This window comes from Apium graveolens, chromosome 5, assembly GCF_009905375.1.
Source record: "Apium graveolens cultivar Ventura chromosome 5, ASM990537v1, whole genome shotgun sequence".
Classification (NCBI taxonomy): domain Eukaryota; kingdom Viridiplantae; phylum Streptophyta; class Magnoliopsida; order Apiales; family Apiaceae; genus Apium; species Apium graveolens.
Genome location: NC_133651.1, coordinates 312,266,109 through 312,337,798, shown reverse-complemented (window position 1 = coordinate 312,337,798; position 71,690 = coordinate 312,266,109). Strand labels below are relative to the sequence as shown.

Below are 71,690 nucleotides of genomic sequence, written 5' to 3'. Positions count from 1 at the left end.
GGAATTAATCATAGAAACGATGGGGCCAAAGCCACACCCTACTAATAATACTTCCGTAGATGCTCCGTATTCTAAGCCCGGGGAATAAGCTTGTCATCCAAATCTTCCAAGCGAAAACTCGCGTTAGCTCGTTTTTTGGACTCTTATCGAATCCACTCCCGATGCCGGAACCGGTCCAAAGTATAGCCTTGACCTTGTATGGTCCCTCCCAGTTAGCTCCAAGCACTCCATGTTGGGCTATTTTGGTGTTCGGCATGACTTTTCGCAACACAAGATCTCCCACATTGTATGGCACGGACTTCACCTTCTTATTAAAATACCTTGCAATTCTCTGCTGGTATGCCGCAAGTTTCAACTGAGCATTCATTTTGGCTTCGTCCAGCAAATCCAAGTGGAGCCTCTAGTTAACTTCTGCATCTTTCTCAACAAATAAATCCCTTCGTAGAGATCCGGCCCCTACTTCTACGGGGATCATAGCCTCATACCCGTACATCAACAAGAAAGGGGACTCTCCAGTGGTCGACCTAGGAGTTGTGTTGTAAGACCAAAGAACCATGGGCATCTCCTCTGGCCAATCTCCCTTTTTTTCTTCCAGCTTAGCCTTTAGGGTGTGCTTGATAATCTTGTTTATGGCTTATGTCTGACCATTGCTTTGCGGGTGGTAGACCGCAGCAAAATCTTTCTTGATGTTCAAGTCTTCACAAAGCTTCCTTAACTCTTTATTATCAAACTGCTTTCCATTATCTGAGATGAGCTTATATGGAATACCAAACCTGCAGACTATGGAGTTGAAAACAAAGTCTTTTATTTTCTTTGTCATGATCGTGGCCAGTGGCATAGCTTCCGCCCATTTGGTAAAATAATCAACAGCCACCATGGCATACTTCACACCCCCCTTAGCTTTGGGCAATTCTCCAATGAGATCAATCCCCCACATGGAAAAAGGCCAAGGACTTGCCAATAAAGTAATAGACGTTGTCGGGGCGTTGGAATAATTAGCGAATCACTGGTTGCGATCACAAGCTCGAACAAACTTGAAAGCATCTTCTTTCATGGTTGGCCAATAATATCCTAGTCTGAGGACTTTCAATGCAAACGAACCACCCCCGGGTGATTGCCGCAAATTCCTTTGTGCACCTCCTTAAGAATATAATTCCCTTCTTCCAGATCCACGCAACGTAATAGTGGTTGGTTAAACCCTCTCTTATACAATACCCCATCATATTCAACGTACTTTGTAGCTTGGTAGCGAAGGCATCGAGCCTGTAGCTTGTCTTCTGGCAAAGCTCCCCTTCGAATATAGTTATGAATGGGGGTCATCCAATTTTCTTGTGGGATCTCCTGTGTCTGGAACACCCTTATTTCTGGAATACTTGGGATTTCTTGAATTCCCAAAGGAATTTGCCCAAGTTGGACGTTGTCCATTTGCGACCCCATTTTTTCCAAGGCATCAGCATTACTATCTTCCCTTGGCACACCTTCTAGCCAGGCACTTCCAAATTTTTCCAGTAGACGCTGCGCACATCTCATATATATCTATGTCCGGGTCCTCGGGCTTGGAAACCTCCGTTGACTTGGTTTACAACTAACTTAGAGTCACTCCGAGTAATCAAGTTCACAACCCCCACTTCTAGAGCTATTTTCAAACCATTGATCAATGCTTCATACTCAACATCATTGTTAGTGACATAAAATTTGAAGTGGACGATAATCATCAAATGATGCCCTTCCGGGGTGATTAAGACAATCTCGGCCCCTGCTCCATTATTATTCACAGCCCCATTGTAACACCCCCAAATCCGGGGTAGGGGATCCGGGTTGTCACGAGTTCCACTTCCCTTAACAACACCCAATCTTATTAAACAATCAACTACTCTTTACTGTGACCCCACAATATACACACACACACACCACAAGTTATAGTCTCAGAGATGAATATCCAAAAATAATCACAAGTCGTTTTATTCCACAATTAAGTCAATACACCTTAAAAAGGTTTCTGAATAAATTTACATTTCTTTGCCATTATTACAATTCATAATATACATAAGTCTGGTACATTACTAGTTGAAAACTTAGCCTATTGGTAATTTCTACCTCAGCTACAGCGGCCTGAATGCTTCCAGAAAGCTGCGGAACGTTTCCTATCCGCTTGCGAATTGGGAGCTTGGTCCTGTTCATCTTATCTATCTGATGTTGTGTGATGAAAGAAGAAAGCAAGGGTGAGCATCAAGCCCACCAAAATAATATGTATAATGATTAACAATATATGAGCCTACTCATAATACTCATAAAAGTCTTGGTCAAAAGAAATGAACCAAGTTTGATATCTTAATGCGATGAAGTCGCAAAATATTCAGTATATATACATATATACTTTTCAAAATATTGGAAGTCCTCTTCCATGCATAATATACACAAAGTCCCAGTGTATAACTGTATAAAAAAATATCGTTGCAAGGTGATCTCATATATCTAACCTTGTCTCAACGTTTTTCTGAAAATCTTTGCCATGCATAAGATAATCATTTACTAGATATAAGTTTAAAAGATGAAGTTACAAGATACTCCAATATACTTATATCCTTTCCAAATACTACTTGAACTACCACCGTTCAAGTTATAATTAGTTCAAAAGTTCATCACATAGATGAGACTACAAGATAATACTTGAATAGATTCAACCTTTAAAATATCATCAAAATAAAATGAAGTTATGAGATACTTCATTTGATGCAAACATCATTTTGAAAACTTGACCCTGCCAACACTCAACAATCGCCCAACCGTAGCCTTTCTATCGAAGTGCTCTGGGTAGTGTTGCAGAAATATCCAATTGGATGATGAACTCATTACGGGAGTTTGCCGCGCCAGGAAGACCACTTACGATGATCAGTCGTAGTAGTGCAATCCCACCATTTTCTACATGTAGAGGAGAACCTGTCGGATTTACTTGTCAACCGAACACTGAACTCCTAAGGAATGGACCGCTTTAGCGGAACTTCCAGGCCATTTGGGCCAATATAATAAGGCTGGGCCGGCGCTACTCGGCCACTTACGCCACTCCTAGTTCAGATGAAATCCATGACTCTGAAACGTAAAGCTCGTCCCCACTTTCCCCAAGTAGAAACTTGTTGATACGGCTCCACCAAGAAGTCGTATCTATTTGGAAAGGAGAACTCACCGATATTTCCCAGGCGATGCCTGTTAATGGATTAACTTGTTCCAAGAATTTTACTTCCCGAGTGTTGGGTAAGTAATCAATTCATTTATCAAAACAGCAACCTTGTTGCGAATATAAAACACACCACAGAGCCGGATCCCTCAGGTTTTGAGCGAGTATTTAAATCCCCTTCGAAAGGAGGATCTTAAATATAAAAATGAGTTTTGGGATCCGCTCTAACTTTTAAAAATCATTTTGAAGACTCGCAAAACATTTTTAAGAATGTTTGGAGTAATGCTGATTTAACAAAATAAATCAGTCCCAATATATTAGAAAATATCTGAATATTATTATTTAAATAATATTTCCATAAAGAATAATCTTTATAAAAATAATTGAAGTAGAAGTTTTGAAACTTATACTTGAAATGAATATTAAATATCCAAAGATATACCTATACGAAAGTACTATCTTTATTTGAATAATCAAAAGTGAGTTTGATTATCGACTTCTTATTCTTTAATAAAATAAAGAATATATCTCAGCAAATAATCGGAGTCATAGATCCTCAAATGAATATTCAAACAATATTCAATAAATAAAATAAGCTGAGTCATAAGCCCTCGAATGAATATTCGAAATAATATTCATTAAATAATAAGCTGAGTCATAATACCTCGAATGAATATTATAAATAATATTAATTAAATAAAATAAAGGAGTCATACATCCTCAAATGAATATCCAAGTAATATTCAATAAATAATATAAAGGAGTCATAAGTCCTCGAATGAATATTCAAGATAATATTCATTAATAAAATAAAGTTATCGAATAAACCTTATTCGATTAATAGTTTTGAAAACTATAACCATATATATATAAATATATATATATAAAATCTACTCGGGATCCTCGACTCCCGGTTTTAGAAAATGTTTTCACCTTTGGGTCCCTATACTAAGGGTATATGCAAATTACCGCTATTCTCTAGCATAGGTATTATCAACTGAACCAACAGATATATATGACAAGAATACGAAACAGGCATGCATATATATACCATATCAGCATGCTTCAATATATCGCAAAATTTGCTAATTAACCAACATGCATCTATCACAAGATAATGCATATACATATATACATCACAACAACAGTATAACGGGTACAAAACTTGCCTGAGCGACTGGGGGTTACGAATGGCTCGGGACGAGTCTGGTAATCTATAAACAACAAGTAAGTTGGAATTAAACCAAAGTCACTTGTAAATCTATACTTTAACTAACTTAGACTCTAACGCTTGTTTTGCGCTTACTGACTCGCTTAAGTCACTCGAGTAGCCTCGGCTCCACCATTTTTAATAATTTAACCTTTACGAGTTTTAAAGCGATTTCTTCGCGAGTGTCTTACCAACTGCCTAGCATACTTACCATAAATGTTTCTTACCCCAATTAGTCATTTAAGGTCCTTAACCAAGGTTTCAAAGTAAGGCGAGGGGAAATGTTTCGTTCGCGAAATGCCGTTACTTAAAACGGTCGTTTCTCCTAAACTGTGCATCGGAATCGAACGAACTACATATCAAAACGAAGCTCGTAACATGAGCTATCTAAACATGGCAGTGGTAATAATCTAGCAGGGGGTCCTCGGGTCCTAATGTTATGCACAAAAACAGTCTAAAGAAAATCGGACGTTACGACGGCTATGTTTACGCGATTACCAATGTTTAAACTACTCCAATTAACCACCAACCAACTCATAACCATCAATACAACAAAACTTCACCGAAACCATACCACATCAGTCCATAATCTCCAAGGTTTTCAACTCAAACAACCACAATCAAGACCTATGAACTATAATCAAGCTTCAATTACTAAAACACTTCCAAATCAAACCAAACTACTAATAATCACAATCCATGCTTCTCATTTCACAAAACCAACCATTAAACTTACTAACAAATAAAGTAAAGGCTAGGGTTTGAAGTTTATACCTTCCTTGGGAGGTGTTAAGTTGCTAGGAAGCCTTAGGGAGCCTCCTACAAGCTTGATCTTTCCAAAGAAATCAAGAACACAAAGTTAGGCTTTGAAGTTTCTAAAAGTCCGATTTAAAGAACTGTAAAAATGAGGGTCTTACCATGATTATTTGGACGAGACTTGTGAACAAGAGTTATAGGTCATCTCAATACCTTTCCAATGAGCTATAGAACACAATATTTGAGTGAAAAATGAAGGAGATACAGCAGTTTTAGTGTGCTGGTTCTGTTTTGGCCGAGAGCATGAAGAACAATGCCTTGGTTTCTTTTTGATTTTGATGAAAAATGATTTGCTTGGCTTGGTTGGTTTGATTTTTGTGTTTGTTTTAGTAAATTACCTAGTTGCCCTTGATTTTATGTGGTTAAAAAGCCACCACATCTCCTTCCTTCCCATGTCATGCTTGTGTCATCCTCATGATGTCATCCTCCCCTCCTTGTCCTCTTCTCATTGGTTGGGTGACATCATCCTCTCTAATCCCTTTGATTAACTTCCTAATTGTTTGCCTAATGACCGCTGATCTGTTATACGGTTCGCTTAACTTTCGTTCTCGTTTATCGTTTGAAGGATCATACCCGGGATCTTATTACTTAGGTTCCCTTAACCTTTCTCAGTACATTATATTCCTTTTTATGATCCTCTATTATAATCCTTTAATTTAAATCATTTTTATCCTGTTACCTTATACTCAATTCTTTCCGCATCTAGGGTATTTCCGGGAAAAACCAAAGTGTTCGGAATTGGATTCTGACGATCTTTACATACACTTATATACTACATAGAGTACTAATAATATCCCAGAATATCCATATCAGAACCCTTACATAGTGTGGCATGAAAAGTTTTCTCATTCAGCAAAAACACTATTCATAAGGGTTTCAAAATTTCCCAAAAATTGGGGTTATTACAGTCTCCCCTCCTTAAAAGGATTCCGTCCCGGAATCAGATAGAAAATGAATTGGGATACTTTCTTAGCATTACACTTTCTAACTCTCAAATAAATTTTCCCACATTGTGGTTCTTCCATCAAACTCTGAATAGTTTGATAACCCTTCTCCTAAGCACTTGTTCCCTTTTCACTCTACAACCCTTCCTGGTTGCTCCATATAGGTTACGTCGGGTTGCATATCTATGCGCTCATATGCCCCTATTTATCTGACATCTGAATTACACTTCCTTAACACTGATACGTGAGACACGTTACGACCTGCTACATGTTCTGGGGTAAGGCTAGCTCATATGCTAACTTTCCAATACTTCTTAATATATTCAAGGGTCCAACAATTGGTGGACTTAGCTTTCCTTTCTTTCCGAATCTCATTAATTCTTTTCAAGGGAATACTTTTAACAATACAAGGTTGCATCCTTCCTATTCTTTGTCCTTTCGTGTCAAATCGACATACTTCTTATGTCCTTCCTGGCTACTACCAGTCGTCCTCTGATTAGATCTATTATATCCCTGGTCCTTTGGACTACTGCGGGTCCGAGCATCTTGCGCTCTACAACTTCATCCTAACATAAGGGAAATCGACATTGTCTTCCCTCAAGGATCTCATAAGGCGATACCTCAATACTGACATATGATCTATTGTCGTAAGATAACTTAATCCGCGTTAAGTGATCATTCCAAATTCTTTCAAGTCTATTACACAGACTCTCATCATAGCTTCTAATCATTATAGCTTTTGCTTCTCAATACCCATTCTTTTCCAGTTCGTAATCGCTATCACCTTCCGTTCCTAATATTATACTGGTTATACTTTTGCTCGTTAGCGTTCTATAACCTTTTAATAACCACGTCAACCTTAGTATCACGAATGTGTTTCCATTCCGAATACTACCACAACTTTATTATCCTTTTTCAGTTGCTTCTATCTTCGAAAGCTTAATCCTTCATATAGAAGTAAAAGAATTTATTGAGAGATCACTATGATCATGAACACTTGTTATATCGCATAGTTAGTACAGAAGGTGGCCAGCCTTTAGTACTTGACAAGCAATTAAACAATAGATGGTATCCTACTAGGCTTCTATCACACAGATAGATAGTCATTCGGCAATACCTCCCCTTTCTAGAAGGGTTGTTCTTCTCAGCTTACATGAAATGAAAAGAAGAGAAAAGAACGAATTGAAGAGAATTGTATATATGAAAAAAAATATACTGCCACAAAATATCTGGCTTAGAACCTACCTCTGAACTATAGAGGTTTGTCATAGGAGAACAAAACATATATGTATTTATATCAACATCGAGTATTATCACATCGCATTTCACATGCTTAAATATTTGCTATTCCGTCCATCATTCTATGGACCCATGCACTTCCTCTAGCTTATACATAATTACCTTTGAAACTCCCTCGATATCGAAAATCGAACCTGGGATCTCATTCTAATAATCATCGTTACTAGAATTCTATGCTTGCATCGCAACCTTCCTCATATAATAATATGGCTCTCTATTGATAAGAAAGAATAAATATTTCACTAGGTAGATACTCTACTTAATTAGTTTATCAATGATAACTTATACACTACCACGACCCGATTAGTGGTACTCAATCTCAACACCCATTCCAATACAACTCTCACGGTTGTATTCAGCTCAATACTCGCAGAATCATTGCTGCCTTACTATGGTCCACCACTGACCTACTGTAGTCGTTCATTTTCCATGAAGTCTTAATATCTAACCATACGGAGTCCATACATGTCGTATCAAATCCTTCTAAGGAGGTAACATAATCACCATTCATGATTCATGGAGTACACTCCTGATTCTGACATACATACATGACATGAAGCAGATAAAATTGCAGAAGAGTTTCGCTCAAAGCAATGATAGCAGGTTAATACCATTCGTAATCATATGCCTTCAATAGAAGACTTATCTCAAAGGTTTGTTTAGTCCTTTTTGAAACATAGTCCTGGCTTATCTCAAGATAGGACCTTCTAAGATAGATAGCCCGTTCATGGCGATTACACGAATTAAACCTTTACCAACTACTATTACGGTTGGGTATTGCACAGTCATCAGAAGGAATGTCAATCTTCCAAACCATAATACAACCTTCACAGCTTTAACCATCATCACTGTATTCTTTTGGCACAAGCGCCTATAATTATCCTCTTACCTTTAAAGTGTCGGCCACCTCTTTGGCCTTTCCTGATAGTACAATTTCCTTACAGTCAATGTCATTTTAACCACCTCCAAATAAATTTTCTACCTTATTTCAATCACAGCTTATGTGAAAATGCTTTTCTTTAATATCTGATGAGTAAATAAAAAAAATATCACCATTTTTCCATAAGTTATTGCCTCAGTCTTTAGAGGTTAATCACTGTCACGACTGACTCTCAATTTATACTTAGAACATCTTATCTTAAGTCCTAATTGCCCTGAACAATTTCGACCATTACTGGTTCGATCCATACCTCCTCGTGGTTTAACACGTGCCTCACTTGGCATCAATATAATTACGTCATATTTCCTTTATCAACATTTCTATTCTTGAAAATTTTGAATATTACCTTTCTCCTTGTAAAACCTCTAGGGTCATCCTTGAATCGTTCCTCCTGTATTCCCTGGATACAGGGCATATCAAGATACCATTTATTAATACCAGAATCATTGTCTATATACTTCTGAAGAATTTCTCCACTGATTCTTAAAGGTTCTTGTTACCTTAATCCTTTCCAATTCATACTGTCAAAACTCATGTTGTCCCTATTAAGGGTGAAATGCCAACCTTTATGCATTCCCCTAGGATTCATTTCAAGTTATCGGGGTTTTATCCTTAATTCCACCTTTAAAAGATACTTACACTCTTCCATGGATAAATCAAGTCATATATACTTGATAGATTACCTTATTCAATCATTCTCACTTCGATAGTCTATACTTAATTTCACAATAACATCCTTATTCAAACTGAGGTCAATCCATATGGCCTCCAAAAGATAACAACGGTTTTTTTTTCGCTTTGCTTGCCTAATTTGGTAATGACAACAGGGATGTTCTGGGTGATATTGGTCGTGTTCAACGTGAACTTCTTCTTAATAATTCCTTATTTACTTTTGTTGTTTATCTCAACAGTCATCTCAATGTTGGGATACCTCTCATACCTGGCGTCTCCCTTTCTGAGTATCGAGCCACCGGTCTTACATTTCACATTATTGAAGGTCACTTCCTTCATCCAATTTTCCTACTTTCTTACTTTCTTGTCTCCTTAGTCTATCCGCGTCTTATTATTTATCCTTCGAACTATCTAAATGTTTCCTTGAATCCTCCCAACTTAAAGGGGATAAAGTATATGTATCTCTTATGCCCTCAACCATCAATTTTAACTCATGGTGAATCACCCTCATCCTAACGATTACATACTCTTCTATTTCTATTTCTACGAGTCTTTAGGGTTTCCTCATACCCAACTCCCTTATCATTCCTCAAACTCTATTGCCGTTATATTCCCTTCCACTTCAGTTTCTTTTTATTTTCCTTTCTCTTATCATTATTTCATGAACCAACACAACATAAGCATTGATTTCAAACATCCCGTCATTCTGGATTCGTGTCCTCAGAACGAATCTTGACAACTTTTACAACTTAGATTCATAATTTATCATACTTGTCTGCCTCTGTTCTGGCTCTAAAGCTTTTACACTATCTCCTTATCTTTGGGAATTACTTTCCCGAAAACAATTGACTGAACTTAAATCAGTTTATTATAATCTCTTGCTCCGTGCCTTCCTTGGTCTTTCACCAGCGGGTGGTCTCTTTCTTAGGAGGGTAAGTGATAAAAACAGTCTTTTGTGATTCGTCAATCATTTAGAATCTCAATTGATTCCTCTATTTCCTTTAGCCAGGCTCTTGCCTCGACTAGGTCAACCTGTTCCTTGGAACTCTGGGAGCTTAGAGACTTAAAGGTCCTGAAAGAATTTCTCACCGCATTGTTTCCTCAGGGTGGTGGTTGGGGATAATAGTCTAAGTTCTGTCTAGACAGGTCCATGAATTGCCGTATAGGAGTACCGTCTCGGGTCTCCTTTCCTTACTCGACTTTCTGTTTCCTTAGTATGAAATATTTCATCCGACTCCCCATAATTGGGGTCATCTTTTAATTTACAATCCTCATTTTCCACTTCATTATATTATGGGTTCCTTCTATCTTGATGGCGACCTCCCTGACTATCACGTTCAGGGTTTGCTCTAAATCTTATTCCTCAAACTAGCTTTCATCTAAGATTTCATCTTTAGGCTCTAGAACATTTGGAACCCAAATTCTTTAGGAATACCTCATTATTCCCTTATCATCTTTCTCGGTATTAATCTCTTCTCTATTTATTGGCTCTCTGCCTTCATTCATCACTTTTTCTTGGCACAATATGATCTTTTCCAATAATTCGGGCTGTATTGCAATCTCAAACAACTTTTCGGTACCGGCTCCGGTTACCTTCACTTCTATTTCCATTTTCTCAAAATCTCTTATAAACTCTCCAAAAGACATTATCATCTTGAGTCTCTCCTTTTTACTAAGGGCATCAGCCACCATATTGGCTTTCCCCGAATGATAAAGAATCTCCCAATCATTATTCTTGATTAGCTCTAACTGCCTCCTCTGGCATATGTTGAGCTCTTTCTACGTGAAAATGTACTAGAGCACTTATGGCTTAGGTAATTCTCGCACTTCTCTCCATACAAGTAGTGCCTCCAATCTTTAGGGTAAAACTATTGCCACGAGCCTAAGCTCATGAGCGGGGATATCGAATTTCATATTACCTTAATTGTCTTGACATGTACGCAATTACCTTACCGTGCTGCATAAGCACGCACCCTAAGCCTTTGTGCGAAGCGTCACTACACTTCACAAAATCTCCTTTTCCATCCGGCAACGCCAGCATAGGGGCCATCACCAACCTCTGCTTCAGTTCTTGAAAGCTGTTCTCGCATTTCTCTGTCCATTCGAACTTCTCAGTCTTACGAGTAAGCCGCGTTAAAGGGGCTACTATCTTTACAACTTGAACGAACCTCCGGTAGTGACCGGCCAATCCTACCTCTGGTAGTCGACCTAACCATGGTCATCAATTCATCAGTGGTCCTTTATCCAATCTTGTCAGGATCCTCCATGGGATCCTCCTCAACAACTATCCCTTCTAGGACAACATCCTCAACCGCTACATCCTCAATATCAACATCATCCGGTCCTGCATTAGGACACTCTATCGGATCCACAATCCGATCTCCAATTAGTAATAAAACATCATCGCGCTGTTGCTCCTCAACCTCAGGGTTCGGAGTCCCGCTACCATATACGATAACGAACTACGCTCCTATCACGATATTTATAAGGGTTCCCATAAGGGTTTTAACTGTCAGTACTACGTTAGGTAGCCCGACTATGAACTTGGCAAGAGTTCTTATTATCTTTGTGAACTTATTATCTTAACGTCCCATCATCTCTGAGGTTTATAACGCTTAGCTCTGATACCACTTCTGTAACACCCCCAAATCCGGGGTCGGGGATTCGGGTTGTCACGAGTTCCACTTCCCTTAACAACACCCAATCTTATTAAACAATCAACTACTCTTTACTGTGACCCCACAATATACACACACACACACCACAAGTTATAGTCTCAGAGATGAATATCCAAAAATAATCACAAGTCGTTTTATTCCACAATTAAGTCAATACACCTTAAAAAGGTTTCTGAATAAATTTACATTTCTTTGCCATTATTACAATTCATAATATACATAAGTCTGGTACATTACTAGTTGAAAACTTAGCCTATTGGTAATTTCTACCTCAGCTACAGCGGCCTGAACGCTTCCAGAAAGCTGCGGAACGTTTCCTATCCGCTTGCGAATTGGGAGCTTGGTCATGTTCATCTTATCTATCTGATGTTGTGTGATGAAAGAAGAAAGCAAGGGTGAGCATCAAGCCCACCAAAATAATATGTATAATGATTAACAATATATGAGCCTACTCATAATACTCATGAAAGTCTTGGTCAAAAGAAATGAACCAAGTTTGATATCTTAATGCGATGAAGTCGCAAAATATTCAGTATATATACATATATACTTTTCAAAATATTGGAAGTCCTCTTCCATGCATAATATACACAAAGTCCCAGTGTATAACTGTATAAAAAAATATCGTTGCAAGGTGATCTCATATATCTAACCTTGTCTCAACGTTTTTCTGAAAATCTTTGCCATGCATAAGATAATCATTTACTAGATATAAGTTTAAAAGATGAAGTTACAAGATACTCCAATATACTTATATCCTTTCCAAATACTACTTGAACTACCACCGTTCAAGTTATAATTAGTTCAAAAGTTCATCACATAGATGAGACTACAAGATAATACTTGAATAGATTCAACCTTTAAAATATCATCAAAATAAAATGAAGTTATGAGATACTTCATTTGATGCAAACATCATTTTGAAAACTTGACCCTGCCAACACTCAACAATCGCCCAACCGTAGCCTTTCTATCGAAGTGCTCTGGGTAGTGTTGCAGAAATATCCAATTGGATGATGAACTCATTACGGGAGTTTGCCGCGCCAGGAAGACCACTTACGATGATCAGTCGTAGTAGTGCAACCCCACCATTTTCTACATGTAGAGGAGAACCTGTCGGATTTACTTGTCAACCGAACACTGAACTCCTAAGGAATGGACCGCCTTAGCGGAACTTCCAGGCCATTTGGGCCAATATAATAAGGCTGGGCCGGCGCTACTCGGCCACTTACGCCACTCCTAGTTCAGATGAAATCCATGACTCTGAAACGTAAAGCTCGTCCCCACTTTCCCCAAGTAGAAACTTGTTGATACGGCTCCACCAAGAAGTCGTATCTATTTGGAAAGGAGAACTCACCGATATTTCCCAGGCGATGCCTGTTAATGGATTAACTTGTTCCAAGAATTTTACTTCCCGAGTGTTGGGTAAGTAATCAATTCATTTATCAAAACAGCAACCTTGTTGCGAATATAAAACACACCACAGAGCCGGATCCCTCAGGTTTTGAGCGAGTATTTAAATCCCCTTCGAAAGGAGGATCTTAAATATAAAAATGAGTTTTGGGATCCGCTCTAACTTTTAAAAATCATTTTGAAGACTCGCAAAACATTTTTAAGAATGTTTGGAGTAATGCTGATTTAACAAAATAAATCAGTCCCAATATATTAGAAAATATCTGAATATTATTATTTAAATAATATTTCCATAAAGAATAATCTTTATAAAAATAATTGAAGTAGAAGTTTTGAAACTTATACTTGAAATGAATATTAAATATCCAAAGATATACCTATACGAAAGTACTATCTTTATTTGAATAATCAAAAGTGAGTTTGATTATCGACACCTTATTCTTTAATAAAATAAAGAATATATCTCAGCAAATAATCGGAATCATAGATCCTCAAATGAATATTCAAACAATATTCAATAAATAAAATAAGCTGAGTCATAAGCCCTCGAATGAATATTCGAAATAATATTCATTAAATAATAAGCTGAGTCATAATACCTCGAATGAATATTATAAATAATATTAATTAAATAAAATAAAGGAGTCATACATCCTCAAATGAATATCCAAGTAATATTCAATAAATAATATAAAGGAGTCATAAGTCCTCGAATGAATATTCAAGATAATATTCATTAATAAAATAAAGTTATCGAATAAACCTTATTCGATTAATAGTTTTGAAAACTATAACCATATATATATAAATATATATATATAAAATCTACTCGGGATCCTCGACTCCCGGTTTTAGAAAATGTTTTCACCTTTGGGTCCCTATACTAAGGGTATATGCAAATTACCGCTATTCTCTAGCATAGGTATTATCAACTGAACCAACAGATATATATGACAAGAATACGAAACAGGCATGCATATATATACCATATCAGCATGCTTCAATATATCGCAAAATTTGCTAATTAACCAACATGCATCTATCACAAGATAATGCATATACATATATACATCACAACAACAGTATAACGGGTACAAAACTTGCCTGAGCGACTGGGGGTTACGAATGGCTCGGGACGAGTCTGGTAATCTATAAACAACAAGTAAGTTGGAATTAAACCAAAGTCACTTGTAAATCTATACTTTAACTAACTTAGACTCTAACGCTTGTTTTGCGCTTACTGACTCGCTTAAGTCACTCGAGTAGCCTCGGCTCCACCATTTTTAATAATTTAACCTTTACGAGTTTTAAAGCGATTCCTTCGCGAGTGTCTTACCAACTGCCTAGCATACTTACCATAAATGTTTCTTACCCCAATTAGTCATTTAAGGTCCTTAACCAAGGTTTCAAAGTAAGGCGAGGGGAAATGTTTCGTTCGCGAAATGCCGTTACTTAAAACGGTCGTTTCTCCTAAACTGTGCATCGGAATCGAACGAACTACATATCAAAACGAAGCTCGTAACATGAGCTATCTAAACATGGCAGTGGTAATAATCTAGCAGGGGGTCCTCGGGTCCTAATGTTATGCACAAAAACAGTCTAAAGAAAATCGGACGTTACGACGGCTATGTTTACGCGATTACCAATGTTTAAACTACTCCAATTAACCACCAACCAACTCATAACCATCAATACAACAAAACTTCACCGAAACCATACCACATCAGTCCATAATCTCCAAGGTTTTCAACTCAAACAACCACAATCAAGACCTATGAACTATAATCAAGCTTCAATTACTAAAACACTTCCAAATCAAACCAAACTACTAATAATCACAATCCATGCTTCTCATTTCACAAAACCAACCATTAAACTTACTAAAAAATAAAGTAAAGGCTAGGGTTTGAAGTTTATACCTTCCTTGGGAGGTGTTAAGTTGCTAGGAAGCCTTAGGGAGCCTCCTACAAGCTTGATCTTTCCAAAGAAATCAAGAACACAAAGTTAGGCTTTGAAGTTTCTAAAAGTCCGATTTAAAGAACTGTAAAAATGAGGGTCTTACCATGATTATTTGGACGAGACTTGTGAACAAGAGTTATAGGTCATCTCAATACCTTTCCAATGAGCTATAGAACACAATATTTGAGTGAAAAATGAAGGAGATACAGCAGTTTTAGTGTGCTGGTTCTGTTTTGGCCGAGAGCATGAAGAACAATGCCTTGGTTTCTTTTTGATTTTGATGAAAAATGATTTGCTTGGCTTGGTTGGTTTGATTTTTGTGTTTGTTTTAGTAAATTACCTAGTTGCCCTTGATTTTATGTGGTTAAAAAGCCACCACATCTCCTTCCTTCCCATGTCATGCTTGTGTCATCCTCATGATGTCATCCTCCCCTCCTTGTCCTCTTCTCATTGGTTGGGTGACATCATCCTCTCTAATCCCTTTGATTAACTTTCTAATTGTTTGCCTAATGACCGCTGATCTGTTATACGGTTCGCTTAACTTTCGTTCTCGTTTATCGTTTGAAGGATCATACCCGGGATCTTATTACTTAGGTTCCCTTAACCTTTCTCAGTACATTATATTCCTTTTTATGATCCTCTATTATAATCCTTTAATTTAAATCATTTTTATCCTGTTACCTTATACTCAATTCTTTCCGCATCTAGGGTATTTCCGGGAAAAACCAAAGTGTTCGGAATTGGATTCTGACGATCTTTACATACACTTATATACTACATAGAGTACTAATAATATCCCAGAATATCCATATCAGAACCCTTACATAATGTGGCATGAAAAGTTTTCTCATTCAGCAAAAACACTATTCATAAGGGTTTCAAAATTTCCCAAAAATTGGGGTTATTACACCCATCAATATGTAAGATCCACCAAGGGTGTGGGAATTCTTCTCTCACGTCAATAGGAGGATTTCCTTTTGAGGAAGGTTCTGCCAATATTATAGCCTTATTGTCTACTTCAGAGTCAAACTCAAGTATGAAATCAACCAACACTTGTCCCTTGATTGTTGTACGAGGGCAATATTCCAAATCGAATTGTCCCAGCTCTATCGCCCACTTTAACATTCTTCCCGATGATTCAGGTTTATGTAAACATGTCGAAGTGGATAAGCGGTGCGAACCTCTATTTGGTGAGCTTGGAAATACGGTCTTAACTTTCGTGCCGCAAGGATAAGGCTGTACACTAATTTCTCCATGTTGGTATATCTAGTCTCTGCATCTAGCGACCTTTTCCTCACATAGTACACAGACGATTGGTGACTCGCTTCCTCCTTCACCAACACCGTGCTGACGGAGTATTCCGAAACTACCAAGAATTAATGTTTCCCCCTCTTCAAGCTTGGCCAACATAGGAGGATTTCCCAACTGCTCTTTGTTTTTCAAAAAAGCCTCTTCACAATCTGAGGTCCACACGAAATCCTTCCCCATCCCTTTGATTGCCTTGAAGAATTCCTTGAACCTATTCGACGACCTTTAGACAAATCAATTTAAAGACGCAATACTTCCCATCAGGCTCTGCAGCTGCTTAACGCTGGTTGGAGATTTCATGTCCAACAGAGCTTTGATTTTCACCGGGTTCACCTCAATCCCTCGGTGGTTAACCATGAATCCCAAGAATTTTCCTGATTCCATGCCAAATACACACTTCTGAGGATTCAGCTTCATCCTATATTTTCTCAAAATATGGAACATCTCAGCTAAGTCTGTTATGTGGTCTTCCGCTCTCTTAGATTTACAAGCATATCGTCCACGTATACCTCCATGGTCTTCCCAATCTGCTTCTTAAACATTTCGTTTACCAATCTTTGATAAGTGGCCCCAGGTTAATCAGACCAAACGGCATCCCAATGTAGCAATAAAGCCCTCTATCGGTAATAAAGGAGGTGTGTTCTTGGTCAGGCTCATACATGGAAATTTAATTATATCTAGAGTATGCATCCATGAAACTTAGCAAGGCATGTCCTTCCGTGGCATCGACCAACTGGTCAATTCTTGGCAAAGGGAAGCTATCCTTTGGGCACGCTTTGTTCAGATCGGTGAAATCCACACATGTTCTCCACTTACCGTTAGGTTTTTTCACTAACACTAGATTCGCCAGCCAATATGGGTATAAAAGATTCCCTGATTAGCCCGACATCCAAAAGTCTATCCACTTCTTCTGCCAAGGCTACTGCCCTTTCTCCATTTACGACCCTTCTTTTTTGCCTGATCCCCTTATGCTTGGGATCAATGTTCAAACGATGGCACATAACTTTCGGGTCAATTCCCACCATATCAGAATGGTTCCAAGCAAATACATCAAGGTTTGCCAAGAGAAATATCGAAGGCCCTTCTCTTAATCTTGGTGACAACTGAGACCCAATTATCAGAACTTTACTTGGATCTTTTTCATCAACTGGGATTTCAATTGTGTCTTCCGTTGGCCCCATTTTTTTTGTCGGCATTGGTATTAGTGGATCTAAGTCGAGCTGATTACGATCCTCATCATTTTGCAGAGAAGGCGCATCCTCTTGGAGAGGAGCATCAACTTCTTTAGAAGGCGCGTCCTGTGTCACAGGGGCATCAACTTCCTTCGAACTTTCCGAAGATAAGGGCGCACCCTCAGGGAGAGCGGCATCTACCTTATGCACATCTTGCCCAAGATTCTGAGTCCTAATATAAATAAATAATAAATGTATAAATTTTATTTTATAAGTTCGAAGCAAAATAGTAGTTAAATATTATTACTCGAGATTTGTAGGATTGTGATTGTGATCGTTAGATTGCGTTGTTGTGAAATTGGACGTCGATTATGTTTCGAGGGGTAGTCCGATAAACAAAGGAGACGCTGCCCGATTTTTCGGGAAATTAATTCCAAAAATTCGGGAACGTATCTTGTAAAATATCGGGAATATCAGTCAAATGTATATAGCTATATAATTATTAATAAATATTATACGAACCTGCTTGCATATTGTGATAAATAGTTAACAACCCTATTTTACAGAACCTACTTGCGTGTTGTAATAAAATATTTTGTAAAATATAACTAACAACCCTGTTTTCTAAAGCGATGAATATATGTTTTTTTTGAAAATGATTATAGAACTGAATCTTAAATACGTGAACCCTAGTTGTAGTGTGTGTTATAATAATATATACAATTACGAGTCGGGTTTTGGTATCATGTGGGGTAGAGTTGATAGCGAGGATATGTCAAGCATAGCTGGTCATCTAACATAGGGTATTTCGACTCTGTAAGTTCTAGTCGAAGGACCCGAGAACTGACATGGTACTAAAGATAACCTAGTGATTAGTAGACAAGCTCAACAAGGTTCCAATCGAAGGACCTGAGTATTGAAGTCAGATCCACGATTTCAATTGTGTCTTCCACTGACCCCATTTTTTCCGTTGGCATTGGTATCTGTGGATCTAAGTTGAGCTTATTACGATCCTCATCATTTTGCAGAGAAGGCGCATCCTCTTAGAGAGGAGCATCAACTTCTTCTGCCCCGGAAGGCGCGCCCTGTGTCATGGGGGCATCAACTTCCTTTGGATTTCCTGAGGATAAGAGTGCGCCCCCAGGGAGAGGGGCATCTACCTTATACACATCTTGTCCAAGACTTTGTAAGACAACAAATCTTCCTTCGAGCTGTTCCCCGTTGAAATTTTGCTTGGACTATGTCATTTGGGGGCTCTTCTTCTTCCAACATTTCAATCATGATTGTGTCTTCTAAGAACAACGTCGCCGGAGGCAATCCCGAGGGGCGTTCGTTTTCTTGCTCAACATAGTAATGGCTCGAATTTCCACGACCGGTTGTTCGATGCTTCTCTCTCATTCATCATCCGACGCATCTTCGTTGTGGGCATCCCTTCTCCTAAAGCCCCTCATGGCTTGCATGTAACATTCCCGAGAGTCATATTAAGAGCCCTTTATGCTGTCAACTCCATTTGGGGTTGGAAACTTGATGGTAAGATGGTGGATCGAAGTGATGACCCTCATTTCCCTAAGAAAAGGTCGTCCTAGCAGCACGTTGTGGGATGACTCCTGATTTAGAACCTTGAACTCGAGCATCTTCGTCACGGATAACGGGCTCTCCCCCAAGGTACACGACAATCGAATTGATCCCATAACTCTGACTCCTTCGCCAGAGAAACCATTGACCCAAGAATCTTTTCCCGACATATACCGATTAGGTAGCCCCATCTTCTTAAAGGTATTTTAGTAGAGGATGTCTGTCGAGCTTCCATTGTCTACGAAGGCTCTATGAATATTCTTGGTCCCATTCTGGATGGAAATTACCAGTGCGTCATTGTGGAGGTGATGCACCCACCGGGCGTCTGCTTCTCTGAAGGTGATGTACATGGACTCGCCCTTAAATATTTTGGGTAGTCGAGTTTCCACCCTATGAATATCGGTTAGAGGTCTGAACCGGGCTTCCCTTGCGTACCTTGCTAAGGCTCTGTTACTATATTCCATCCCAGGATCTCCTCCGTAGATTGCTCGGATGCTGCCATCCCTGACGAACTTATTTTCTTCCAGAGCTTCATTATTCGACCCCCGTAGGGCTCGACCTCCTTCTTTCTTTGCTCTGTCAGCGCCATCTTTATGCCTCATTACTTCCTTAACTACCTATTCGCCAAGATATCCTTCCTTGATAAGAGCTTCGATCTCGTCCTTTAGTTGCCGACACTCATGTATGTTGTGTCCAGATGGCTCATGGTATTCGCAATATTTCTTCTTATCTTTGCTTTACCATGATGATAGAGCCTCAGGCTTTCTAAACAGCCCTCTATTCTTGTTTACCTCAAAGATATGTTCAATAGACGCGACCAAAGGCAAATACCTGCTTGCTCTATGGTCATAGCTCGAGGGAGGGCTCCATTCCCTCCTCGTGGTCATGGCATTTACCCGATTTGGGCTTCGACTATTCCTTCTATATCTTGGGCTTGGAGACCTGTCTCTCATCCTTGCTTTGCTTCTCTGACTTGTTTGCGAAGTCGATTGCACTTCTGCCAGAGACTGTTCTATGGCTTTAAATGATTCTGCCAAAGCAAAGACATCCGCTAGAGTGGCCGGGTCTTTTCCTTGTAAATGCTTCCAGAAATCCGAGCCGACCCTTAGCCCTGCTATCAAAAAGCTTTTCAAAGCTTCATCCGAAGCCCCTCTTATGCTGGTGGACTCGGCATTGAATCTTTTAAAGTAGGTTATCAAGCTTTCATTTTCCCTTTGCCTAACGTTGGCAAGAGTTGTAACAGAGGGAGCATACCTCACGGCGGCTTGGAACTTGGTCAGGAACAGGGTCTTCATTTGGTCACAGGAAGTGACCACTCCCGGTCCGAACTTCTGAAACCATTGTTGGGCGCTCTCCCTAAAAGTCACCGCCAAGAGCCGACACCGAGCCAAGTTTGGGACTTGATACACGTCTATCTCTATATTGAATCAGCCCAAGAATTCCACAGGATCTGAGCTTCCATGGAAACGGAGATCGCTAGTAGTGTTGCGATATCCGGCCGGCAACTGTGCCTCTCTTACTGCCATAGAGAATGGAGAAGGAATTTCGGCCGTTGCCGTTACTCTTCCTTCCAAGTGGTTAAGCAGTCTTTTTAGATCATCCACATTGAAGGTTCCCACACCTAAGATAGTTTGCATGTGAGGCTGTGAACCTTGGGGCTGAGGCGGAGGTACTTCTGCCTGATTTCCACCTGGAGGAGCTTGTTGTTGGTTGGTGTTCTGGGCATCTTCAGGTATCACAATCACTTCTGGGTTTCGACCTTGATCTCCCCCAAGATTTTCTCCTTGACCTCGGCCGCGGCCCCAAGCTATCTCGTGATCATAATTTGCCACATCCATGTGATCATCATATTCGGCATAGTTATCGCTTTCTGCTCGGTTATACCAGCGAGTATCCCTGCGGCCACGATAGTTGTCGCGGCAATATCTATCTAAGTATCTACCTCGACCTTCGCCTCTTCCCCTCCATTAAGGTCTCCTCCAACGGTCACTTTCATATCCTCGACCATACCGGTCCACCGATCTGCGGGGAGGAGCTCTCTCATGATCGCGGTGCCGCTCCTAATTCTCATGGGAATTCAGGGGCACACACGTCGTACCATGGGGCGTCACATCTCCGCGATCAGCCTCTTTTTTCCATTCTAGAAGCAACATCCTTAGATCATCATCACCTAAGTGGATCCCCAAGCGATCCTTTAAAGCCGTGAAGCCTCGATGCCCATTGTCCGGCATGGACTCAGCTTACCGACGTTCCTCAAGACTATGCCCGGATCGGTGCGGGTGAGTAACCCCTCGGTTATCTGCCCGCAGTATTTCTCAACCATCAGCGTCCTCTTCCACAAGCTCGACGATCGGGGATACATCGTTAGAATAGTTCAGACATCGTGGGGTTATTGGCACACGTCCACCTTCAGTTCGACCGCGACCGGCCAAGGCATCTCTATCAGTCATGGGAGCATTCCCAGGTGCGTGAGCAACACGGTTATGGCGAAGGCCCCTTCTGGTCTTGCGTCGCTCCACGGTGCTCAGCCTTGAGTCGAAACCATTCAGAGCATCTCCCATGCGATACAGTTATTCCAACAAGTCAGCGTTGTTGATCAGCACAGGCGGCTGACCCCCAACATCTGAAGTGGGGCGATCAGTCATGGGTGGAACGTAGGGTTCATGGCGGTCATAGCCATGATCAGATTCTTCTTCAGAGCTTCCATCATAAAAACTTCCATCACGGTATTGAGACATCTTTCCTCCTAGATGCAAATCTTGATTAGCCCCTCCTTCTAGCGCCAATTTATTGACGGAGGAATTTGGGAGCAACAAAGTCTGAGGTTTATAGCCGGAAACAAGATCTGTGACGGTGGTTCTTCGTCGGAAACGTGAACAGTAATCGGTGGATCTGATGAACAGTGTTCGGAATATATGAACAGTGTTTTGGTGGTGGTGGTGATTGGTGGCTGAGATTGCTTAGGGTTAGTGGTGGCTCCTTTTGTGCTCTCGCTTCTGACCCCTTACAATTTGCCTACGTATCCCTATATATAGAAATCAAGCCAACATAGTTCTTGGGGAACAAGAAACCTAACGGGCTTAGATCTCTTGTCCTGAGGCCCAATAGGAAACCTACTGGAAACCGTCTTCTACTAGCTTTAGGAATGTCCGCCGATGAGGCCCAACCACAAAGGCCTAAGGCTCGTCCGCGGCTTCGAGACTTCACGGACAAGTGATCCCAAGTTTTTGGGTGCAAAGTGCAGGATACTCCGAAGTCTCCCAACGAGGACACCCGTTGACTACAGAGACAGAGCTCCTAAAGCACACACCAGAATTCACCCCACATCCCCAATGAGGACACTCATTGACTACACGAGAAGGCCTTCCGTCCAGGCATACCCCTGGAGGTCTCTGACCACGGACACCGCCTTCCTGTAGATGCACTACAGGAAGGAGTTATTCAATAGAGTACCTGCATCAAACAGGTTAGTAATAATAATCTCCATTTTCCTCGAATCCTCCAAAGAACCCATCTAAACATCCATGTTAAAAGCCTTCCTAAGATATCTTATTCACTCTGGGCGCGCCCTAAGATTTACCACAAGTGGGTATCTACCAGATAATTCCTCATCTTTCACCAAGTAATAGGGCGCGCCTTCTCCCTATGTTGAGGGCGCGCCTTCCTATACATAGAGCGCATCTCCGATTACCTTTACATCAGTCATCCATAATATAGGGCTCGTCCTTCCCATATACAGGGCGCGCTTATTTTCCTTCCATAAGGAAGGTAGTCTTATCTATTCCTGAATTTTAGTCATTTATACCTCAATTTTGACTATTATATCTGATTTCCATCTGAATAACGTTTATACCAATTTTTGGATATAACAAAAACCATATATATATATATATATATATATATGTCGTTAAACATAGTTATAATTTTCAAGTTATAATCTATCTATATTATTATTAAATTAAAATTTTATTATCGTAATGTCCCAATATATATTTATATTTCTTTTGATTAGATGACAAATTTTATTGAAAGAAATACATCGTCTGGTGCATATATTGTATTTCCATATAATTCATCTATGTGTATATCGACCTAGCAACAATAAAAATAATAAATAAGTTTCTTGCATCCTTGCGGGTATCCCTGGTCCCCGTTCAAGACGAGAATCAGAGAATAAAATAATTTTGATTCGAGAATCGGGTGGGGTAGCACTTCACAACCCCGAAGTGTAAAAAATGAATCAAGGTTATTACTGTAATTTCAACTGCTACACAAAACGAATTTTATTGTTTTGAACAATTATGAAAATAAAAGGCGTTAGACTTGTGGATCGATGCGGCGCAAGTGACAAGTGATCTAAAAATATATTAAGTTTTATTGGATCGGGGTTGGGTTGAGTTGGGTTTCGCTTCTTTGGGTGAAATTGAACCTATATCTTGTTTGAATATAACAGCCTTATGAATGTTAGCTTGAATAAGTTGGGTTAACAAATTTATAGTTTTTTTAATTAAGTGTAAGATATTTTTTATTTAAAATTTGAAGAATTAAAGTTTTAAAAGATAAAAAATACAAAAAAATGATAGGGGTTCAAAATTGATTTTCAAAAAAAATACAAAATGAAACGTGTCAAACTTTTATTTGTTAAATTAAATTGAACCCCCTATCCATTCAGACCGATTAGATTATTTCAAACTGCTATGCCGCGTCATTTGATAACATTTTTTCTACATTTTTTTTGTAACTCTAGTATTATTAAATTAAAAAAATATGTATAAAAAATCAATTTCCTTTATAAAATTGAAGATATTAAACAAAGTAACAAATCATTAAAATTTAAATATTTTAACTATCAACGTCCAATACTACTAGAGGAGTCACTACGTCATTGTTGGGCGTATACGGTATACCTTCCTCGGTGATTGATTGATAAAAATATTTCGGTTACAGTGGAGGAAAAACGGTGCTTATTTAGTTATTTGGGCCGATTCCAGAAAACGAAGAACAGGCCCAATTAAACGAGGGGGGCAAAAGACAGTTATTTAGTTTTGTGTGCCGAGCCCAGACGACGAAGAACAGGCCCAATTACACGTTATTGATACAACTTGATCACAATCTCTCAGACAGAAACGAAAGAGAGAAATTAGTGCAAGTTCCTTGTAAGTTACACAATAATCAATTCAATTAATATATACACACGCATACGTGTGTATATATATATATAATTTAATTGTTCTATTTATTCGTTAATTATGTATTATGTATTACAAATTGATTGTTTGTAATTGAAGTTGTTTAATTTTGTTATTATTACAGGGTTTAGGGTTTATCAATTTTGTTAAATCACTTTTGATGCATTAATCTGCTAATTGCATTGTAGATTGATTGCGCGATTGTTTGTTCCGAGTAGTCATGAGCTCGAGGTGATTTTCGATTGATTTCGTATTGTAATTGATGTTAGTTTGTGTGTGGGGGATTGTTATGAGTTGGATTAATGTTTTGAGAGGTATTGATGTTTTTGTTTTCGGTTTGGTTGTTTTTTAGGTCACGGTTGTGGTGCGATAATTGTGGATCAAATCGTGATACTCAAAGTCTCGATGATGGACGATTGTGAGTTTTTATATATTGTATATTTGTGAGCTTTACTGTTTATACTTTATAGTAATTATATGAGATTGTGTTGATTAAGAATGAATTGACAGTACGAATGTAGTGACGTTACGATGATATGCATATATGTGTTAAAATTTGGAGTTGAATGACATTGTTTTATTGTCTCTTTGTTAGTTAAATGTTATGGAGTGTAAACTATGAAAAAATGAATAATTTGATGCGTGTTAACGACCTCAGAAAGTGTGAATTTCTTATGCATTATCTATAACAATATTGGTGTGTGCGCTTTTTTTCTTTCTCAGATGCTGTGGTTTCTGTGGGAAAATCCTTGTTGAGGAGAATTACTCGGACGAAGTTACATTTGCTAAAGATGCTGCGGGACAGGTTTACATGACTTCTTTAAAAATAGTGTTGTTTTACATAGTTAGTAATAAGTCATATACCTTAATATAGTCGTTGCTGAAGAAAGGGACTTTCTAATCAGTACTAAGTTTAGATTCAATGCCTACTTAGAGACTTTTGAGGAATCCCATTAAAAATCAAGCCTTGTTGTGTGGACAAACCTTTTTGGGATTGATACTTTCTCTGGTCTGTTTTTTCAGTTGCCCAATATTTACAAAATAGATTATGTGGTTTGGATTTGGTAGGCATAAGATCATAATCATGTTTTAAATATTTGCAGTTTTGTATATGTAAGTGGGACATTCTTTTTTTTTAGAAAAAAATCTAATTAATTTATATCTGTTTTCGTATTTTTTTTCCTTTTATCGTAAGATCAGTTAAATGCATTGCGTAAAAAATAGTTGTATTTAGCAGGAGCTTATTCCTTTTTATTTTTCAGAGTCGAGCACAAGGAACACTGAATAGATTTGCCAGTGGGTACTCTGCTTCACGAGATAGGACATTAGATGGAGGTGAGTTAGTACTATGCTTCCCGGATCTTTTAGAATACATATCTAATTATTAGAATAATAACCACAAGTACCCTATGATGTATGACAAGGTCTATGGTTGAAACTTTGGGAACTTTTTCTCGGGTTAATTTTTATTAGATAAATTTTAATAAGTCAAGGTTCTCAAAGATTTACATATCCAATGTACTTAACCAGCAAGTTCTCAAAGATATGGTCATTAATTTATTATTTAATTTAGTTTTGTCCTTTTTTGTTCATATACTGTTTCAGCTTACGAAGATATGCAGTGGATGCTTTCATCTGTGTTTAATGATGATGACTCTAACGTACTTCGACGAGCAAGAAACTTCTATAGAGTATGTCCATTTGATGTTAGTTTATTTACTACTACTAGTAGGGGTTATCTGTAAGTTATAATTTTTGGTTTGTTCACTTGTGAAGATAGCACTAGAAAGAAATTTCACAAAGGGACGTCCGAAACAGCTAGTCGAGGCAGCTTGTCTTTATGTTGCCTGCCGGTAAGGAATATTGTTTCTAATTCAATGCTCTTTGACCTTTTTGTTTATGTTTCTGCTTTTGATATTGCTGTAAAAAAATATATTACTGACATGACTCACGAGAGAAACATAGTACTATCGAATAATTCGTAATTTGATTCCCTACAGAAGAGCAAGGGTGTGCCTGTGTGTGGGGTGGGAGGGGGTGTTAGGAGGGGAGATCTTTCGTAAGTAGTAAAATATCATTGTGCTATGTTGACTGTGTGATCATGATGATTTCTCACTGGTTTGTCTAAAATATTGTGTAGGACATCGGAGCCTGATCCTAAGCCATATCTTCTAATTGAGTTTGCAGAATTCTTGGGTAGAAATGTGTATGTATATTTTTCTTTCAAAATTATATGTATCTTGATCTGTTAATGCTTGCTCAAATCTAACCTCTCTTTCGTTGGCTTTTCTTCACGTGCGTACGTTTGTGTAAAATTTTGCAGATACGAGCTAGGCGCTGTATATTTAACGCTTGTTCAACAATTAAGTCTTCAGGATGTTCAGTCTATTCAGAAAGCAGTTGATCCAAGTCTTTTTATTCATCGGTTTGCAAATAGTAATTTTTCTGCATCTTAACTTAACACTCTTGATTTGGAGATAAATATTTTGACTTCTTTCGGTTCTTCATTTGCCAGTTTGTTGATTAATGTTCTACTTGGTTGATCCAAGTCTTTTTATTCATCGGTTTGCAAATAGTAATTTTTCTGCATCTTAACTTAACACTCTTGATTTGGAGATAAATATTTTGACTTCTTTTCGTTCTTCATTTGCTAGTTTGTTGTTTAATGTTCTACTTGCATTCCAACATTTAAGGTTGAAAGATTTATGTGTAAGATATGAATATGTGTGTGCATCTTTTGATCACTCCTTCGAAAGCTAGCTTTGCCAATAGAGAATGTACTAGTGCATTACCATGAGAGCCAAATGTGGAGAATGTTGGAAAACATAATCGAAGATATTTTATATGTATCATTAGATGCTTGAAGTATATTTACCTAATTATGAGAAAGTTGGGGTATTTATTTTATTATTTACATTTGCTAGATTGCAGCTAGCTATTATTAGCTAATTAGAATATTGGTTCTGATTTGGATATATATTTAAAATTTCGGAATGACCCCAAAGTGTTAAAACTTAAAAGGCCTTAATCCTTGTTAATTTGTGAAGCTTTTCGGTTCCTATATAGGTATTGTATTCTCCTACATATTAATTAGCTAATAGAAATAATAATAAAATTAAATGAAAATTTCTCCTTTATGATGGCTTGCATTCCATAATTTTATTGTTACACTTTGTGATTCGGTAACCTAGGTTAGTGGCTCTTCTCAGTATAATCACTTTAGTTCTTTATGTTAATTGTTTTTATCTTTCAGTTTTCTTCTTTATTTGCATCCTCCATCATGCTTCTGTTCAAGTGGAATTTCTGAGATATGAAGAGGTTAAAAATCTGATTGGGATTGCATATTGCAGGGTTATTGGGACAAACTGATATCAATGTTGAAACGACTGCACTTAAAATTATTGCCAGCATGAAGCGTGACTGGATGCAGGTATTGTCTGTTAATTCTTACATCAGTACATGAGATATTAAATGTGCAGCTAGTAGCTACTTCATCTGTTCCTATCCTTTAGTTGATCTAATTAACATACTTCCAGACGGGAAGAAAACCAAGTGGGCTATGTGGCGCAGCATTATACATATCAGCGATTTCACAGGGCTACAGCTATACTAAATCCCACATTGTAAGCATAACTCATTCCTTGGTTTGATGGACACGAATATCGGTCAATTTGTTTCCGTATGCCTATCTTTGTTATTGATCTCTAGCATCAGATTTCATTTAAAATCTTCATCTAAGTTTAGAGTTTCTCTCTTAGTCTACTACTAAGGTGCTTCCCCATTTGTAATGTTGGTTTTGTTTCAGGTAAAAGTTGTACATATCTGTGAAGCAACATTGACAAAGCGGTTGATTGAGTTTGAAAATACAGAATCAGGGAGCCTGACGGTAAGTTTGGTACACCTCACTAGGAGTATGTCTCATGGGAGATTTTGATTGTTTTTTAAAATTTATTGTTAGACATGAGTAATATTCATTTCAGATTCTATTATAACAGTATATTAATCAAACAAACACAGCCGTGCACACAAGAAAAATAATTATCGGATAAATTCTACTTCTAAAATTATGTTAACTTTGTAAAAAGAATTACTTATTATATTATTTGTAACCGCAACCGAAACCACTGGTTCTGCTGTTGTTACCGTTTTCAATTTTTATAACCAAAGATATATATGGTTCTGGTTTTGTCCCAAAACCCAGTCGAACTGAACCATGCTCTACCCTATTGACGTCTTCTCCTTGGTAGTGTATCTGATGACGTTGGTATTTTGGATCAGTTGCAGTTCTGTATCTTTATGTTCCACTCTTCAAAAAGAAAAACAAATTGATTTTATCTGACCAGGTCTGATTTTTCATTTTCCTTGTTTATATATTTTACTTTGTGACAGATTGACGAGTTCACCCAAAAAGCAGAAAAACTGGATGCAGAGCTTAGGTCCGTGGGACAAACTACCATTGGCATCAAATCCTCCGATGGAGGTGAAGTGCTTTGTAAGCATAAGGGGGAACCTACATTTGCTCATGGACTCTGTAGAAATTGCTATACAGAAGTAACTCCTTGATTTTAAACTTCTTTGAAAAGAATTCAGTTTTGAACACTTTTATCTATGTTTTTCTGATTGTTACAGTTTATGAATTTTTCTGGAGGACTGGATGGAGAGTCAGAACCTCCAGCTTTTCAGCGTGCACAGCAGGAAAGAATGGAGAAAGAGTATGCTGAGAAAAATGTTCTCGACTCAAGTTGTGATATCATGGCTGTCCCAGGGCCAAACAGTAACTATATAGAAGTACCTACCACAATTTTTCTTTCTGTCTCTTCAAGTAATTTAATTAAAATGCACGAGAAAATGACATGTTTTTTTATGTAATATCATTCTTGAAATGAGCTATTTATATGTGCATTGTTTAAATTGAACAATTGTTCTAAGTCTGGTGGGCCGTCTAGTACATAACCAGATAGTCGAACACATTCACACACCAACCTTGTCTTTAACAAGGTTTGAATGCTTGACATCCTGTAGAGGGAGGGAGGGAGGGAGGGAGATACCATAGACCAAGAGGTCTTTGGTACACACGCACAGACGTACATGAGTTCAAAAATGGTGTCAGGGAACCAGTTTATGTTGGACATTGGTACTTGGAAGTGATAATATTATGTAAATTAGGAAAAAACTCTTCCCTGCGCTCAAGTTCAGTTTTGAGTTCACATGCTGTATCTGTTCTGTTTGGTTCAATACGGGTTTCTTATGTTCTTACTCATGATCAAACCGACTATCACAAAGAAAAACAATCGTAAAAACCTTCAACTGAATCAAGTTATCATCTGTTATTTTATTCTTCATGTTTATGGTTCAGAGAATTCAATTCATTCTATAATTTTCTTCTACTGATTTGATTTTATTTTTATCTAGTATGACCAAAGATCAGAGATTCCAGGGGAAAGCAGAGATGAAAATCTGCCATTTACAGAGGATGATAATGCTGGTAACCTTCCTGTTGATCCCTGCATGACAATTAATGTCGCTACATGTGTTATTTTAGGACCCCAGACGCGGACATGTGCTGCTGTGCATAAGATGTTTTTTGAAAATCTTGAATTTCAGGGGGTGCTACCAAGCATGTGCCTATTGATGATGCTTCTTTTAGCAAATTGCACGGTGCTGATAATATGAGTTGTAAATCACCTGAATCAGAAACCCTGTCTGATATTGAAGATCTTGAGGTTTGCAATCTACTCTCTTTACAACTCGTAACCCTTGTGTTCTTCCTTTGTAGCTTATTCTCTTGGGGCAATGTCATTTGTATGTAATGTACTGTAACAAGTGCATTTAGTTCAAATGGAAGACTATGCAAATAGAAGTAAAAACAAGGTGCAAATAATTTAACTTTAGATTCTCAAGAATAGCTAAACAATCAAGAGATGGTGAAGGGGCTCCATGTGCTATTTCAGGTCTAGAGTTTGATTTCACCTCTCTCCCCTATACTCTAACATCTGACAAACATGGTTAGTTCTAATATTTATTTCATTACAGTAAAAGTAATTAAATTTGCAAATTTGGATGAATTGTGAAATCTAGGAATATGTATCTGATACGCAAATGCTTCTGTCGAATTGTTATTCTGTGATGTCCTTCAATCTTTATCCATTAATATATTTAACTTTCAAAATTTTTGGATACACATGGATTCTAGAATTCATTGTAGCAATTTTCCTCTGCCATATTTCGATGCTTTCTTTCCCTTTTAAGGTGTTCTAAAATAAATATTATGTTTCATCTGGTAGTCTATTGACTCATACTTTCTTAGGTATCTGCACATGAAATAATGATATGTAAGAGATCTGCACATGGAATTAAGATTATGCAAAAACCTAGAACTTTGTGTATGAGAAAGGATAGAGAAATTAAGAAAGTCCGTGATACAAAAATTACTAGTAGAGTTAATTTAAGCCATTCAGAAGTGTGATTTGTTAATGTTGATTATTAAATTAATCACATTTAGAAAAGAAGATAACTCTTTCGAACATAAAAGGGAATGTAACTTTTTCAAAAATTTATAAAAGCGTGTTAATCCATACAGGAGCAGTTATTAACAGGATGCAAGTGTGAAATGAGTACACCATTTCTTATAAATGTGGGTTTGGAATAGAATTAAAGAGTAGTGAAGCTGAAAACCAAATGGCAACTGTATGATTAAATGTAAAATTCTAATCGTGTTGGTAAAGGAATTAAAAAATTTAATTGATATCTCGATTAAGCTCTCTAAAGAGAAAAAGAGGGGATTTCAGTTATATATATGTCAAGTCTGACAGGCATGACGAGCTTACAACGACTAGAACTCGCATAATGAAAGAACATGGAATACTTGTGTAATTTATGTGACTAGGTATGGTGGTATTTGGCTGTAGTCTGTATCCTTCTATTATATGATACTAGCTTATAACATGTGCAATGCACGGATTTTTATTTTTAACTTTTCAAAATTATCTTTCATGACTAAATTTTATTTTGTACCGAGTTCGATTTGTATTAGATTGATTTTAATATGTTATTGTCGGAAAAAAGGATTTATTAATTTGACAGATACAACTAAAAAAGAATCAAATTGAAGTTGGAACAAATAAAAAAAGTAGATTTATCGAGTTTTGTTTGATTTTATTCCGGATCTATATTGAGTTCTAGAAATCAGATTTTGACGATTTTACGGTTCACACGAAGCTCATGAAATCATTTTTGATTTAGTGGTGTTTTTAAAAATTATTATCAAACTATAATTATCCACTAACTAAAGAGAAAAGATAGTTACGAATTTTACAGTGATAATGCTATTTAATTTAGGACATGTACTTATTTTTGGTTTAAATCAATAAAAAATAGAATATTCCTTTATTTTAGATCCAATGACTATCACCTATTTATTTCAAGATCTAACAGTCATTATATTTGGTCGTCATGGACCAAACTTTTGGATAAGATCCCTATTAAGCATGATATAATGATATGCGAAATGACATTACAAAGTCAAATTGCCAACTAAGTTACATTTTAATTCTTGTTTTCTAGTTTAGAATTTGTAGTATCAATACTATATCTGGATGGGCTCCATGGGCCATCATCTATCTTAATTGAATTGTTTCTCACAGTTTTCTTGTTTAGGTAGATAACTACATTCACACTGCGGAGGAGACACAATACAAAAAGATCATCTGGGAAGAATTGAATAGAGAATATGTTGAGGTAATATGATTTAAATTTACCTTTTGCTTTGGCAGTTGCTCAAGTTTTGATATTTGGATCAAAGCCTTTTAACATTAGCCTGCAGATTTAGACTAGCCAGTGATTCAGATGTTTTTGCCACCAAAAATGTCTTTGTGCCTGCTTGCGTCTAGGAAACCACGGGCCTCGACGCACAGGTGACAGGGCCCTTACCTAGGTGTCTTTTTCTTTTTTGCTAAATTCCTTACCTAGGTGTCTATAAGCCACTGGTCGGACAAACTTAAGTTTCAGTATTCAACTGAACTTTAAAAAATCAATGTAAAAATTTAGCTGTTTTCCTTGAAATTTTCCAAAAAAGGGAAATACTTGAATCATGCTTAAGCACTTAAGTGAGACCTGTCACTTAGAAAGTCGGGTGCTTTGTTCACTGGAAGAACAAGCTCGATTGACATGGTAAATGTGCAATATGGAACTGTGAAGTTAAAATTTGAATAAGATGTCAAACTTTTTTGCAAGAGAACACAAGACTTTCTTAATTAATGCATGTTTTATAGTCCATTTGCCTTGGCTTCTCCAGACGTAATAAGAAGCTATTCCAGGCTTTTTCATTTAGAAGTATAGTTTAGTAAAACTACTTCAGCTTTTTATTAGCTGGAAAAGCTCATTTAGAAAAAGCTACAATTGGTAACATATGTGGAATGCAGCTTGCACAACCATGAAATATTATATGTATATATAGAGCATGCTTCAATGAGCAACTCACATATCCAGGTAACCTATTAACTTTTCATCACAGCCGTTGCCTTGCATGAGGTTAGATGGATGCTGTCCTGGAAGTTATCTTTCTTAACGTCGCCAAAGAACTGACTGTTATTAAAAAACAATGTTTTTAATTATAATTATTAATATTAATTGTAAAGTTTTACAAATGCTATATATTGTGCAACTTTTTAATGAAAAAATTAGAATAATATGTTTACTTACGGTAAGCCTTTTATAGAACATATGTTATATTTACAGTACTAATAAATACTAAACACAAATTACATACACTTATTATTTATTTTACAGCACATGTTTAATTTTTTTACAGAACAATAAAAAATATAATAAAATTGAATTACTGAATTTACATGAATATTGTACAGAATATTAAAAATGTAGTATAGTACTTAAAACTAGGGAACACAAATTAAATTATAGAACACTACAAAACATGTAAAATTTATAAAACACAAAATTACAGAATACAAAATATATAAGATAAAAGAATTTCAAAAAATAAGAGAACACTTAAAATGAAAAATATAAAAACTATCAAATGAAAAATATAAAACATGCATGATTGAATTTTTAAAACACTAAAAAGTAATGTCATCAAGTCTGAGGTGTTGGTTCCTAGGTTACTCGATTAAGGGAGTTCCCTACAGAACCCTTCCCTAGATATGTATGTATGTATATATTAAATATTGTTTTGATTATTAACTTACCCTTTTATTATATATTTACCAAACACTTATTATCTTTTATTCACCACACTTCTTCTCACTGCACTTTCCCCCACAGCAGATTGGGGGACAGCAATGCTAAAGTGGTTCTTAGAATATGCTATGGTCCCCTAAACCTCTTCCCGCTAATTTATCTTCCCAGCCTCCCTTCGTTATCAGATTCTACCTGTCACTCACATATGTATAGACCCTTTCTATTCTAAACTCATAACGATAGAGTAATTTGATGAAAAAGTAGCTTACCATGAAACGAACCATTAAAACTTTTAACAAGGTTGTGTTTGGTTTTCTAAAATGATGTGCTGGAATTAGTTGTGGGGCTACTTTGTTGACTTGCAAGTATACTCTGTTTTTGCTTCTTGTTTGATACCCACTTATTAAAAGAATGTTAATATTTGTTTCTTACATTTTATGTGAGTTTACTTTGTTGCCAGCCTAAAAAATTTCACCAAGTTCATCATTTGCTTCTTACAAGATCTGATTTCCTTCACAATCTTTTGTTCTCCCTTAAACATATAATTTCTACTATGATCTTCTATTACGTTCCACCCTATGTACATCTATTTTAAATGTACCAACTGATCTAGCTCTTCTATTTTCCTCATCATGGGAAATTTTTGTGGTCTTTTTTTTTAATTTTTTCATGTTTCCTTCCTTTCCCGGTAGAGTAGCCAACTATCTTTTTGATTGGTTGGTTCCTGCACAATAATGTTTGTTACCTGTTACTGCCTTTCATAATAGTGTAAATAATTGCCGACTGGATATTTAGGAACAATTAGCCAAGGAAGCTGCTGCAGCTGCTGCAAAGGAGGCTTATGAGGCACACTTGCGGAATTGTCCCGAGGACATGGAGGATGCTAGAAAGCTTGCAGCAGATGTTGCAGCAGCCATGGAACAATCAAAAAAGGTAACCTCCCGATAATATAAATTTTATATCATGAATGGTTTCATATTTATCACATTCTTCAGTTATACAGCTAATTAAAAATTAAGTCCGTTTGAGATCCTACAGGGATTTTGCATAGCCATGCTTATTTAATGGAAAGAGATTATATGTTTTTGCTGACTCTACGGAAATCCTATATCACATTTGCAACCAAAGGCAAATCATTACACTCCCATTTTGACCCAAACACAAGTACTGAAAAGTACCTTATTAAATATCTCAGCTCCCATAAAAGATTTTAATGAGTCTGGAACTTTGAATTTCTTTTTCTTGAACAAGAGAGCATACTGCCTAACATCAAACATATAGTATATAATTTTTGGTATGTCCAGCATGACATTACAACTTGCGTTAATCTGTAATTACAATAATGCTGTACTACAATTGATATTTGCTGCGATAAATTAATTGTATTTTCTATTCGATATAGTGATTTATACCTCATTGAGAATTTTTTGATCTTCCTCTGCACCTTGGTCTTGTAATTTTGGATTTGATGCTCTACCTAGTTATTTACGTCACTGATCCTAGTGATTGCTAAAGCGTGGGCAACGAACTTGTTTTACTATTGTTTAAAGTAACTATTGTACCTACCATTTTGTGCAAATAATCGTGTGGACTTGTTTACGCTAAAGTCTCAACAGTAATTATCGTTAGTAGGAATAACTATTTCAGTTGCCATCACCAACTTTGCTGAAGTGCAATTGAATCTTGCACCTATTTAATGTCTTTAGGGTATTGATAAAGTTACAATTTTGATATCCATCTCCCCTCTAAAAGCTTTAGAGAATGATATTCATCCACCAACGACCACCACTGATGACATCCTTTAACACTGGATCTTCATTTGCAGGAAAGGCGTTTAAAAAGAGCAGCAGAGGCTAAAAATGCAGCTCCTCCTCAAACTGCTGCAGAGGCAACACGCCAAATGATTCGTAAGAAGGTACTTTTTACAGAAAATATTTATTGACCAGACTCATATTTACTGAAGTTTCTTGTCAAAATCATGGTAATCAATAAAAGATATCAAATATCACGAACTAGGGACTTCAATAAATTTTTACTCATAAAAAACATCTTTGTTACTCGGATTTGGCTAGAAGTGTTTAATACTGATACGTGTCTAAGTGTCGGACTCAGCAACATTTTGAAAAATGTTAATGTTTTTAGCCTAAACCAAATTTCCTAGTCCAAGTGTAGCGTATTACAACAATTGAACTTCAATTTTAGAACATTTCAAATAAAAACTTCAATTGTAGGCATCATCAACAATTTATCTTAAAAATACATATCTGTTTACTTAAAATTACAGACAGGCCCGTGAAATATTAATAAAGCCTGTCACTCCCCTTATACGCGAGGGGCTAAAATATTGTGCTTCATCCCTAGTTCGTACCCTATATCAACAGAGGCAAGTAAATAAAACCTAAACCAGGCTAAATAAATAAAACCAAACCAACATCTAATTAAACCTGGTCCGATGATAGAATTGTATGTGCTTAGATATATAGAAACTAGAAGTTACTATAACTATACAGCTTTGTAGTAACTTCTAGTTTCTACATATCTAAGGTCTTGTGTGTCTAAATAATGAAATACTTTTAAGTGTATGGTCTGTTGTAGAATTCACATGTCTTAATTAGTCTCTTACTGATGTTATGAACAATATATGTAAACATAATAAGTAAACTTATGGTGGTAGGTATTTCTGCTACTGGAAATTACAGAAATTTAATATTTTTTGAGCCAACTTAAGCTCTTACGTATTAAATCCTATATTTTGGTTACACCTTTTTTTTGAAAAGCCCATTCATTGATTAAAAGAAAATCCTCCGATTATAGCAGGAGGGAACACGACAACAACACAGAAAAACTGAACAAACGAAAGGCTAGAGCAAAACTAAACCCTAAACAAAGACTCATCTAGACCTTAAGGCAAACACCTAAGAGAACACTAATAACCATCTCCAACTAATCTTAAAGTTTTTCTGAAGCAGCATTTATATATTCCAAAGCTTAGCTTTCCGTGTGTGTGTGTTGTGCTAGTACGGTATGTTAAGAGATTATTTTGTTGTATTGTTGTTGCTAATATCTTGAAATGCAACGCATGTTTTAATTTTATTTGTGATTTCTTTGTGCAGAGGCTTGCATCAAAAATCAACTATGATGTATTGGACGAGCTTTTTAATGACTCTGTATGTTTATTTTTATTTTCAAATTTGCATTGTTCAACTGTATGCTTTTTTGACTTAATATGTAGGGGCATATAATGACTTGTGTACAGCATGAGTTTAATCACCTGCGGGTCCTTTGTTTATTGTAAACTTTACTTTTCCCAACAGCTCTCTCCGGATAACAAGAAAAGCCGTCCTATTGACGAGGTGGACAACAGCGGAACTGAATACTTGAAGAAGAACAGTAAGCAAAATGACTCTGAACCGGTTCCAGAAACCGAGTACGAAGGCGGAGCAGAGGAATTTTCTGAGGATTTGCATTATGATAATGTTGAAGAAGACTACACAGATAATTACGAATATGATGATGGTGATTTTTTTTAAATGATTGAGATACCTATTCTTTCGACTGCAAAAAGAAGGAAGACGATAGATAGCTGGGGAAGTTGCCAGATCTTAATTTTCTATGTAGCATTGTTCACTTGAAATTCATAATACTATAGGGAAAATAATAAAAGCATCAGTTGAGATGCTCTTTCATTATTTTAGTCAGATTTTAGGGTGTAAGATGACTGAAACTAAGGGTGTGTTTGGTATTGCTGTTGCAGACACCAACAGCAGCGAAAGCTGAAAAGCAGTTAAAAAACTGTTTGGTAAAATTTAAAAGCCGCTTTTCGGAAAAGTGATTTTGGCCTAAAAGCTGCTGTTAAAGAAATTAAGTCCCCCCAAGCTTTTAGAAAAAACTGTTTTTCAGCTGTTGCGGGATGCTTCCCGCAACAGCTGATTTCACCATCAAACCTTACCTAAAGCATCATTATTTTTAATTTTTTGCATCAACACATATACGTATCAAAAAAATTACTAAACAGTCATTTGATTTTTACAACAGCACTTTTTTTAGCAGTACTTTTTCTAACAGCACAGCAATTTAAAACAGCAATCCCAAACAGAGCATATTTGTAATTGTTTTGTGTGGCCTTAATCTCTGTATGTGAAAGCATTCTAATGAATAACAGTAATTTATTTATTTAATTAAATACGGTCATTTGTTTTGATCACATGTTACATTAGTACTAAGCAGGGGTCTTATATTTTCTTTTATGGTTTCTTAACGTACTAGTGTGGATTTGAACACTGATTATGATGATATAGATGCTAGCATACGTGCATGCCTTGTTACCAGAGAATCTAAACTGAGTCTGCAAACGTCGGTGGCGATCAGCCGTGATGTGATAGAATAATGTCGAATTTCGGCTATAAAATTTTTTATGGCTTTTTTAGGTATGTACTTATATTTTTATTAATGGGCCTTTTCCACCCCCTAAACTACATAAATTTTTTCACTAGGGGGTAATTGAAACTGAAGCTAACAAAAAAAATTAGCATAAAATGCATGACTTGGTTTTGTAAAAGTTTAAATAGTAACTGAAGTTTGGTTCAGTTTTATTTAAATAACCTTGGTACAGCCAAAATAATATGAGCTTCAATAAAAATATTATTATAAAAATATTTATCAATAATGTAGATGTTATAAGAAATCAATATTAAGAAAGAAATATTTAAAATAATTAGGATTTATTATAACCAATCAAGATAATACATGTGCCGCTTGAAAAATATTTTAAGAATAAATTTGGGATATGTAGCATTTCGTTCAGATATATTAAGACCTTAAATGTCAATGCACACAATTCATAGAACTACAAGATGAGCGTAAAAGCAGGGGATGTCACTGGCCTCAAAAGAATTGTTAAATTTTCACTTACAAAACTTTGATTAAAACAAACAAATGCCCCTCCCTCCTTTTCCTACTACAATGCTCTGCCTTGAGTTACTTTCTTTACTTGTTTCCACATTTACCCCATTCTCATTTTCACTTTCTTCTTTTTCTTGACTCTTCTTTTTTATTCTTTTGTGGCCTTTCTTGATTTTTAATCTATTTTGATTACATTTTGGCATGTGGGTTCCTCTGTTTTCTTGTCAAATGCAGGGTCATCATCATGTACTCAGAATCATTCATTCTTGTGCATTATTTGTTTTTGCATTAAGAAATCAAAACACAGCTGTCTTTTTGTTGTGAATGTATGTGCTTGCATGCATTGAGGTAATTAGCTGTTTTTTGTGGTTCTGAGGTTGTGTTTTGTGCACATGTTGTGTTTATTATTTGAGCTGAATTGGTGGAGTTGGGAGTAATGATGATGGCTCCGGGCGGCACGGATGTGATGCCACAATGTGCCTCATTTGATGATGGCTGCAGTAAGGATGGTGTGTATTCTGTGGAAGTTGATGATTGCGAGGAAAAGAGTTCGTGTCAAGGGAAGGCAGGCAAGCCTCCGAGAAATGATCTGCCTACTATGCGACATTGTATAAGCCAAGCAATGCTGGCTGGCAATTCTGAGTTGGTATGTAAATGTCGTTGAATGTGAGCTATGTTCTGTGTTTTTACTTTACCTGATGTAGAACTTGCTCAATAAGTGCATTTGTGTAGTATGGTTTCACAATGTGAGCTATGTTCTGTGTTGAATTGGTTGATATATAGTTTCAGTAGATTACATGTTAATGGTAAATGTGAATTTCAGGAAAATCCTGCTGAAATTGGAATCAAATCACCACCAGTTGAGAATGCTGAATTCATACCTGTACTTCGATCAGGAAGTTGCTCTGAGATAGGACCAAAAACATACATGGAGGATGAGTACATTTGTGTAGACGATCTTCATGAGCGTCTTGGTGGAGATCCAAACTTCCCTTCTCCAGGCGCTTTCTATGGGGTAGCTAACTTTCTTAGGCTGCATTTAGAAATGCCACAATGAGAAGCAAATAGAATAGCAGTGCAAGCTAACAATTTTACTTCACTAGTTTGATTAGTTAGGTCATTCTATTGATAGGTTCTCTTGCTATGTTATTTCAGGTGTTTGATGGGCATGGTGGTGTAGATGCTGCATCGTACACTAGCAAAAACATCCTCGACTTCATCGTTGATGATTCACATTTCCCGATGGGGGTGAAAGTCGCTGTTAGGAATGCTTTTGTAAAGGCTGATCACGCGTTAGCAGATAGTAAAACTCTGGACCATTCCTCTGGCACCACAGCACTCACTGCCCTTGTTCTGGGAAGGTGAGGAACTGAGATTGACACATCTTTCGCATTATGCATTACATTTTCATTCCTTCACTTTTTAATCTATTGGAATCTCGGCTTACCACAGGAACATGTTGATTGCTAATGCTGGAGACTCGAGAGCTGTACTAGGAAAACGAGGAAGAGCAATTGAACTGTCCAAGGATCATAAACCTAACTGCACCTCTGAGAAACTAAGAATAGAGAAGTTAGGAGGAGTAATTTACGATGGATATCTAAACGGACAGCTATCCGTTGCTCGTGCTCTTGGAGACTGGCACATGAAAGGTCCTAAAGGTTCACCCTGCCCCTTGAGCTCTGAGCCAGAAATGGAAGAAATTGTCTTAACAAAGGATGATGAATTCTTAATAATTGGTTGTGATGGTCTTTGGGATGTAATGAGCAGCCAGTATGCTGTGACTGTTGTAAGAAAGGAGCTCATGATGCACAATGATCCTGAAAAGTGCTCAAGAGTTCTTGTTAGAGAGGCGCTAAAGAGAAACTCCTGTGATAATTTGACAGTTGTCGTCGTCTGTTTTTCATCAGACCCTCCACCAAAGATTGAGGTTCCCAGATCTCAACGGCGGAGGAGTATATCAGCTGAAGGCCTGGATCTTCTAAAGGGCTGTCTCGAGTACTGACCGATAGTACAAGTACTAGGAAATTCTGAGATCTGCCAATTGTATCTACGTAATACTGTTTTGACCACTCTGTACATTTTTAGTTTCCTACATGTTTTTGAAATTTTGGATCGTTACTTCTTTCTACTTTTGTAATGAGAAAACTGTACAGATTATAGTTTTTGTACTTTTAGTGCATGGAATACTGGTTAAAGGTCCATGTAATAATTGCATAAAAAATAGAATTATGGCTTTTCTGTATACCTCTCAACTCTCTCATGATATGGCGCAAAAAATTATTCACTCAAGATGCTAGATTAGGCAATGCATCCGGTATTAGCTCTTTCCAATCAACTGTAATCTCTGATACATTAAGAGATCAAGTTTAATATCCTTTGGCTGGGTATAAATGTAAGTTCCAACAATGTAAAAGATGAAACAAACAGCAGATCACAAACAAGAATGCAGGCCTCGGCAAGTTCTAACCTGTCATTCGGAAAAGAGTATAGCAACTCAGACTTCTAAGAACACTTCTGCAAATCACCAGTTCTTTCTAAACAGAATCCATTTGGTACTGGGATTTTACGAGATGCTGCAAGACTGAGTTAATGTTTTAAAATAAGTAGTCTCCTTCATTCATATTAACTACTATACGGTATGTAGTATTGATAGCCAACGTGCACGACAGTAAAAATTTGCTGAAACTCAAAATTATAATGCAGCATGTATACACAAACAAATGTGCGAAGATTTTATTTATACATCTGAAAATTCTGAACAGTTTACATTTTATATTAAACTTGAATCGAGGCGAAGAGCAGAAGACAAAGAAGTTCTTTTGCCCTAATTTAAGACATAACAAGGTAACCATAACATTAATCTTCTATAGCTAGTAGTCGTGCATTCACTCTCTCTCTCTCTGAATCCACAACTCTAATCAGTCTTTAACTATTTACACTTGATACAAAATTTGCAATAGATTCGTCAAGCCTTCTTCAAATTCAATTCAAAATGTCAGTCTTAGAGTCATAATTATATCAAATATATTAGACATGTTTTACCCTGCTTTTTTTCAATTAAATTTCCATCAGCACTTTAATATAAAAATGAATTCTGAAATTCAACTACAAAGAGAATTGAATCAAGTTTGACACTTGTTTTCAGTCAAATAATGTCCCAAATAAACATATTTAAATCATGATATTCACCTGAGATGAAAGTGTACATAAATCATTCTCAGTTCAGATCAAATGCATAAATTACCAATCAGAAAATGACAAAAATGTAAAAGTTTTGAGAAATGTGCGCAAGCTTTTTTGAAGAGACAATTGGGTGAAACCAAACTAGCAAATTGCAAAGTAATAAATTAAAAAAACAAGGATTTTCTTTAATTCTAGCAGTCAATTAAAGGCCTTGCAAGTTATGTATTTGGATCAAAACAATATTTCGTTTTATAAGACAAGTATTATCGAAACAATGACATGTATTTAACTTACATTGCACCTGAGAGAAGCTGCATACATTGCACATGAAAGAAGCAATAGTCATGGCTGTTAATCTAGCTAGAACTCTACCGAGAATTGGCACATGGCTGCTATATATTATCCAAGCTAACCACCTCAGCGTCTCCTATGTCGGTGAAGTTTAGATATGAGATGGGCATAATTACCCTTTTCCACCATAGTTCTTATAACCTTGTGAGCTTCAGAAAGCTTTCCAGCATTTCTTAAACATCTAACTAAGGTATTATACACAAGAAAATTTGGACTACATCCCCTTATTTCCATTTCTTCTAGGATATGAAATGCATCCTTAAACCTCCTTGCCATACAAAGCCCACGTATAATAGCGTTGTATGTATAGACATTGGGGACCTGTCCATTATTAATCATCTCCTTATACAGTTCCTCAGCTAAAGCCAAATCTCCTGCAACAATAACACCTGTAATCATGACGGTGTAACAAACAACATCAGGCATACATCCATATCTCTTCATTTCACCAAAAAAATACTTGCAGGCATCCAAATTTCCTGCACGACTCAGCCCGTCTAACAATGTGGTAAGGTGAAGAACAGTTGGCTCAATACCAACTTCCTTCATATGATTCAAAAGATTAAATGCTGCTTCTGGTTTGTCAGATCTCCCAAGCACATGAAGAATAATGTTGTATGTATGAAAATCCGGAGAAAGGCCATTACTGGCCATTTCCTCTAGTAACCCGTGAAAGTCATCAAATTTCCCCAGCCTATATTTCGCAGACATGAGAACATTGTAAGTTAATATATCAGGACAATGACCTTCAACTATCATTTGCTGATACACCCACTCGATCAACGTGTACTGGTTTACTGTGAGAAGGGAGCATAATATTGCGTTAAAGGAATGTTTAAACGGCCTAAAATAAAAATTCTTTGATCTAATAAATCTCTCTACAGCTTTCCTAGCTAAGCCTGCCCGACTACTAGTACAAATTACTATGTTAAATGTACGTGCTGTAGTAGGACATCCTCTCTCAATCATCTCATCAACTAATTTCCACATTGCCTTCAATTCATTAGATTCTGCAAAAATCCTCATCATCAGATGGTACGCATATACGGTATGCCTATAATTCTCTTGTTGGCTAGACCATCTAAAGAACAAATACCCCAGTCTTGCATTCCTACTCTTATTAGCATCACTAATATCAGTCAAAATCCTAAACAAAACTTCCCTCACAAGAACTTCCGAAACCCGTAACTCCATACCATCCAAACCTTCTTTCGCATCAAACATTGGCCCATCCCGAAAAAGAACCTCAAGGGCCCTTCTAGCATCACACCTCGCTTGCTCAAACACCCTCCTCCCCGAACAAAACCCCGGTTCTTCATCCAACCCCAAACCAAAATCCCAACTTTTTCCACCAACATTCAAATGCTCCTCAACGCGTCTAAACCCATCACACATTCCATCACTATTAGTACTAAAACCACACAAAGAACGCGAAATTCCGCAAAAAAGATACAAACTTTGCACAACCCTTTTCCCCAAAAGTGCCACAGTGAACATGGCATGAGTCAATCAAGAAATAAATTACACCCATTTTGCCTAAAACTCATCAAAATCCAATCTTTAACCACATTACACAAAACCCATCAAACCACTAACTCAACACTCATTAAACCAAATCAATTCACTTAAAAATGCAAACTTTAATCAAAATGAGCTCAAATAACAACCCAATTCAGCATAAATCAGCTTAAAACAATCTGATTAAACAGTGTGTGTATATATTATTTAGATACAGCAATCAAAAGGGTCAAAGAAAATGCAAGAACCAAGTGATTTACCTGAATAAAAACACAAGGCAATGAGCATCAAAACCCACCAAGAATGTAAGTATATATGTATGTATATGTGTTTAATTTTGGAAAAGGGTTGTGTGAGTGAAAGATCTAAGAACATCCGGCGGTTCTTGACGAAAGTTGAAATGGTATGGGCTTTGAAATGAGGCCCAATGGACTTTCATCAGATGGGCCCATTATCTCAAGCCCACTATCCAACTACTACTAACTTCCACTTTTTAAAGCCCGTTTAATTTAGAATCCGCTCCCGATTATAAATATAATATACTCCCTCTGTTTTTTAATATATGACGTTTGATTTTCTGGCACACATGTTTAGGAGGTTTGACCGTATAGTTAAAATAATTTTTTTTAAAAAATTATTTTTGTGAATAAAAAATTTTGATCTCATATTTTTATTCAAAAATAATAATTCTAGTTATGTGGTCAACCATCCTAAATATGTGTGTCAAAAAGTCAAACGTCATATATTAAAAAACTGAGGGAGTAGTTATTATGAAATGTAGTATTTGCTTACGTGAATGTAGGATTATAAAATGACATGACATGGGTTGGGTGAGTTCCTTACGAAAAAAGTTACTCACTCTGTCCCTTTCAATTGTCATGGTTTCTAAGAAAATGTTCGGCACGTATTTTAATATTAGAATAAAACTAGCATGATAGCTCGTGCAAAGTACGGAATTCATTTAAATCCTATAATTTGATCATTTTGATTTTTGAAATAGATGATTCGTAATTTTTGAAATATAATACGTTAATAGTTTCATATATTTGGTTAAAAAAATCTTTTATAAAAAGTGATACGAACTTGAATTTTTTATCTAAATTTTATATGTAATCATAACGATATACTTTAATGTAAGAATTTTTAAGGAATCTTATACATCATTTAAAAAATATAATTTATAAAGACAAAATAACACAATCTTTTAAAAATTTATGACATATCCTTAAGTTAGTAGACTGACGTGTGTTGGTGTGTCTAAATGCTCAAAGTAGAATGAAGAACTAATCATATGCTTCTTTATAAATATATTTAGTCATAATGACATATTCAAATTTTATATACGTTTCACCTTCATCCTCGCGCATCCTCCAAATTTTATACCATTTTCGATACCGGTGACATTATCATTACATATAATCAACTTGTACATCCTCATCGTCATTATCGTTTATGTTACATACACACCTATGTATATTATGTGTGTACACCATCTTCTCTTAACCATTCCCTCGTATCACGGAATCGACCACCATTTCAGCCACTACTTACGGACAAATTTGTCACCGAATTTCAGCTTCATTCCAGACCACACCTCCGTAAGCTAATTTATATCATTTTTCATACTCCAATAATATATATGAGTTAAAAACCCAATGATTGTTATTTTTCTCCTCCTCTACCATCGGTATCACTATAACCAGCACCTCCAAATACGAAAATTTGTGATAATTTGTTTTCAAATTTTAGGTACCTGAGTTTAGATTTTAGTGCTTTTATTTTCAGTTTGGTGGTGTTGATGTGGTTTTAATAAAAATATTTAGCGATTTCAGTTTGATTTTGACAATTTTGACAGTGTTGCTTGTTAGTGATCGTGTGATGGTCATGGTGAAAGGGGTGGTGTGTTAGGAATATATTGTGAACTTGATGTTAAATTAAACAAAACACCTTAGTAGATTTAAGTTAGTGAATTTTGTAGCACTCGATGAATATTCAATTATAGTCCCGAAGGACGACAAATTGACATCCACCGGGTGAGTAGCTTATGTAATAATAAGTATTGTAGCACATGTCTGCAAGCAACTTTGTGTAGATTCTGTAGGAGTATTTGAGTCATGTTGACTACTAGTGGATATGCAAAATAGGTTGATTAATTGTAAAAATGAGATGTCTTATAATTCTGTATAAGTGAAATGGAGTCAAATGACAAATAGTTACCCGACGGATGATCAACAAAACTACCCGACGGATGATCAACAAAGCTACCTGACGGATGACAAACATGTACCCGACGGATGATCAAATTCAAATATCTGTTGACAGTGACAACACAGTCACATGTGTTGGGTGTTTGCAAAAGGAATGTGGCAGCCTGTTAAGCAGAAATTTGAAAACAAAGAAGCATTACCATTTTCATGCAAATTATGAAGATATCAAAGATGCTGGAATAGAGTAGTGAAACAGCATGGAGTTAGACTAGATATGTTTGTTTTATTATCTTGTCTTATTGTCATGTAAACTTGATGATGTATAAACCAAGTATAGCTAGTAGAACATTTAACTAAGCAAACACATTTTGAAAGAGAGATAGAAAAAGCTGTACTTGTAAAGAATTCTCTGTAGTTTGTATTTGTTCAACTTGTAAAGAAGCTGTGAGCCAATTTGAGCTACACATAGTTCTCAAACCGATATATATATATATATACATTCAAATCCACCAGAAAGTTTTAAAAACTTGTGTTTTTATTACTTTGTGTTTTGATTTATATAATTCTTTCATTCCGCACTTTGCAAATCAAACACTTATATATATTCAGTTATAACATTTTTTAAAATCTTCAAAAAGTAGCCAGAATTACATTCAACCCCCCTCTGTAATTTTTGTTGTATTGTTAGGAAATAACATGGTGATATCGCTATATTCGTATAAAATAATTTAAAAATATATTACTCAAATTATATAATATTTTTATTATATAATAATGAATAATACTATATGTTATATATAACTTACATATAATTCATTTCCCTAGAACTCTATAATAATTATATATATATATATATGTGTAAATATATATTTCATATAGTCTTACATTAAAAAATCAATTATATTAACCTAAAATCTTGAAAATTATAAATAAAATTAATTGGTTATTTTAGAATTTATCTTTTTAAGTGCAATTAATTTACTTCTATGTAAATTCAAATTATTGATTATCATCATTTGTGCATTGTATATAATCTAATATTGATTTACCTGAATTGATTATTAAAGTTGCTATAACATGAAAGTTATTTGCAAAAATAGTTAGAGTACTTCAGTCGTTTTGTGATTAGTCAAAAACTCAAGTTTTAAATTAATAGAAGGTGTATAATAGTATTTTCATAACTGATAAAAAAAATGTTGGCATGTACTACATATAATATATAGGCAAAATATTCATTTAAATAAAATATTATTTATTAGTGGAGAAATTGTTATGATAATTTTAAATTTATTAAGTTGAATGTAGTTGGTGAGTTTTTTGTGTATGTAGTTAATGATCTTTTAAAAACATCATAAATATTTTTGGTGTAGTGGTTGAAGATGTGAATATTATCATTTCATAACGGAATGGTCATAGGTCCAATTCTCATGACAAACATATTTTTTCAACATTAATATGAAAGAGGGGTAAATAAGTAATTTACTAAATAGCTTGAAACACCATGTTGCCCTATAATAAGTATAATAGTTAATAAGGGCTGAGTTCTATGGAGTCCACCTTTTTATCGGAGTCCTCGGAGTTCATCTACGTTCTGCAAATAAAATATATTGTAAAACGTGTTATTTTGCAAAACATGTTACACAAATAGCATAACTTCAACAAAATCATGCAAATCTCATATATTTACGGTACAATATGTATGTTCTGCAATATGTTCTGCAACATGAACATTTATGTTCTGCAAACTAAACATGTTTTGTAGAATATATATTTTTGCAATGTTCTGCTTGTAAAATGTATGCAATCTACAAGATTTTTGATAGAATAGTGATGTTTGTCGAAAAATAATATGTTTTGCAATATTTTAAGCTATATTTTACTTGCAGAACATATATGGACTCCGAGGACTCCAATTAAAGGTGGACTCCATAGAACTTTACTCTATTTAATAAATATAATCCTATGACTTTTTTGAAAAATTTCTTTTTATAGAATAAAACTATAAACATTCTTTTTTTATTCAGAATATTTTTTTTAAAAGTTATAGAATTATACTTTATATTCATCTTAAAATCCATGTCGGACATTTTCTCAAAAATAATAACAATTGAAAAGGACCGAGGGAGTATCATTTATAAAGTATTTGGGAAAAAAAATTGTAACAATTATTGGGGCCACTCACATTTTCCTCCTTATAATAATAAGAGATGTAAAATTGAAATATATTTCTTTATGAGGACGAATGACTGAAAATTTATATCGGCTTTCATTTTTTTTTACTGATTTATCTCTGGTTCATTTGTGGAGGGTTCTAAAGTAGAGTATAAAATCCGCTATTTTTTTTTTGTTTTGTACTAAAAATTTGGTTAAAATAACTATGCATTATATTTTTTTTCGTTACCAATTTTTCTATTAAGTTTGAGAATTAGTGTGTTTTTGTGATTTGACAGCTCTATGAAAGTTATAAAATAAAATTATATTAAAAATTGTAAAGGAATGGCAAAGCTAATTAACATTTATAGCCAATACATAAAAATATTTTGTCAATCCATAGATAATTATTATTTTATACTATTCTAACCGACCATTACGACCATCTAACCATTAAAAATATTTTGTCAATCTATAGATAATTATTATTTTACATTATTTTAACCGAACATTACGACCACCTCACCATTGTACATGACATTGGTGGAGATGTTCAAACGGATGAATTCTTTGGTTGCATAAACAGAAATTTCCCTCTTGCTGAATACAAGATCATAATTCACCATCTTCTATCAAAAAAATAAATCTATATATATATACTAAAACAAAGAAGCTAATAAATACGAATCAGAGATCCAATACCTCGACTGCGGACCCCAAGAAATCACATAAATTTGTAATAAAGCAAAGATTTAAAAGGTACTACTTCCTCCGTCCCAAAATACAAGTCCCTTTCACTTTTTATACGTATTTTTAGGTGAATAAAACGAATAGCTCCATAATTTTTTTTTAAAAATTCTTTTTCTGAGTATACATATTAAATTTTAATTCAAGAAAAGATTTTTTTAAAAAAAAATATATGAAGCTATTGTTTTTATACACCTTAAATTACGCGTAAAAGGTCAAAGGAACTAGTATTTTGGAAAGGAGGTAGTAATTAGCATTTTACAAATTATGTTGCGGCCCCATTTGACAACTATCGCTCCTTCCAAGCTCTCTTGCTAGCTGGATGTACTGCTGGATGGGATGCCATGCAGGATATAAAACCCTCCAGATCATGCTCTATAGCATAAATAAGATCCTTGAACAACTTGCCGGTCACACTGTAGACAATATTTTTTAAGGAAACAGGTAAGACTTTGTTAACAGTCTCTACCAACATGGCCAAATCTAGATAACAGCGAACTACCAGGCACTAAACATCTAATGACCGGATCTAACATTAATGCCCATGATTAGAAATTAGATTTAGGATAGTACTCTTGTAATTTATGGACCATGAAGTCACAGCTCAAGGCCGGTAAGTATTTGCAGAACTGTCATTTGTTATTTGGTAAATTACCAGTCACAATTACTACTGAATGATCCGATCCATGGTCTATACTACCCGGACTCTACATTTTGCTCGGAGGACATCGACATGGGTATGGACATTTGGACAGTTATTCAAGGCCAAGAACATGTAAAATTTTAAGATTGTTGTCCAATCCAACACTAGGAACCATATCCATGTTAGATACTCCCAGCCGAGAACGGGTTAGAATGATAAATAGAGACCGGGTTACAATGATAAATAGATAGCCCAGTGATAGAAAGAGGCCATCCCACCCTCAATAGACATAGCCACTATTTATGCAATAATAAGAAATAAAGTAATATGGAGAAACAGAGTTCAGACTCTGCCAGTAAGTGAATAATTGCCAAAATACAAGTAAAGACAATCATAGAAATATACGGCTATAATGCAATTAAGATATGAATACCAGGTCCGTCTAATCAGCTTATCACGAAGCATATTTAGTCCCATCGATGGACCATGTCCTTCTAGATATTTCTTTAGTTCCAGCTCTGCATATTGATGAAGTTCCTCCAAGTTATACTCAGCTCTACCTGAGAGGCAACAAAGTAAAGATTGGCTTAACAAAAAAATAAAGTAAAGATTAGACCATCAATTTTCAAGTTTTATTTCCCCGTAGAAGTAGAAGCTTACCTTGAACATCCTCAAAGATCTGCTGCAAGTTGTCATCTGCTAAGTAATATCCGTACACATATGTCCATTTCAGCACCTTCCTACATTCAACTATCTGCACTCAAAGAGTAAAAAATACCAAGAGAAGTATCAAACAATTAGGAGGCACAAAAATAGACACAGGTTTTCAAACCCTAGCATCACCCATATCTAAAGGGCTGAGAAATAACAACTGCAATAATAAAACAGACATTTACCTGTAGCCAGGCATCAATTATAAACTTCTCACGCTGCATAAGCAAATTTAATGGTTAATCAACAGCTCATGCGTAACTTGAGATGACATACATACATCTAATGGGAGGAAGAAAATTAAACAGAATAATGGGGAAGTCCAAGAGCCATTAATTTACTGATGCAAACTTTAAGGAAAACAATCGAGAAAACTTGCTGCATAAATAACCATTGGAAGTAGGGAGTTGGCTATTGGCAAGTCTGGTCACTGTTTAGCTAAAAGAGCAAGAGAAAAAAAAAAGCGGTTTAGCTAAGAACGGTTCCGTACATGCACAGTACCCATTTGCTGCAGATTTGCAAGTGCCCTTTTTCTAGACTGCAAGAGAACGGGGGGAAAAACAATCAGGCAGCCTGTATAACAAGATATATGCAAAATAATATTGAGCATAATAATATTTCTAACAAAACTAATAATGTAATAATCTCTCCCACGCCAACTTTTAGTAGTCCAAATTAAAATTTAAAGGTAAAACACATGCAAACTCCAAGCGTAAGGGCGCACATACACACACAGCTAATTTACTAACATATAATATATATACTGTGAAAAAGATTCAGCAAGTAAATATTATAGCTGCCCTCTGGCTTATAGGCAGAGGCCACAAAATTAAGAAATACATATGATCCGAAAAATAAATTTCGTTGTACTAAAATTTCTAAAAAATAGTACCTACCGTTTCATTGGTAGCCCATCTATAATAGTAATGACTATATCGTTCTACAGAATCTTTTGCCATCCCTCTACATTCATTGGTGACACCATACTACAATCACAACAAACATAATAAATTCAAAGTCTGAGCTTCTCGTATATCAGTTATTCGTTTGAGAAATTAAAAGTATAGATAAATACTTGAATTAAGAAGGATTAACAATTTGACAAACTAGAATATCCAACCTCGCTTATTTCTTTCGCTGGCCGATATTGGTTACATGCGCGGAAAACAAAGAGCCCCTCACCGTGAAACGCCCATGAACGCAAACAAGACCTGCAAAAGTGCGCCATAAAATTAAACATGAAGGACCCGTGTGGAAAATTTCAACTTTTTTTTCATAATTAAAATTAGGGAAAAACCATTAAGCACATTGTACTCACGAAAAGGACATGTAGAGAATTTATCCAACATAGTGTAGACCCTATTAATCATAGATATCGATACACAGTTACCTACAATAAGTGGTAACAGTAAATAGCTTACCAGCAAAACTGATATTTACAGGGTGCAGAACATCTAACAGCTATAGAACCCTGATTCCACTTTATCGGTCGCCTGCACGTAGGGCAAGGCTTCTCCTCAACCAATATCCTGAAAAGTTATATAAAGGAAGCACAAATAAAAAATGTAACTTGTTCACAGTCAACAATAGACAGATTTATGTAAGCTAAACATCTGCGCAAAAGAAAAATTTCTAAGCAGTGAAATGACATAAATGAGTAATGTCACAAATTGCATAGTAAAGTAAGATGCAAATAAGAAGAAATCAATTATGTCTTTAGAGCAAATATATCACATAAACTTCGACTAACCCTTACCATATATATATATTATATACTGGTACTAGCATATAGTCACTTCAGCTTCTAAAAACAGTGTAAAGTTTAATATTATCCACTCTCAGCCTTAACGATTATCGATTAACAACACAAATTTTCAATAGCACAAGGCTTATTAGTTACTTATTGCAAGTTTGCAACTTGCACCCAAAGTTGATGTAGAGACAGGGAGTACCCACCATGAGTCCCTTAAGCAACAAGCTTCCTCCCCCACAGTTTAGTATTATTTTCTTTCTACTTTTTAAAGAAATAAGATAGCAAACTACAAAGTTACGTTCTACAATCAATGAAACACCCCAAAACACTTATCTACTTGCATACTATATAATATACTTACTAGAACAGTACGTCATGTTGAAGATAGCCCAGAAAATAAATGCTGTAAATGCTGGTCAATAAATCATCTTAAAAAAAATGTATACCCATCGTAATTCTACAAATGTATTATAGACTACTATTGTGAACGCATGCCCGCATGGACATTTCAATTTTAATAAATCAAAAGATATCCAGTTTTTCCATCTTAATTTAAGTACACCAGTGATCAACAGTAAAATAGTACTGTCATACCTATTCATGTTAACAGAATCAACACAAATCTCAAAAAACCACCTGGATACGATGTCGCAGCCAACTGGCCAATGAGCTTCCTCCATACACTGCAAGTATTCGGTTTTACTATCAATCGGTGCCAGGATTATGCTTGATTTAAAATCTATTACATGCACAACGGTGCGCACACACGCAAAAACTTACTTTCCAGCAAAAGCTACATGAACAGTCACACAAAACATCATTGCTTCCACTACCAGCAATGAATTCCACCGCATTATTACATTCAGGAGCTGGACACCATTTCCTCTGAGGAATTGCAAATAAAATAATATATAACGAAGAGATTTGAGAATAAATCATAGAGACATACTGCACACAAATATTGGTATAATACACAAATGATGATGCAACAGCTTTAATATTATACTGTATATCAGTTAAGTTACGAGCGGATCGAACTTAAAATCAATTAAAGATATATTAGACAATCCCGTTAATGAGCTTTTAAGTTACTGAATTTCGGATGCCCATCAACCCTTTCACACTACAAAGAAGTTTGCTTGTCAAAGTCAATAGCTGACAAACAGAGAGCACCAAGTCCTGAACTGATTGTACAGAAGAGTATCTCTCCTTTGATGCTTGGGGACGACCACACAGTGAGTGGCTCTACCTGCCGCCCGAACCCCCTTGATTACATCCTCCTTGGTCATAACCAGCAATTGGGAGCAAGATAAAGCTTGACTCGTGAAAGTGGTTTAACCTATTAGAATGATCAAGCTAGAAAGTGACCATTTAATAAGGTTCGGCACAGCTCAAGATTGTATATGAGCCAAGTTCGAATTTTGTTCGAGCTCATTTATTTAAACGAGCCAAGTATGTGCCAAGCTCGACTAAAGCTCCGCTTGACTCGAGCCCGATCCCACACTTATTTACAATCACAAATAAAGTTATTAATAAAATTTATTTTTATTATTTACAAATTGAAAATTAATTAATATTTATTGTATTTTATATAATTTCTAAAACCAGTCAATTATCTCGTGAGTAAATCGACTTGGCTCTCATTAGATGAGTCGAGAACGAGTCGAGTTCGCTCAAAAGTTTGAACTAGTTTAATTTTAACATGTGGCTCGACTAATTTATAAATACCAGAACTCCAACTCGCTTAGTAGATACCCCAGTTACCTCAAATTACAGCCCTATCATGCTCCAACTCGCTTAGTAGATACCCCAGTTACCTCAAATTACAGCCCTATCATGCTCCAACTCGCTTAGTAGATACCCCAGTTACCTCAAATTACAGCCCTATGCATGATAGAGAGGAGGTTTTTTCACAACCATGTGCCTTGTATGGATAACGCACTAATACAAAAAGTGATATTATAAACGTTACTCCCTCAATTCTTTACAATGGGGGAGGGACTCGGCACGCACTTTAATTCTCTTATTAATGTAGTTGCATAAAAAAAAATTAATTTTATTTCTTCTAAATAAAAATATAATGTTCAAATTTTTATACAAAAAAAATAAATTAATAATAAACTCCGGAACTATACTTTATAGTTGTCTTAAAATATGTGTCAAGTCAACAAATAGCCCATCAAGGAACACCACCCTATTAAATTTTTTGGCAATCGCTTGGTATGTAGCATGTTTACAGGTGAACATACTATGTAAGAATCTAATTCCTGCCCATAAAGTAATCTCCATAGAGTATTCGATAATTGTCCAACCTACTTGAATCAGGGCCCATATCATTGGTTTCAACTTTATGTTTAGTCACATTATTAAAAAATAACTAAGTCTGGAAAATAAGATTCCATTCATTTCAATTCATATCAAACAACGAGGTGATTATGCTCCAGAGGGTAAAATATGATTAGTATGACCTTACATTCCGAAGGCCAGAGGCATTTCAAGTTAAAGAATAAAGGCTACATCCAAGATTGGTGCTATAAATTGAAAAATACAAAAGTTTTGATGAAGCAAACTCGTCTCCTATACAACGGATCATCCAAGTTTACTTACACATTAGTTGAAATTACCTACAACCCGGTTATATCAAATAAACAAAATTCGTAAAAGCAGTTACAACAGATCATACAGATCTAGCACATGTTACCTAAAAGGTTTTACCATGAAAAGTTAAAACATCAAATTATAATAATTAGGTCTAACATTACAGACTATATTTAAGAGAACAGTGTGTTGATTAAAAAGATCAGCATTGGCATACCTTCCTACTGTCCTCAATGAACGATCTGCGTAAGTATCTTCTATATTTTTCTTTATCTTCAGGGGTAGCCAATGCATTAATCATGTCTTCGCCCACAGCAACGCCACAAGATTGAAGAGGACAACGCAGCTTTAAACACCCCCAGTCATTTGAGATGATAGTTTTTATGCATGCTGTTTACCAACAAAAAATTAGGAGCCAAAAACAATAATCCAAGACAGATATTAATGTAGAGCAGCATACTGATAGTTCTTTTGACCAATCTCAATTGGAGGATTGCAGTAGATTGTAAAGATAATAACACAAATTATGAATAGAACGGCAAAGATGGAGAAGCAAGAAAAAAACCTATCCAGCACATTGAGCAAAACGAATGACCACAGGCAGGTGCACTCATTTCGTCACGTGGATAATTTTCGAAGCAGATCCGACACCTAAGCTACATTATCAATAAGATGAAGAAATTTAGAGATAGAGAGAGAGAGAGAGAGAAAATAAAGGAACTAGAAGAAGGATGTTATAATTACATAAAGTACGAACCTCGTTACCACTAGGCAGCGGGACAGGTTCCTCCAGCAGCCCTAGAGACTTGCGAATTTTTTCTTCGTCATCAAACCACTTTTCACATGATTTACTAACACTCCTGAGGGATCAAAATAAAAAGTTGGCATTAAAATATATTGTACATCACAGATGAGTTAGTAATGTGAAAAGAGTATATGCATATGATAAAATACGAAACAATATTTATTTACCAATTATAATGGCATAGTAAAATGATTGCAGCAGCCCTTGAGATCGAAAGAGAATTAGCTACATTGTTGATATCATCGTCTTGACGTTGTTCAATAGCATCTCGATTCAAGATTGTATAGTCTTTCTAAAATTAAATAAACAAAGGTAGAGATAGTTGGTAACAACTTAATTACACATTTCATGCGTATTAAAATGAGCTAAACAATTAAGCAAAAAAAATGAGCTAAACACATATAAATAAAAGACCTGGTCAGCGTGGGAGTGAAGAACATCATTCGAATCATTTTCTTCGCGGCTAAAATCAAATAACATTTCAATGACCTAGAATTTTGGTACCAAATTAGAACGAAATTGCGGAAGCAAAAGAGCAAGTCAGGAAGTTACAACGCATAAATACAAGTGGTGTGTGTTTATGTGTGTGGAGAGAGAGAGGGAGAGATTTTACAATAAGTGTGTGTGCGTGTAGAGAGAAAGAGAGAGGGAGAGATTTTACAATTAGTGTGTGTGCGTGTAGAGAGAAAGAGAGAGGGAGAGATTTTACAATAAGTGAGTGTGCGTGTAGAGAGAAGAGAGAGAGGGAGAGATTTTACAATAAGTGTGTGTGCGTGTAGAGAGAAAGAGAGAGGGAGAGATTTTACAATAAGTGTGTGCGTGTAGAGAGAGAGAGAGGTTTTACGATAAGTGTGTGTGCGTATTACGTAAGTGTGTGTGCGTGTAGAGACAGAGAGGGGGAGAGAGAGAGCGGGAGAGAGAGAGAGAGGGAGAGAGAGGGAGAGGGAGAGAGAGAGAGCGAGAGCGGGAGGGAGCGAGAGAGAGAGAGAGAGAGAGAGAGAGAGAGAGAGAGAGAGGGCTTTCTGGAGGCAGAAAGGAAAAGACCTGATCATCAGCATCGATTTTCCGGATCTTCTTCCTGGGCATGATGATAAAAACTACCGGGGAACAGCGAAGCTCTGGTTCCAATTTGTTTCCCTTTTACGGCGACGTTTGTAAACCCCGGATGAACCTTTTCGCATTTGAAGTAAAAATGAAAAGGAAAAGTTCTAACTTACAAGCATCGTTCTAAAAAACGGTTATTCATAGAACCACGTTAATAAAATATAAAAATAATTAATTTATTAAATTTAATATATATATTTTTTTAAAATATAATAATTAATTAAATTATAAAATCGAATCGGTAAAGTATATTGGAATAATTAATCGGGCGATTAATCCATAAAGAGCTTACAAGTGTCAATTGGTAGTATAAAATATATTTTTTGAATTAATAACTTCAATATCTTTAGTTTACAATTTTAAAAATTACAAAAAATTGATATTATTTAATATAAATATTAAAATATATTTTTTAAATCTGAACGTATTGGAAAAATGAAATAAATAAAATATACTCCGTCCCGCAAATATTAAGGATTTATAATTTTCAAAAAATCAAACTTATTCAAATTTAAACATAAATTATGAAATTGATATTCCCAACTCAATATACCAAGACAAATTTTAATTTATAATTCTCGAACACAATCTATTTTTTATTTTATGGGTAGGAGAGACTAGAGAGTATATGGGTGGTTAATAACCATGAGAATATAAAATAAACTATATACTTGCAGTTACAACATAGAAATTGTCATTTTATTACCCCGCTAATAACATTTTTTATATTTTTACTGTTGTTGGTTAACAAGAGGCGAAACTCATGCCATGCAGATAAGATAAGAAATTTACGTACATAATCCAACATGCAACTCTTGTAAGTTGTAAATATCAATTTCACTCTGTCTTTGAGACTGTCTATTAACAAACTTTCAGACACTACACTGTTCGACGATCCATTTATGATCGTAAACAGTGTCAGTGGACGATCATACAAAGTTTGCAACATGCAAGATAGAATACACACTTGCTCTGGAAATAATTTCAGATTAAATATTCTAGACTCGAAAGAAGATTCTAAGGGAGCCTCAACACTAACTTTTCCAAAATTAAGGGGAAGGATAACTCTAGGTCAATGTAGATAAGTGGCATGATGCTTTAGGTTGGAATAGCGCGACTTTGCAAGCACAGAGATGATGGCAGAAGGAAGGCTCTTTCTTGACAGAGCTTTACTCATACCTGGCCAATGGAATCAACATAATATTTTTCCTTTTTTAGCTATGAAGTTCAAGTATCAACAGAAAGTAGTAAACAGAATTTCATCCGCGGTTATAAGCCATGTGTGATCTAAAAGGAGAAGAATCGTAAGGAGATGATTTTTTGACTTGGGAAGTATTATTGGCAGGTTTCTTTTTCTCGATCTTGGTTTCAGAACGCAGGCAGCACTCGACCACTGGAAGCAGATAAACAGCCTGTTTTATCTCACTAAGCTCTGACAAAGTAGCTCTGAAATGAAAGCCAAATGGCGATTACATGTGCTATTACCAAGTAATTTCACAAGTGAAATACTCCATTAAACTGACAAAATACAGAATGAACTAGAGAACTAACTCAATCTCACAAATGCATACCCTCAAAAGTATTAACTAATATTAGGGATCTCAAAAACAATTACAAAGAAACTACAATTAAAAAGCACTACCAACTAACAATAATGAATGTTATTCCCAAGTGAATTCACGAGTGAAATACATATTGGCTACCCCAAGTCCTTGACCTATTTGTCACTCTGAATTACAAATTCTCTGGGCCGATCCCAATATCCTACGGAACCTTAACTTACTGTATTGGACCTCAGTCTCAATAATCTTAATGGGCATATTCCAAGATATATAGGGAAGCTTACTTAACTTATGGATTTGAACCTCAAATTCAATTATTTTAGTGGTCAAATTCTTAATCCTTTAGCTAACATTCATACCCTAACGCTCCTTTCTCTTGGTGGTAACAGTTTGATTGGTCAGTTCCCCTATTGGATTGCCAAACTTAGACAACTCAAATCCTTAGTTCTGTCACAGAATTCACTAACTGGACCCCTGCCCACCAGTCTAAGTGCTTCCTTCCTTCCAACTAATTGTTCTTTGTATGGGAAAGAGCATGCTAAACTGGTCAATATCATCTTGGTTGTTTTATCTTCTATTATTAACAGAATTATCGATAGCTTATAATGATGAATAGATAGCCCACTAACAGAAAGAGGCCATCCTACCCTCAATAGACATAGCCACTATTTATGCAACAATAAGAAATAAAGTAATATGGAAAAACAGAGCTCAGACTCTTTCGGTAAGTGAATAACTGCCGAAATATAAGTAAAGACCATCACGCTGTTAAAAAAATACGGCTATAATGCAATTAAGATTATGATTACCAGGTCCGTCTTATCAGCTTATCACGAAGATATCTAGTCTCGTCGATGGACCATGTCCTCCTAGATATTACAATTAGGCAGTCTACATTACAAGATATCTGCAAAAATATTATTAGGCATAATGATAATTTTTAACAAAATTAATAATGTGATAATCTCTCCCATGCCAGCTTTCAGTACTCCAAATTAAAATTTAAAAGTAAAACACATCCAAACTCCATGTGTATGGCGCAAACATACACACAGCGAATTTACGTGCACATAATGTGCCCGTTTGGGAAATCTTAAAATAAGTAACTTATCACTTAAAATTAATAAGTGACTTAAAAGTGATAAGTAGATGGATACTTATAAGTTATGTAAGTGTGGTTAATTTTACTTATAAGTCAGAATTTTTTTTAACTTAAATGAATTAAAATAAATAATTTTTAAATATTATTATCTTAATTCATGACTTTTAAATTAACTTAACATTTAAAAACTTATATTTAAAAACTAAAATTAATAAAAAGGTGAAAAATCAAAATAAGTTGAAGAAAAATACGTCGTTGCTAACATTCAACTTATCAGCTTATAAGTTATAAATTGGACTTATGAGTTGGGTCGACAAACAGTACGATATAAGTACTTACGGACTTATAAGTAATAAGTAACTTATAAGCCCGCACACAAAATCCATACGTATGGCGCAAATATACACACACCGAATTTACGTGCACAAAATATACATACTGTGAAAAAGATTCAGCAAGAAATATTATAACCACCCTCTTGGCATAAGCCCGAAAAATAAGATTCCATACATTTCCATTTATATCAAACGAGGTGATTATGAATTATGCTCCATCGAGTAAACTGCGATTAATATGACCTTACATGCCGAAGCTCTAAAGCATTTCAAGTTAAAGAACAAAGGCTATATCCAAGATTGGCTATAAATTTGAAAAATACTAAAGTTTTGATAAACAAATTCGTTTCGTATACTTCAACGGATCATCCAAGTTTACTTGCACACATTAGTTATAAATATCTACAACCTAGTTAGATCAAATAGACAAAATTCATAAAAGCAGTCAAACAGATTGTATAGATTTAGCACATGTTTCCTAAAAGGTTTTACCATGAAAAGTTAAAACATCAAAGTGTAATAATTAGGTCTAACATTACATATTATATTTAAGAGAATGTGTTCACTTAAATTAGTTAGCATTGACTTACCTTCCTACAGTCCTCAATGAACGATCTGCGCAAGTATCTTCTACACTTTTCCTTATCTTCAGGGGTAACCAATGCATTAATCATGTTTTCAACCACACAACACAACACCACAAGATTGAAGAGGACAACCCAGCTTTAAACACCCCCAACCATTTGCGACGATAGTTCTTATGCATGCTGTAAACCAACGAAAAAATTATGATCCAAAAACAATACTCTATGACAGAGATAAATGTAGAGCAGCATATTGACAGTTCTTTTGACCAATCTGAATTGGAGGAGTACAGCAGTTGGTAAATATAAAAACACAAATTACGAATAGAAAAGCAAAGCAAATATGGAGAATCAAGAAAAAAACCTAGCCAGCACATAGAGCAAAACAGATGACCACAGGCAGGCAGGTGCACTCATTTTATCACGTAGATAATTTTCCAAGCAGATCCAACACCTAAGCTACATTATCAATAAAATGAAGAAAATTTAGAGATAAAGAGAGCAAAAAGTAAAGGAGCTAGAAGAAGGATGTTATAATTACGTAATGTACGAACCTCATTGCCACTAGGCCGCAGGACAGGTTCCTCCAAAAGCCCTAGAGACTTGCTAACATTGTCTTCATCATCAAACCATTTTTCAAATGACATAATAACACTCCTGGGAGATCCAAACAAAAAAATTATTATTAAAATAAAAGGTACATCCTAGATGAGTTACAACTTACAACTAGTAAAAAATTGTTACTGAAAATTTGTTTTCAAAATTTTTATGAAACAAAACTTATTTACCAATTATTATGGCATAGTAAAATGATTGCAGCAGCCCTTGAGATTGAAAGAGAATTAGCTACGACTACGTTGTTGATTTCATCCTCTTGATGCTATTCAATATCATCTCGATCAAAATAGAATAAAAAAGGTAGAGATAGTTGGTAACAACATATTTACACATACCATACATATTAAGATGTGTCAAACACATATATATATAAGACCAGGTCACTGTTTGAGTGAACATAATACGAATCATTTTCGCTAATGGCTAGAATCAGATAACAAATCAATGCCCAAGAATTTTAGTACCACAACTAAAACGAAATAGAGGAAGCAAAAGACCAAGTCATGAAGTCACCTAAATATAAGTAGTGTGTGTGTGTGTGTGTGTGTGGGAGAGAGGGAGAGAGAGACGACTTACGAGGGCTTTTTGGTGGCAGAAAGGAAAAGACTTGATCTCAGCATTGATTTTTCGAATCTTCTTCCTGGACATGATGTTAATAATTAACGAGGCACTGCGAAGCTCTGGTCCCAATTTAGTTCCTTTTAGGGAGGCGTTTGTAAACCCCTATGAACCTTCTCGCATTTAAAGTAAAAAAAAGGAAGAAAAAAAATTACAAGTGCCGATAAATAGTTATTTTTTTCGCAGGTGAATGGGTTCCATTCCTATAGGTCATCGCTGATGATTTTCCGTCGTAACAAGAATTGACTTGATGGAACAATTCCTTTAGAGCTTGCAAACCTCACTGATCTCAATCTTTCCTCAAACAATTTCACTGGTATCCTGGATATTGATGTGTAAAATGTCTTCATACATATTTAACACATTCATGCCTGCAAAGACAATTACTTTCCCACAATTGAATGTAACACAAAACAACACAAACCAACAAAAAAAACCCCAAACATACAACCAAGAACTCGGTTAGGCATTCAAACAATACAAACAATTTAAATAAAAGACCTTCTCAAGCATGTCAACATTTGCATAAAACATTAAAATACCCATTAAATTGAAATATTGAATATATGAAATGCTATTAACTAAACAATTGAAAACCTAAGAATTGAAAGAGTACTCACAATTGGATGTTCTACGGGCTCAAAAAACCACCGCAAAGCCATTCTTCTTAATTTATTTAAAGGGGTTTCACGAGAATAGACTAAAGAGACATAAAGAGATGAGAGAGCAAGAGAGGCGGGAGAGAGACGAGGGAAAGACAGAGTACATCTATTTTTTAATTTTTGATTAGTGGGGTTGTATTATTAAGCCTATATGCTAAATGTATGACTTCACTTTCCAAAACCGAGAGAGTGTAATCATAAATGTTGACCACGACAAGTGGTTAAGGGGAAAGCTTACCAGTAGAACTAATTTTCACAAGGTGCAGGGAACCTAATTCTGCTTAACTGATCGCTTGCACACTGGACGAGGCTTCTCATTGACAAATATCCAAAAAAATTACATGAAGGAAAGACAAACAATAATATATATTCATATTGTATGCCAAACTGAATCAACAATATACAGTTTGAATAACTTAAAATCCAGCAAAACAAATTTGAAGCAGTTCAATGCCAAAAACAACCAAAGTCAGCTGAATTATTGAGAATTTGCGTAGTGGAGTAAGATACAAATGGGAAGAAATTAATCCTTAACTATATGCATGACACCAATAGCTAATGCATTAATCATGTCCTAGCCACACCAACACCACAGCGTCATATAGAAAAATGCAACATTAAACATCCAAAACCATATGTGAAAGGCGTTTCATGTATTCTGCAAATCAGCACAAGAAAACTGGTGGTGGAAAAGGATATGTAAAAATAACTATCAAGTTTACTCTTCTCTTAATTCTTGTGGTTTATGCATTAAAAGACGAGGGATTAAAATGAAATGCAAAAGCCAACCAAGTTGAAAGTTGAAACAACGTCAAATAGAAATTGTTAATTGTTATATGGCCAAATTAAATGGGAGGACTGCTGAGCAAACATAAAATTGTAGAAGAAAAGAGAACGAAGAAAAAAACAAGCCAACATAAACAGCAAAACGGATTATTAAAGGCGCAAGCCTTGCATCACGTGTATAACATTTAAAGCATATCTGACACATCAGCCACAAAATCAATCAGTGAAGAACTTTAGGGATAAAGAGAGCAAGAATTACCTGTTCAATAAAAGAAATTACAACAAAGAGTTTATAGATACATAAAGTCCCAACCTAATTAGCACTGAAAGCGGGACAGATTCCTCTAGCAGCCAAACAGACTAGCCAACCTATTTTTCCATCATCGAACCATTCATCACATGATTTACAGAATTTTATTGGTGGACATAATAGTAGGGCGGGAACCAGGAAGGTCTTAGTAATACAGGCAAGTGAATCACAAATTCTGAGTCTAAGGTTCTCTTACTCCAAAATTGCAGTTGGTGATTGAAGACAAATTTAAATCATAATAAAAAAAACAGAGATATCTACAATCACTCACATATAATTATAATAAGTAACAATATTTTAAAAAGAAAAAAAAAGATGTAACAAAGGTACAAAATTTTCGAAGGGAAGATCAAGTAGTTTAATTTCGTGTCACGGAAATAACAAATAAAATGTACGAGAATTTAACCTAGAATATCCAAACCCCAGTTAATACGCATAAAACGTTACTGAGTACTATATACATATATCTCGACAACTGATGAATACATAAGAAATTAACATTTAACACAGTTCATGCTTATATCTTCTGGTCAGCAGAAATTCTCTCACGAAGCTTGTGCGCATTTCTGAACCTGCTTAGTGTTTGTTTGCCGCATACAAAGCATCTAGTGTCCTTATAATTGTGCTGTAAACACAAAGAATATAAAAGCCCACATCAGCCATAATTCTACTGCTCCCTCCGTCCCAAAATGTTTTTCCCATTTTGATTTTTTGTACTGTTTATGGTAAGCGATTGACTACTAATTTACGTCTAATCTATAAGATCAAACATAGTAATGAGTGATTTTGTTGGATTCGTATTTATGAGTACTTTAATACAATAAATTTTTTATATTTAATACTAATATGAAATTAAAGATATTAACAATCAAAAGTGTGCATTGACAAACGTGTCCAACACTAACAGAAACGTTTAGCGTATTTAGGGACGGAGGGAGTACTATCATGAATCAATAAATAACCCGGAAAGGACAGGTATCGTAACCTGAACAGCGCAAGGACGGCAGAAGTAATGCTTGCAAATGGTAACAACAGGTAACACAAACTGTTCCATACAAATGACACATTCAGGAGGTATTTGGCTTTCGTCTTCTTCATCGTATTCGAGTTGCACTTCTGGTCCCAATTTTCTAATCCTAATCTTTTCTTGCAACTCGTCTATCATAAGCCAATGTCCCTTTACTTGTTTAACATCTTCCAAAAACTGGTCAAATTCATCGTCACGAGTAGGATACCATGACTTACTACTATACTTCCTCTCATCCCCCATTAAACCTAATAACACGAATAAATAAATAAATAAATAAATAATACACAAACAAATGAACAATCAATCAATCAATCCAATACTGCTGTAATGATAATCAAAAATACTACTAATAATAATCGATGCGACAATACTACTAATAATAATCGATGCGGTAAGGGGTTTATCTCTCGTAATTCCATAAATACGCATTTGTAACATAAATAAATAAATAAATAATACGTAATCGATCTTTATAATCAACAATAATACGAATACTATTTAATAATTCCTACTGTGGACGGTGCTGTAAGGGTTTATCCCTTATCATTCGCTAATCTAGATAAGTTCGGACTCGTTTATAAGGGATATAGTGCCCGTTTGGGAAATCTTAAAATAAGTAACTTATGACTTAAAATGATTAAGTGCGAAATAAGTGATAAGTTGATAAATACTTATAAGTTCTATAAGTGTTTGAATAAATTTACTTATAAGTCAGAAATTTTTTTACTTAAATAAATTAAAACAAATAATTATTAACTACAATTATCTTAGTTCATGAATCTTAAATTAGAAAATATTTAAAAATTTATATTTTAAAATCAAAACTTTAGAAAAAAGTGAAAAATGAAAATAAGTTAGAAAAAAGTACGTCACTGCCAACTTTCAACTTATCAGCTTATAAGTTGTAAATTCAGCTTATAAGTTGGGTCGACAAACACTCGTCGATAAGTTGTTACGGGTTTATAAGCCATAAGTGCCTTATAAGTAAGTTGCCAAACAGGCCCATAATGAAATGACGGTAAAACAAACGATTGAACAGTAAATTTGTAATTGAATACAAGTTTTTACCTGCTGATGTTTGTTCAACTTGCTCCTTTTTTTGAATCGATTAGAGATAGAGAAGATTAATTGAACTCCGACGGTAATTCAGAAATACCCATTTCAAATGTTTGTTTTTTTGGGCCTCAGGTCTTTCTTTTTAAGTCAGAAATTTGTTTACGTTTAACCTGTTTTTATTGATTTACATTTTTTTATTGAATTAACATTTCTTTATAACTACGAGCATTCGTAACATGCAATAGGATGATACTAAATGTATTAAAATTTTACCGTCCACAATAATAAGAAATTATCACGAAATCCTTTTACTATTAAATGCTTTGGGAAGTAATTGAATGTATTTTGATTATCTACTAAATATTTGTGATTACAATGAGTGACGCTGTTTAAGGGCTAATCACCTAATTCTAAATTTAATTTAATAAATTATTTTTTTATCAGTTAAACTAATCAGTTTTTAATTAAGTATTAAATATTACTTTTATATTATTTAGAAAAACTGAAAATTATGCATTAAAATAGATTAGATGTATATTTTAATGATATAATTTTTTATTTTATTTAATTATGAAATTTGAATAAATTTTGATCAATTTAACTGCACACGTCAAATGTGACGAAAAAATCACATAATAAAAATTCAGCAAGTAAATATTATAGTTGCCATCCTGGCTTAGAGGCAGAGGTCACAATATTAAAGTCTTGCTCCCGAGTTTTAAAAAGGAAGGAAAGCAGGTGGAGGGTAAGTAAAGTTGTTTCACTTCCTTCCGTAATCGTGCTCCCGAGTTTTTAAAAGGAACAAAAGCAAGTGTTATTGAATGCAAATTTAACAATCTTTCACGACAAAATTTTCACTCCAAAAGTGGGATGAAAGTACTTTACCTCCTAATCACTTACTTCCTTCCCATTAAAAAACTCGGGAGCAAGGCGTAAGAAACACTTATGGTCATGACTATATAGTTCTACCGAATCTTTTGTCATCCATCTACATTCATTAGTGACACCGCACTTTAATCACAAAAAAATGATAAATTCAAAGTATGAGCTTCTCGTATATAAGTTATTCGATTGTGAATTTGTACTCGTAGTATAAACTAGTCTTTGAATTAAGAAGAATCAACAATGTAACAAACTAGAATATTCAACCTTGCTTGTTATCGGTTACATCCATGGAAAACATGGAGTCCCTCACCGTGAAACGATCATGCAACCAAACAATACCTGCGAAAGTGCTTCACAAAACTTGATTTATGAAGGACCGTTGTGGAAAATTTCAATATTTTTTCATTATTAAAAATTAGTGAAAATCCATTATGCATGGTGTACCGGAGAAAATGACTTGTAGAGAACTTATCCAATGTTGGACCTTGGACTAGAGGAGAGAAACCCAAGAATGAATTAGATCACAGTAACTTGTATTCGGCCCAAGAAGCCCACCTTATAATGAATAGCCCATTTTGGGCCTCTATAAATAGAAAAACATAAGCTCACTTAAAGGGGTTGACAAATTTAAGTAAAGAGATCACCTTCTAAAATAATAGTCTTAATATAATAATATTCTAGACTTATCATTTGGCGCTAGAAGTAACTTTACTTTACAGATCCAACCGGAATATGATTGTGGAGGAGTTTGATCCGGGAACGGCCGGGCCAACTCAGGTGAAGGAGTTTACGGCAGAAATCGCCGCCGACCCCTCGACCCTCGGTGGTCAAGAACCACCCAAACAATCAGTGTTAAAACCGAAATGTTTATTTCCTCCACCGGACGGTGCTTCCCATGATCAACCAGTGAACGTGAAAGATGCGGATCAAAAAGACAAGAAGAGAAAGTTTAGATCAGATCAACGTTTCAAAGTCTAGATGTCCAAAGGCAAGAAGGTCCTCTCAAGTGACATGCGTCTCCATCTTGAAAAGAAAGAAAGGTTAAAGGCTCAAGACAAGGACGACCCGGAGGAGCCGCCTTACTCAGATGAAAAACTTGAACTCTTAGAACGTGAGACTCGAATGCTTCAAGCTAAGCTCGAGAGAAAATATGAAATTCATCGCCTCCGCCGAGAGCTCCCGCAAACGTCAATTCAGAATCGAGAACACGATGATGAGCTCTACGATGAAGAGGATGACCCTGAATACGAATATGAATTGTCGGCAGAATCAACATACTCACAGCCGCGCGAGTGTCGAAAGCGCAGTATCGTCTGCCGATGTCTCTCAGCGAATCGAATCCACAAAATCTATCCCTTATGAAGAGTTTGCCAAAATGCAGGAAGAAATCGCCCAGATGCGCACCATAATGAGAAATCAGTCAAGATTTGAAACCGTCTCCGAGAGCCCCCTATCGTTGGTCCTCGAGAAAGCACGCATCGATAGAACATTGAAAACTCCTGCCCTCGATCATTTCGATGGATCCTCCGACCCGTTAGCATTTCTCAACACGTTCGACGGTCGCATGGCATTCTTTGGGTACTCGGAAATCGCTCGGTCAGTTTTTCTCCACATGCCTTCAAGGCACAGCCCTTCGATGGTATAGCAATCTTCCACCTCGGTCAATCGACTCATGGACAACATTAAAGAGCAAATTCCAAGTCCGATTCTCCAGTAACTATAAAGGCATCAAGGTCACAACATCTTTAATGACAATGCATCAGCGCTCGGGTGAAAGCCTCCGCAGCTTTTTAACCCGATTCAGGGAAGAGATAGCCGAGATTCCTGATTTAAAAGAATAAATGTCCGTCAATTTCTTAACAGCAGGTATCGATAAATCACGACATGGGCTGCTCCTAGAAGAAATTTTTGAAAAAGGCCAAAAACCGTTCAAGCAGCGTTTCAGATTATTTAACATCGTATGATGCTATAAGAAGCAGTGAGTTGCATTCAGTCACCCCGACACTCTTCAAGGTATGAGCGTCGCCGCAGCTATAACAACTCTATCTTGAGTTCTAGAAATTTGATTTTGACGAAGTAATGTATAATTCAGTGATGGTTTAAAAAAAATACAAAAAAAATCAGGATTTGAAGATTAAAATTAATTATGAATTTTTTATTATTATTCTATTCAGTTTATGATACTTACTTAATTTTTGTTTAAATTATTATAATGGTAGTAATTCTATTCAATTTAGTAATGTCATACATGTTCAAATTTTCAGAATCAACACGAATCTTAAAAAAAACCAGTAACATGTGCAATAAATATATTTAATTATATGTAACTGCAACGGTAATATTTACATATTTTATTTTTAATTATTAGATTTATTATGAGTAGGTTATTTGTGATCTCATGTGCTCAGTCACTCATTTGCATGTGCTTTATCCAAATAAAGTGATATTATAAAATAAAATCATATTCAACAAATATTCCATCAAGGAACTCCACACTATTTAATTTTTTGGCCATTTGGCTCCAACAGTGATTAGAGAATTTTTTTGATGATTCCAATATGTTATATCCGTTAGTTAGAGAATCTCCATATCTTAGTTTCAATCTCGACAACATTCATTTATATGTTTGTAGACTATATGTAACTACATATGCAAATGGACAAGAATAATTTTGAAATACTCACTTCTCTAGCCATCCATCGAAAATGAACAAAATCAGTTGATTTTTCTTATTTAACTACTTTGTAAAAAGCTTGAAAGGACCAGTTGTTTAAACACTGGATGGTGTGAGACTAAATTCAAGGTAAAAGGTATCATGTGCTTAAAACTGTGCAATTATAGATATATAAATTCCTTATAAATGTCTATTTCTGATCCAACTATGTAGGACTTGAGAACGAAGTCTACACCAACTTCGGAGTCCGCTCTTTTAAGTTTGAAGGAGGCCTCGAATGAGGTTCGGAAAAATATGGAATCAGAACTTGTGTCATCTCATATTGTTGTTCATTAGTCAACTATAAAAGTAACTGAATGCTAACTACCTGCCCTAATTTTGTTGTATCCATTCAGAACATTAACAATATCAATCAAGAATCCCCGATTCAAGATATGTGTCATTCTCATTCGTGTAACTAACAACATTATTTTATCAACATCATATGTTATTTCTAGATAGTTGGCTACCTATATCAAGTTTTAAATATTCTCATTTTAATGCGATTAGTTTATAAATACTTGAGTTCAAACTCGTTTAGTAAATATCTTGATTGCTTTAAATTACAACCCTATGCATGACATATGGGGAGTTTTTTTCACAACCATTAGCTTATCCGGATAATGCACTAATATAAGAAATTATATTATAAAATGAGATCATGCTCGACAAATAGTCCATCAGAAGGTGTTTCATAACCTACATTTTTTTTCAAATTTGAAATTTAAAATCCAAAATTTCAAATCCAAATTTTTTATTTGGCACACATGAGAATTTCAAAATTCTTATTTCTTACAAATTTAAAGTTACAATAAAAAATGTATTTACATTTTGTAAAGTAGGCATGAAAACTTTTAAACTATATGAATACAAAATAATTTTTTTGTTAAAGTATAAGAACACAAAACAAGAGTTCATAACTAATGGATGTTTATTATGTATACATTATATATAAAAATATCACATCAAATAAAAAAAAATGAAATTCATTTGTAAAATATCATATCATCAAACATTTTGCATATACTAATATAGAAGATATAAAACATAATTAACTTTGGTGAACGTGAATCAATTGCGGTGGAGTGATGAAAAATGGATAATGAAAATCCAAGGTGACGAACTTAGATATATAGAATGGACGGTGGAAGTACATCCCTAAGAAGTGAGGTTGAAGTAGGACATATTGGTAAATTTGAAATGACAATGATTAGAATGGAATTTCAAATTCTGAAAATTGAGTAATATTAAAATATGAGGGAATTTGTTAAAATCCAAATACCAAATTTTTAATCTTCTCAAACAAATGATCCGATAAAATTCTAGTTTTCAAACAAGGCATCAAGACACTCCACCCTAACAACTTTTTGGCAACCTTTTGGTATGTAACATGTTTATAGCAAACATAATATGTACTAATTTAATTCATGCCCATGATGTAATTTTCATAGAGTAACTGATTATTCTTCGACCTCTTTCAATCAGGACCATATTATTGGTTTCAACTTTATGTTTGGCCATATTAATACAAAATAAACAAATCAAAAAAAATGTGATTCCATACATTTCCATTCACATCAAGCAACGAGGTGATTATGCTCATTGGAGTAAACTAATTAGTATGACCTTGGGTTTAATATCAATTAGGTGACTGACTATATCAAAAAAACCCAAGTAGATCACTCATTGCAAATTTGACTCAAGTTGATCATCAATTAACTTAATTCGATCATTACGTGAAAGTCAAAAATTGAAATTAGTCAAAACTGAAAAATAGTAGCATAATCTTATATTTCTAAATTATGGGAGGATTTTTTTTATATATTTTTAAAATTTTAATGCTAAAAAAACATAAAAAATATTTTGAATAAAAATACATATGTTCCGTGTCCCGTACCCCTTACTAGATATTCCGTTGCGTGCTACGGGTATCTGATATTCATTTTTTGAGAACCGTAACAGTATCCGTTTGATATTTGGTTGTTTTTAGTGCAGAGAGTCGAATGTAGGTGGAGCCGTGGAGGTGTAAATGGACAATGAAAGAGAAATTTGAAATTGATATCTACAAGAGTTGCAAGTTGATTAAATTAATTTAAAAGAAGGAATTGTTACTTTAAAAAAATATTTACAATGATGGTTATAGTTTTTGTTTAATGTTTAATGTACATATTTTTTTTTGTATTTCTTTGAAATCGTATAACATCAATATGAAAAATATATAATATTTTACACGTAAATTTGTTGTTTTATCTGCATGCACTACAAGAAAATAAGGCTAAATACAACTGCATAAATACAACCGGGGTCAAATACAACCATATCTGGTTGAATTTAGGATGCGCGACTAAATTCAACCGCCGGCAGTCATATTTAAAAACGGTTGTATTTAGGCGGTCGAATTAAGAAGCAATTACAACCGCCTAAATACGACCGAACTCAATTACAGCCGGAAACAGTTGAATTTAGCCGCTCCACTAATTCAACCGTATTCCGTCTACTTTAGCCTCTCTTAAATTCAACCGAATAATTACAACCAAAACCTTTTACAACTGAAAATGGTTGAATTTAGCCTTGCCATAAAAATTTGAGGGAATTTTCCCGCCAATGGAATTTTCCCGCCAAAAAATGAGAGGGAAAAATTGGAGCCAAATATCAGCTCAAAATTTTAAAAAGTAATTTTTAAAAAAAAATCAGAAAAATAAAATTAATATTTTTAATTATTGCTAAAATATGTAAATAGAAATTAATTATACATTCATTCTAGATCTTGTAATTAATTTTTAATGTTTTTACATAAGTTTAACTATTTTCAATTATTTTTACAACAGTTGAATGTTCTGTAATTAATTTTGCTAAATTCAACCGCAAGTGGTTAGTTTATAATAATAATATATTCATCCTAATTCTTGTAATTAACTTTTTATTATTTTTACATATATTTAACTATTTTCGATTATTTTCGACTAGTACTTCTTACAAATATTTAATCCCATATTGATGTTTCCATTTTTTTATAACTTTTGGGAATGATTCAAACTTACATAGTATTATGGTAATAATTTTAGAAAAAAAATAAATATATTTGCTTTGCTTTTTTAACCGTCAACTAGTAATTCGACCTATACTTCTAGCTAGTGTTTAATCCCATATTGATGATTCAATATTTTAAAAAATATTAATGAATGATCCAACCGTACGGATGTCA

General features: G+C 35.4%; 7 protein-coding genes across 10 annotated transcripts; 2 read left to right on the top strand and 5 right to left on the bottom strand.

The window, feature by feature from the left end:
* Positions 1–1,086: 1,086 nt before the first annotated feature.
* On the bottom strand, positions 1,087–1,530 carry LOC141661262 (uncharacterized). Its single transcript, XM_074468246.1, has one exon. It carries the CDS (start codon positions 1,528–1,530, stop codon positions 1,087–1,089), a length of 444 nt encoding a protein of 147 aa, XP_074324347.1.
* Positions 1,531–24,272: 22,742 nt separating this feature from the next.
* LOC141659426 (transcription factor IIIB 60 kDa subunit) lies at positions 24,273–37,242 on the top strand. 2 transcript variants are annotated; one of them, XM_074466287.1, is made up of 21 exons: positions 24,273–24,317; positions 24,475–24,581; positions 24,703–24,768; positions 25,074–25,155; positions 25,613–25,685; positions 25,956–26,041; positions 26,127–26,203; positions 26,491–26,556; positions 26,674–26,786; positions 27,701–27,780; positions 27,887–27,973; positions 28,156–28,236; positions 28,740–28,901; positions 28,980–29,138; positions 29,763–29,835; positions 29,955–30,073; positions 32,007–32,087; positions 34,344–34,481; positions 35,374–35,463; positions 36,662–36,715; positions 36,863–37,242. In XM_074466287.1, exons 2-21 carry the CDS (start codon positions 24,571–24,573, stop codon positions 37,076–37,078), a joined length of 1,914 nt encoding a protein of 637 aa, XP_074322388.1. In that variant the 5' UTR covers positions 24,273–24,317; positions 24,475–24,570; the 3' UTR covers positions 37,079–37,242. The 2 variants fall into 2 exon arrangements, with proteins under 2 accessions (XP_074322388.1, XP_074322389.1); XM_074466288.1 differs by having other exon boundaries at positions 24,274–24,317; positions 24,539–24,581.
* A 1,644-nt stretch (positions 37,243–38,886) lies between these two features.
* Positions 38,887–40,691, top strand: LOC141659425 (putative protein phosphatase 2C 47). The gene is made up of 4 exons (XM_074466286.1): positions 38,887–39,096; positions 39,274–39,465; positions 39,606–39,811; positions 39,903–40,691. The coding sequence occupies exons 1-4, from the start codon at positions 38,887–38,889 to the stop codon at positions 40,453–40,455; spliced, it is 1,161 nt and encodes a 386-aa protein (XP_074322387.1). The 3' UTR covers positions 40,456–40,691.
* LOC141659424 (pentatricopeptide repeat-containing protein At3g60050-like) lies at positions 39,347–43,856 on the bottom strand. 2 transcript variants are annotated; one of them, XM_074466284.1, is made up of 4 exons: positions 41,931–43,856; positions 40,921–41,034; positions 40,699–40,797; positions 39,347–39,483 (listed from the first exon to the last, which is right to left on the bottom strand). In XM_074466284.1, the coding sequence occupies exon 1, from the start codon at positions 43,482–43,484 to the stop codon at positions 42,054–42,056; it is 1,431 nt and encodes a 476-aa protein (XP_074322385.1). In that variant the 5' UTR covers positions 43,485–43,856; the 3' UTR covers positions 39,347–39,483; positions 40,699–40,797; positions 40,921–41,034; positions 41,931–42,053. The 2 variants fall into 2 exon arrangements, with proteins under 2 accessions (XP_074322385.1, XP_074322386.1); XM_074466285.1 differs by lacking the exon at positions 40,699–40,797 and having other exon boundaries at positions 39,350–39,483.
* Positions 43,857–48,428: 4,572 nt separating this feature from the next.
* LOC141723289 (putative E3 ubiquitin-protein ligase ARI8) lies at positions 48,429–56,306 on the bottom strand. 2 transcript variants are annotated; one of them, XM_074525087.1, is made up of 16 exons: positions 56,165–56,306; positions 55,535–55,609; positions 55,288–55,412; positions 55,073–55,175; positions 54,881–54,971; positions 54,533–54,705; positions 52,498–52,602; positions 52,312–52,400; positions 51,386–51,493; positions 51,085–51,175; positions 50,861–50,950; positions 50,455–50,502; positions 50,150–50,182; positions 49,914–50,007; positions 49,687–49,813; positions 48,429–49,026 (listed from the first exon to the last, which is right to left on the bottom strand). In XM_074525087.1, the coding sequence occupies exons 1-16, from the start codon at positions 56,204–56,206 to the stop codon at positions 48,900–48,902; spliced, it is 1,521 nt and encodes a 506-aa protein (XP_074381188.1). In that variant the 5' UTR covers positions 56,207–56,306; the 3' UTR covers positions 48,429–48,899. The 2 variants fall into 2 exon arrangements, with proteins under 2 accessions (XP_074381188.1, XP_074381189.1); XM_074525088.1 differs by having other exon boundaries at positions 52,354–52,400.
* A 3,513-nt stretch (positions 56,307–59,819) lies between these two features.
* Positions 59,820–61,384, bottom strand: LOC141724612 (putative E3 ubiquitin-protein ligase ARI8). The gene is made up of 4 exons (XM_074526825.1): positions 61,002–61,384; positions 60,362–60,464; positions 60,172–60,266; positions 59,820–59,990 (listed from the first exon to the last, which is right to left on the bottom strand). The coding sequence occupies exons 1-4, from the start codon at positions 61,043–61,045 to the stop codon at positions 59,894–59,896; spliced, it is 339 nt and encodes a 112-aa protein (XP_074382926.1). The 5' UTR covers positions 61,046–61,384; the 3' UTR covers positions 59,820–59,893.
* A 1,842-nt stretch (positions 61,385–63,226) lies between these two features.
* On the bottom strand, positions 63,227–64,208 carry LOC141724216 (zinc finger CCCH domain-containing protein 1-like). Its single transcript, XM_074526271.1, has 2 exons — positions 63,787–64,208; positions 63,227–63,426 (listed from the first exon to the last, which is right to left on the bottom strand). The coding sequence occupies exons 1-2, from the start codon at positions 64,069–64,071 to the stop codon at positions 63,319–63,321; spliced, it is 393 nt and encodes a 130-aa protein (XP_074382372.1). The 5' UTR covers positions 64,072–64,208; the 3' UTR covers positions 63,227–63,318.
* Positions 64,209–71,690: the final 7,482 nt, after the last annotated feature.

Excerpts from the sequence above, each read along its gene's own strand:
- LOC141724216 (XM_074526271.1), bottom strand. The coding sequence starts at position 64,071 with ATGGGGGATGAGAGGAAGTATAGTAGTAAGTCATGGTATCCTACTCGT. Across the intron at positions 63,427-63,786 it reads GCCGTCCTTGCGCTGTTCAG|CACAATTATAAGGACACTAG; the intron begins GTTACGATACCT and ends TTGTGTTTACAG.
- LOC141659425 (XM_074466286.1), top strand. The coding sequence starts at position 38,887 with ATGATGATGGCTCCGGGCGGCACGGATGTGATGCCACAATGTGCCTCA. Across the intron at positions 39,466-39,605 it reads CTCCAGGCGCTTTCTATGGG|GTGTTTGATGGGCATGGTGG; the intron begins GTAGCTAACTTT and ends ATGTTATTTCAG. Across the intron at positions 39,812-39,902 it reads ACTGCCCTTGTTCTGGGAAG|GAACATGTTGATTGCTAATG; the intron begins GTGAGGAACTGA and ends GGCTTACCACAG.
- LOC141661262 (XM_074468246.1), bottom strand. The coding sequence starts at position 1,530 with ATGAGATGTGCGCAGCGTCTACTGGAAAAATTTGGAAGTGCCTGGCTA.
- LOC141724612 (XM_074526825.1), bottom strand. The coding sequence starts at position 61,045 with ATGCTGAGATCAAGTCTTTTCCTTTCTGCCACCAAAAAGCCCTC. Across the intron at positions 60,267-60,361 it reads TGCGGCCTAGTGGCAATGAG|CTTAGGTGTTGGATCTGCTT; the intron begins GTTCGTACATTA and ends TTGATAATGTAG. Across the intron at positions 59,991-60,171 it reads TTGCTCTATGTGCTGGCTAG|CATGCATAAGAACTATCGTC; the intron begins GTTTTTTTCTTG and ends GTTGGTTTACAG.
- LOC141723289 (XM_074525087.1), bottom strand. The coding sequence starts at position 56,206 with ATGCCCAGGAAGAAGATCCGGAAAATCGATGCTGATGATCAG. Across the intron at positions 55,610-56,164 it reads AAATCGATGCTGATGATCAG|GTCATTGAAATGTTATTTGA; the intron begins GTCTTTTCCTTT and ends CCAAAATTCTAG. Across the intron at positions 50,503-50,860 it reads GATGGGCTACCAATGAAACG|TCTAGAAAAAGGGCACTTGC; the intron begins GTAGGTACTATT and ends GTTCTCTTGCAG.
- LOC141659424 (XM_074466284.1), bottom strand. The coding sequence starts at position 43,484 with ATGTTCACTGTGGCACTTTTGGGGAAAAGGGTTGTGCAAAGTTTGTAT.
- LOC141659426 (XM_074466287.1), top strand. Across the intron at positions 24,769-25,073 it reads AGTCTCGATGATGGACGATT|ATGCTGTGGTTTCTGTGGGA; the intron begins GTGAGTTTTTAT and ends TTTCTTTCTCAG. Across the intron at positions 30,074-32,006 it reads CTGATATTGAAGATCTTGAG|GTAGATAACTACATTCACAC; the intron begins GTTTGCAATCTA and ends TTTCTTGTTTAG.